We start from the raw sequence: 72089 nt of genomic DNA, 5'->3' as shown, positions 1-72089 counted from the left end.
TTTTAATGGATTCACTACAAGAAAAATAGCCTTTTACGACGTGCAAACCACGACACTCGGTGATTTATGTTACGCAAAGGAGAGTGACATTAAAAGAGTGTCGTCTATTCAAAAAATTTAAGGATTTAGGTCACGCATTATTGCGTGCCCTTAAATAGTGTCTCATGTAAAAAAATTAAAAACACGGATGGCACTCGTGCGTCCTCTGTGAATGTCGTTTTATATTTTTTTAAGAAACGCGCGTCTCTAAGAGGGAAAATGAAATCCCCAAATTTTTTAAACACCCGCCTTCTTCTCCTACATTCATTTCCATATGACTCTCATATCTACCCTACATCGTCTCCACCTCTCACCCACATCCACTGCCTCACAAAATTTTCACAAGCTAACGATTCCATAGCCTACTAGCGATTGAGGGTTATTTTCACATCTGCTCTACTTCCCATCGTCCATCTACTTCTGCCCTAGATCCGACGATTGAAGATTACAAATATGTGTAGGGTTTTATTTTATTTTAAGCTTCCAGTTCTCCTGTTTCCGTGGTGATTGACCGGTGGTGAAACGATTCAGCGCCAAAAAAAGAAGTGGCTCTCCATTCTCTTCTCGAATGAGATTTCTAAGGATTTACATCGGTATCTCAAACGACTTCAACTCTTTTCACAGATTTCTTCCCATCTGATTTTATGATTTCAGATTTCTTATTGGCGACTCATTTCCTCTCCCATCGAGTTCGAAATTTTCACTCAAGGAAGTAATGGCAGCGGAAGATGATGAAGGGCCTTCAATGGTGCTTTGTTTATTACACTATGGTAGCGGAGATGACGGTGTTGTTGATAGCCCTAAACAATAGTCATCTTAAAAGAAATTATCAAAGAGAAAGGTACGTATCAGTTCTAGAGTTCTTATATAAAATTAGGTCAGTTGTACCCTTCTTATATAAAATTAATGAAATCGATTTTAAAAGCAAGCCATAATATTGATTTTGAAATCGAGCCCCAGATTTCGGAATATAGCCCTGCCTGTTACCATTAAAATTTACCCCTGCTTCTGATTTTTTAGCTTCCTGGTCAGGCCGACTCATAGAACTATTCCCCACAAACCCTTTGACTTCCGAAACATCACCCCCATCCTTGTTCTTTCCCATAACCTTGTTACTTTTCCAACTTTGCCCCTGTTCAATCTTTGAATCATTAGACTTTCCTTTCATTGGCTGAATATTCCCATAATACCCCTGCCCATTTTTACCTCCTGTCTTCCCACCTCTATCAAAACTAAATTCCAAATTTTCCTGATTATTCCCATTATACCCTTGATAGCGAATTCCAGCAGAAGCCCCAGAATTTCCAATTTTCAGATAATTCCATTTTTGCCCCTGCTTGCGGTTTCCAGCAAAAACCCCTGAACCTTCATTTTTCGAGAAATTCCCTTGATGCCCCTGACTCGAAAACTGTTTTTTCCCCCCTGTAGCTTCTTTTGAAAACAAATTTCCATTATTTCCTTTGGTTTTCTTCACCACATCAACAAACCCATCATTTTGTTCCTTAACTTCTTTAGTGCTGGCAAGAAGCACTTCCATAAGATCCACAGTAGCTCCTTCTTTTCCTTTCTCTATTTTACTTCTCTCCTCTTCTTCTTTCATCTGAATAGCAGTAACATCAATCGAGATTAGTGGAAATTGGTTTTTATTTTTTATAGTTGATACTTGAGAAAACCTTATATGTTTTTTTTTTATTTTGTGAAAATTAATTCCAGGTGAAAACAGAAAATGGTATGTTGTGTTAGAAAATGACAATCATACCCTTGGTCACAGTAGTCTCATATCATTATTTCCATTCTCACCTTCACTCCAATGCCCATTATTAGAAGAAATCAATGAGCTCCTTGCCAGCTGCTGCTGCTGGAAGTCGGTCTGATAATGAGATGAAAGATGATTGTTGCCAACCATCCTTGAAGGATTTGCAGCATAAAGTTTCTCTTGGTCATGCCATACACTGTTATATAGTTCATGGTTCTACATAAAGTGAAAACTTTTGCTTCTAGGTCATCCAAATGTACAATGTGATTTTTCTTAACATCAGGTACAAATGTAGATTTTTCATAACAGCAGTGAAAATCTTAATCAGTTGAATGTGTGTTTCATAACATCAGGTACAAATTTACAATGTGATTTTTTTATTCAATTACAGGGTAATCTTATTCCGGAAGGCCATAAAGTTCTTATCTTTTCCCAGAGTTGCATAATGCTTGATATTATTCAGGTTTGTTTCAATGCCTAACTAAATTGGCTATGTTTCTTGTTCTTTTTCTTAACCAAAGTTTATCAACTTTGTGAATATTATTCTGACTTGTTTTGATATTTATTTTTGATATTTTGTTCTTAATGTTGGTTCTAACTTCTTGTTTTTTCTTTTTTTTAAACAGTTACAAGGGACCTGAATAGGGGTTTTCTGAATTTGTAGTGATGGCTGCAGACACTGAAGAGTTTGAAATGATTTCCCATATTCAATTCCTTACTAAATATAAGGTATATTTCCCATATCCCATATTCCATTCCTTACTAAATATAAGGTATGACACCTGAAATTGTACAAGGGAGGGGCCATGATAAGGCCGCTGATTGGTGGAGTGTTGGAATTTTACTTTTAATAAATCACTATTAAATTCCCATTACTTTTAGCATGAGGGTAATAATGTAATTTTGTTCGACCTTGTATCTTTGCAGCCTTCGTTTAGAGGTGGAAACTTTTTGATATTGATATCACAATGCTAGTAACAAGTGTTCAACCTGATGATCATAAGCTGGAAGAACTTGTGGTTCGCGAGGTATATCAGACATTCAAGGAATGGTAAGGCGTAGATGGCATTTGTATTTTCATTTGGTATAACTTTCTGTTTAGCTCCTTTTACCTATTTACTTTTTTTTTTGTCCACTCATTGGTTTTTATTCTTCTTTTACCCAGTTCCAATGATTTTGTTTTCCATCAGATCTATAGTCATATTGTAAAAATCATACCTTGAGCTATAGAACTCAAACGGACCCCAAACCAGTTCCCAAAGTTCACAAATTGAGTTGGCTAACTTTCTTAAGCAGCACAACTTCACTGGTAAGGACTTTATCTATGTGCAAGAATGGAATCTTTGCTGTTAGGTCTGATCCGGCTCTGTTCTGATATGTCATTTTGTTTTCATCATTTATAAGGCTTGGAAAAGGATCCAGAGTGATTCCAAGTTTCTATATGTTCCTGATATTATGAATTTAAGATCTGGAGCAGATGGGGTGTTATTTCCAATTATAAATTGGTTAGAATTGATCCAGACTCCAGATCAGTGGGCAGTCACCAGCTTTTACTAGTGTTGTGATTGTCCACAATGTGAATTTTATATCCGGAGCTTGGGAAATGCTTTTCATTCAATTCCAACTCTGAGACTTTCATTTGTATGTCCTTTACTTCTCTGAATTTTGGTATGGACGAATTCTACTCACAAGTTGGGTAGAATTGGCCAACCTCACTTGACTGTCTTGTTGGAGATAGAAGTGATACACCTTTTTGTAAAATTCATATTTAATTCATCCTTTGGAGTTAGAAGGAGTTCTTTATAGTTCTAGAATCCTGAACAATCATAGTTTTCTATAAAATTTAGTTAAAGCTATGTTTCTGTTTTAGATTTTGGAGTAAATCCGTTTTGAACAGCAGGTCTGTTTTAGAGACCTTGCTGTGATTACTCTTTTCTCAACTCATAGCTTCATTACTTCTCCTTTCTAACCTTTAGTCCTTCTAAGATGGGTTTTAAAAGTTTAAAATTTTTGCAAGTGTGCTATTGAAAATGAAGATAAACCCAATTGTGCTACTGAAAATGAAGAGCTTGTTCAGGTATCTCAATTTCCAGACATACCCTTTTGGGTTTTTCACTTTCCTGAAATACCCTTTTTGATCTTTTACAATTTCCAAAAATACCCTTCTTGGTGCCTAGGAGTTACAGTGTTACCAGCTGCAGTTGATATATATATATATATATATATATATATATATATATATATATATAGGTTGCAGGACAATGGTGAACAGTCAAGATTCGTATGCACAACCAGTTGCAGTTGCAGCCACACATGGTGTGGTGGATGTGTACCATGCATACGGTGGGGCTGCAAGCGGACAAACCCTTCCTGTTCAGGTTACTTATGCTGAAAACTATGGTACCCAGCAAGATCCCTACTCTTCTGCACACACATCATATTATACACATCATAATCTAAAAGTTTATAACATCAATTCCGATAATATACTATATTCACTATTGTTATTGTGGCCTTTCAGGTTTTGTTTAAGAATCTGAATGTTGATTTGAAGGAAGTAAGCCCATCATCCCTTCTTATGGACAAAGTGAGAGAAGTTGAAGGAAGCCCTGATTTTTCCAACAAGATGTCGGGTCAACTCAACAACCACCAATGGTTGGAGAAGTTAAAAAAACAAAGTATTATCTTATTGATTAGCGATTACTGGTGTTGAGCTTTAAGCAATTTTAGGCCCTCTTTACACATGATATCAAACAGGAAAATGAGGTAGCTAACTAAACTAACTACTTCAATTTTCATATACTTCAATAAAAAATTAAAATATATTATGTTTGTTAATGATTTTGTATTGCAGGTACCTTTTCAACACTTTGCTGAGAAAATTGGTGGCTATCTTTTGAATAGGAGGAGTTAGTAGGTATTTAGACATGCATACCAAAGATAACATTTTGTACAGAGAGTTCTTGGCACATAGGAAGCTAGATAATGCAATTGTATATAAATGAGTTCATTTTTTTTATAACATTTACTCACTACTGGAATAGTTATTTGTATTTGACATATTAGTGAAATGAATTATCTTTGTTATTTATGGTATTTTATTTTGTATTATGAGATTTTTAATGTATTATTTAATTTGAAAATTAGAAAAATCTATAAATAATGTTTTTTTTAAACATTTAAAATTGTGATACGCAAAAATGTGTGTCATCTTCATTTATGACATGGCCTTTCTTGACAGTGGCTTTCTTGATACGCATTGCGTGTCATTAACACGCGCGTCGTAAGGTTACGACACGTGAATGCGTATCGTCTTCCTTTATGACAGGGCCTTCCTTGATACGCATTGCGTGTCGTAAACGCGCGTCGTAAATGCGCGTCGTAAATGAGCGTCGTAAATGCGCGTCGTCTTTCTTTATGACAGGGCCTTCCTTGACGCGCATTTGCGCGTCGTCTGAGCCTTTTACGACGCGCAATGAGCGTCGTAAAAGGCCTTTTTTCTTGTAGTGATTAATTCTTCATTGGCTACCGATTAAGATAATTAGGTTCACGTTCGCTATTCCTAATTCTTAGAAAACAAATTAACTCAAGCAATGGCCAGTTGTCTAAATTAACGGGTTTCCTAGATTATTGATTCGGGTTAAGTAAGACTTGTAGTGGTTAACTAAATTGGCCCTTCAATTAACCTCTTGTCGATGTTCATCCAACAAGCTTACACATTAACTTACCTATCTTCTAGTTAATTCTAGTTTCACATTCGTTATTCCTAGACATACAACTATGTGGTCACAATAAATCATATGAAATTAATAACTAAGAGATGTTCATACAACTTAATTACTGATTTATTAACAGAAGAATAGTTATTGTCAAAACATAAGGTTCTTTAACAAGCTTAACAAAACATAATTACCAATTAAAATTAATCCTACTCAAATAATCAATCCATGTTCACAAAATTGTTTACCCTAACAGAAGAATAAGTTTTTAGCTCATGATTGCAGTAAACATAAACTCAAAAACGAAATCAAAGTATGTAAACATGATTCAAATAAAAAAGTTACTAAGAATAAACCAAAATTGTCTTGATTCTCTTCACAATTGAATGTAGGGTTGATTCTTGAGTTCCTCACGACCTAGCAGCACTTCCAATCGTTTCTCAGCCTCCTAGGGTTTCTCTCCATGCTAGGGTATCGATCTGAAAGCCCCTTTATATAGATTTTCACAAAACAAAGGCTACTCGGCGAGTCCAGTGACCTACTCGGCGAGTCCGTCACTTAAAACCCGTGTACGGCAAGTCAGCGCGTCTAGAATCGCGAAAGTTCGATACAACTCGCCGAGTAATCGACCCTACTCGCCGAGTACGTTTCGAATCAGCATTTTCTCAAAACACGAAAGTCGTCCGAAATTGTGTGTAACTTTTAGAACATTTTGAATATTGTCAATTGGAGTTACGGTTCATGAGATATGGCCAAAACACTGACGAGGGGTCAAGCTGTCCAGCAACATCCTTCTTTCATCAAAATCCAAGATCCAAGCTTCCAATCGCTAGTTCCGCTTCCTTTTCTATCCGAGCATGTCTTTGTTGCTGAAAATGAAATATTTAAGCTAATTAAGCACCTTTTGTTCATTAAATGAGATAAAATCAACATAAAGTATTAAGATAATGCATGAATTTTATAACTAAATATGCCCATATCAGTATACGAAGTATACTGTTTGGAAATTCCACTTTGAACACCTCACTAAATCACAGCCTAGACATCATCCCTGTAAGTAGATCAATCAATAAAACTACTTGGAATCACTGGTAAATATTGTTTATAGGTTCATAATAACAATAATGAACTTAAATATAAGTTATACTTAAAGTAGGGTAAGCATAACTCACTTATAAGGGGGTTTTGCGAGGAACCCGACACTGCGCGGGCAAAACCTCTTAGCCAAAATCTCTTCCTCTCAGGGCCTTCTAGTGCTTCAGGACTCGCTTCTAATACCTAGGAGGTGCTAGGAAAAAACATAGAGGGTTTGGGGTGTATAGGAGAGAAATGGATTAGATTGGTGTGGAGAAATGAGGAAAAACGAGCTCTACTTATAGCTGGCAGCACTTGCGAACATTGGGCATACGCAAGGGTATGTTGGGTGTAATCCGGTCTACATTGGGCGTACTCATGCCACATGTCACGATCAGATGCAAGTCGTGGGGAAGAAGGTTTGGCCCAGATCTTGCTACGTGTCACTCACAGGTTAATCCCAAATATTAATTTTCTTCTAAATTCCATAGCTTTCGCATACAAGCTCCATTTTGGATGTTCGTTATTTCCACGTGTAGGTATCGACGGGATCTACAACTTTTGTTTAAACTCCGTCGGCTAATTTTGAATTTATTTTTAAAGTTATATTTTAACAGGCCTAGAGAGTTAAAGTTCGTTTAAAAAATTTATAACTTTGTCATCCGACGTCCGTTTTTGACTGCTTATATATCACTGAGCTCCTATTAACGAGATCTTAAATTCTCATTTAGTTTGTGTCGGCTAAAAATCGATCGATCTAAATTCAATTTACGGGCTGTTTACTGCTTTACAAAATCTTTGAAAAATCATAACTTTCTCAAACGAAGTCAGATTTGGAGGTTCTCTATATGCACACTCTCGGTTTAATGTATACTACGAACTTCATTTAGATCTCTAAGGCTAAAAATTAGTTTATCAGAAATTCACTTTTTACGATACGTGGTGTCGTGTCGGTTTAGTCGCAAAACTTCGATGGGTATAACTTCTTCGTTTTACGTCGGATTTCAACGTTTTTTATATGTGCGGAATCCTTGTGACATATACTATATTTTGGTTAAGATTATTTATTCTAAATAAAATTCTATCAAAAAGTCATTTTTAACGTTTATCGTCTCTTAATTGACTAGCCCGAATCTACGGGCATTACATTGGGCATACTCATTGGTACGTTAGGAGTATGTGTCAGGTGAGCAAACCATAATTTTTAGGGTTTTAGCACTATATAAGCATCATTATCTCCTCAAAACATTTCCTTCATTAGCCTCCATCTCCCAAAATGTCCCCTGCAAAGCCTAGTCCTTTGGTGTGCAATTTTGAGCTTGAAAGGAGTGTGTTGTTATGCTTGTGAAGGAGGAAGAAGGTGGCATATCATTTTGGAAGCTTAAGGCAACTTAGATTGTAACATCGCAAACTTCAGAAGTATATTTTAGGGGATTATGTGTAAATTAAAGAATCTACTCGGCGAGTACGTATGCCTACTCATCGAGTCGGAGTGGGTTTTGGCCTCGTGTTTAGTGACCAACTCGCCGAGTCGGCGGCTGGACTCGACGAGTTGGTGATGGGAAGAGAAAATCCTAATTTTAGGGTTTGCACCCTATTTAAAGGACCTTAAGTCCTTACCCCAGACCCCTTATCACCCCCTTGATGTCTAAAAGCAGCCCTAACCGATCCAAACCCCCATTTTGAGTGTGTGAAGGAGGGAAAGTGTGTTTTCAAGCAATTACAAGAAGAAGGCTTGGAGTTTAAGATCATAGAGGAGCTGGTCGATTCGATTTCTCTGCTCAATGGCATCAGTTTGAAGGTAACAAGTCGTTACCTTGACCTTGTTACATCTAGATCTATTCATGGATGAGATTTGGGGCCACTTAGCATGTTTAGGATCCATTTCGAGTTTTCGGTCTAGACCCGAGGTTGCAACTTCAGATCTAGACTTTTCTTGGTCCATGAAATCATAAAGTATCAGCCTTTTAGCTTGTTTGTTAGCATTCTTGTCATGAACCTTCTCCCTAGCTTGTATTGAGCCAAAATCACCTTGCATACACGTAAAGTTTGCACCTTTATGTGAGAAGCATGCCCTAGAAGGTTGGATCTACAATTTGGAACAATTGGTTAGCTCAGAATTGTTGGATTATGGATTAGGTCAAAGAAACTCGGCGAGTCGGGCTGCCCGACTCGGTGATTCACATTAGGGTTACAAGTCTTGATTTGTGATTCAACTCGGCGAGTCTTCTGGGGTTTTCCTGACTTTTGGACACATTTGAACTCGACGAGTTGCCTAGAAACTCGACGAGTCAACGAGGGTTTCATGAATCTGTGAGTTTTGGAAGAACTCGACGAGTCAATATATTGCACTCGGCGAGTCAGGTTAACATGGACTGTTGACCTCGGCTGTTGACTTTGACTTTGACCAAGGGTGACTAGTTTGACTTCCCAGGGTATTCTGGAAATTGATTACTTACAAATATGGTTCCATCATAGTGTTAGGTGGTGGAGTTCGTGGCTGTGATCAGAGGATTTGATCTTATCTCTTCATTTCGGCAGATAGTATCCTCACTATAGTCAAGGTTCTAAGGCACCAAGGTCGGCCCTTTGATTTGTTATTTGAGATAGTTATTATTGTGATATGTTAAATCGGCATCCTGGCAGATAGGATGTGGTTATGCTTAGGGACCTATAGTTTGGTCTGACTGTCTGTATGCTAGTAGGAGATTCATTGTTATATGTGCACATGATTGAGCAGTAGTGGAGGCTATCCCATCCCGAGGATGATAGGGCCCTAGTATGTTGTCTTGTAGACTGTCATATGATTATCTTATATAGGTACACATGTTTGATGGATATTATGTGGGCAATCCAACCCGATGGTTGTGGGTCGAGAGTATTCCATCCCGAGGATGATTGGACTCATCGTATGTTGGCATTCCAACCCGATGATTGTGGGCCGAGAGTATTCCATCCCGAGGATGATTGGACTCATAGTAGGTTGGCATTCCATCCCAATGGATGATTGGACCCATAGTAGCTGTTGTATGTGTAGGTATGTGGGCATTCCAACCCGATGGTTGTGGGCCGAGAGTATTCCATCCAGAGGATGATTGGACTCGTAATATGTTGGCATTCTAACCCGATGGTCGAGGGCCAGGGGTATTCCAACCCGATAGTTGACTAGACCTGTAGTATGTTGTTCATTGCTTTATATGTATGGTTGTGTGTATGGGTATTTTGGGGGTAACTCACTAAGCTTTCGGGCTTACAATTTCAGTTTATTGTTTCAGGTACATCAGGAGATCGTGGCAAGGCAAAGACGTGATCGTAAAGCTCCTCAGTTTTTATGACCTTGTTTATGGGATACTCTGATATGTTACATTTTGAAAAGTAGTTTTGTAATGGTTAATGGTTTTGGAAATGTTTTAAGAGTTTTAAATTGGCTTGAATTTTATGGGTGTTACAAGTTGGTATCAGAGCCTTGGTTTGAGTGAATTGGAGGAACATTCGTGTGAATCCAGTCTCAAATCAAGGAGAAGTTTTCAAAATTATTTCTAAAATGGTTTTCAAAATAAGTAAAGGAGGATGCATGGTGTACGATCAGCCGGAGCCAATATGTAGACCCCAAAATATCATACAATTATTTGATATTATGTGATATGTTAGAACGATATGCTAGTACTAGGCTAGGAATCTTCAGGAGTTGCATGAAAGAATTGCCTGATTTGTGATGCCTTATCTTATGTAGAGTACCTCATTGATTGTTTTATGACTCTTTCGTGTGTGAACTAACTATTGGGTGAATACTTTAAGTCACATGCTAAGAGGGTTAAAGGGTCTTAGGGTAAGAGATTTGATCCTGTTGTGCAGCTCTTGTCTGAGTCCAACCGTTGTGGGATTAAATCTTTTAGCCTAAGATTGTTTAAGTCGTGCGACATGTGATTGTATTCATTCAATAGTTAACTGGCACCAATGGAGGTTCGTCTGGCAGTTGGTGGATGGGTGGGTAGTGAGAGGCTGGCGAGTCAGTTATGAGATATTTAGCATTCCTCTAGGAGTTAGGATTGAGCGCTTGCTATGTCTAAGTATGTTGTTCGGGTGTTGTGATGATACATGAGACAAATATGGGTAGGTGTGGAAGGTAGTATGGGCCCGTACTACTGAAAGCACAGGACCCATACGCGTATCAATGAAGTCACAACTCCCTAGGGTTTTGGTTGGAAGTTAGTTCCCGGGCTGTTATAAGGAGTATCTAATGTTCTTCTTAGTGTATTTTAGTATGGTGGTTACGAGACGCTTCGAGGCGGGATCCGGAATGGGATCAGGAGCAGGATCAGGAGAGGGTGGTCAGGATGGGTCAGCACCACCCGAGGTCATTGGTCAGATGAGGACGGATGATTTGGATTCCAGGATTCGTCAGATACGGCATGATGAGGTTGCTGCTATGTTCCTGGATCAGTTATTGGAAATGTTTGGGTCTATCAAGACTGCTATGGTGGAGTACTTCGTTGACCGTTATGCGGCTCTTGCTAAGATGGCTGTCGCGGCAGCTACATCGGCTGTAGTAGCGGCAGGGGGAGGAGTCGGTCGGGGCTTCCAGTATTGGGACTTCGATAATACGAAGCCCCCTACTTTCGACGGGGTTCAAGATCCGATTGTTGCTATGAGTTGGTTTTCGGACGTGGAGGGATGTTTCTTCACGTGTTCATGCCCTACTGATCGGAGGGTGAGGTGTGCTCTGAACCTGTTGAGGCTCGGGGCAAAGGATTGGTGGAGGTTGACTACAGGATTATATTCTGACGCGCAGCAGGCTGCAGTTACTTGGGATCAGTTCTGGGACATGTTCAGTACGCGTTATGTCCCGCAGGTTGAGCGGGAGAGGCTGGCTCAGGAACTTTTGGAGCTGAGACAGGATTCAGAGTCGGTGACGGAGATCACCAGTGTGTTTACGGAGATGGCGATGTTTTTCCCTGAGTTTGCTTCGGAGCAGGCTCAGATGACCCAGTAGGGGGAGGAGTCGGTCGGGGCTTCCAGTATTGGGACTTCGATGATACGAAGCCCCCTACTTTCGACGGGGTTCAGGATCCGATTGTTGCTATGAGTTGGTTGTCGGACATGGAGGGATGTTTCTTCACGTGTTCATGCCCTGTTGATTAGAGGGTGCGGTGTACTCTGAACCTGTTGAGGCTCGGGGCAAAGGATTAGTGGAGGTTGACTACGGGATTATATTCTGACACGCAGCAGGCTGCAGTTACTTGGGATCAGTTCCGGAACATGTTCAGTACGCGTTATGTCCCGCAGGTTGAGCGGGAGAGGCTGGCTCAGGAACTTTTGGAGCTGAGACAGGATTCAGAGTCGGTGACGGAGATCACCAGTATGTTTACGGAGAGGGCGATGTTTTTCCCTGAGTTTGCTTTGGAGCAGGATCAGATGACCCGGTAGGGGGAGGAGTCGGTCGGGTCTTCCAGTATTGGGACTTCGATCATACGAAGCCCCCTACTTTCGATGGGGTTCAGGATCCGATTGTTGCTATGAGTTGGTTGTCGGACGTGGAGGGATGTTTCTTCACATGTTCATGCCCTGCTGATCAGAGGGTGAGGTGTGCTCTGAACATGTTGAGGCTCGGGGCAAAGGATTGGTGGAGGTTGACTACGGGATTATATTCTGACGTGCAAAAGGCTGCAGTTACTTGGGATCAGTTCCGGGACATGTTCAGGACGTGTTATGTCCCGCGGGTTGAGCAGGAGAGGCTGGCTCAAGAACTTTTGGAGCTGAGACAGCATTCAGAGTCGGTGACGGAGATCACCAGTATGTTTACGGAGAGGGTGATGTTATGCCCTGAGTTTGCTTCGGAGCAGGCTCAAATGACCCGGTAGGGGGAGGAGTCGGTCGGGTCTTCCAGTATTGGGACTTCGATAATACGAAGCCCCCTACTTTCAATGGGGTTCAGGATCCGATTGTTGCTATGAGTTGGTTGTCGGACGTGGAGCGATGTTTCTTCACGTGTTCATGCCCTGCTGATCAGAGGGTGAGGTGTGCTTTGTACCTGTTGAGGCTTGGGGCAAAGGATTTGTGGAGGTTGACTACGGGATTATATTTTGACGCGCAGCAGGCTGCAGTTACTTGGGATCAGTTCCAGGACATGTTCAGTACGCGTTATGTCCCATGGGTTGAGCGGGAGAGGCTGGCTCAGGAACTTTTGGAGATGAGACAGGATTTAGAGTCAGTGACGGAGATTAGCAGTATGTTTACGGAGAGGGCGATGTTATGCCCTGAGTTTGCTTCGGAGCAGGCTCAGATGACCCGGTATCTGAGAATGCTCAAGACAGACATCAGACAGTTCGTGTCCATGCAGAGATGTGATACCTTGTTGGAGCTGCAGGAGGCCACCAGGCGGCACGAGTTAGAGTTTGAGCTCTAGCTGAGGGAGCATAGGCGGACCCCGGTGCAGTCACAGCCTGCGCCGAAACGGTTGAGGGCCACTGATTATCGACCGGGAAGTCAGAGGAGTCGTACTTGTGGGAAGTGCGGTAAAGTGTACGATGGAGGTTGTCAGTCTTCTTCTGGGTGCCACAAGTGTGGCAAGGAGGGTCACATATCCAGGGACTGCATACAGCAGACTCCAGCTATCGGAGTCCGACTTTGTTATCATTGCGAGCGGATGGGCCATATGAAGGCCGAGTTTCCTCTATTGGCTGCTAGGCCAGTGCAGGCCCCAACACCAGCCACTTTGAGGCTTACTGATGGGGGTCAGGGTAGAGCAGAGCCTCCAAAGGCTCAAGGGCATGCCTATCAACTTAATGCCGAGGAGATCGGGACAGCGCCAGAGGTGACAGCCGGTATGTCTTTTCTCCTATCTTTTGTTCATGTTGGTATTATGAGCTCCGTTTATTTCGTGCGTGAGTTATTAGGGCATAAGAGATGCTAGTGAGAATTTATTGTTAAGGGATCATAGGTGGGTAGGATCCGGTGGTGCATTCAAGAGAAAGAGATAGGATAAAAAAAATCGCCAGACCAGGACAAGCAGCCGTGATTTAGGGATTCAGAAATCATCAGCGGGAACTTGGATTCTTTGAAGTTCGTTGCCTCGGATAGGGACAATTGAGTCGTGTACCAGCTTCGCCACCGGTAGATAGTAGTTAGTGCTCTAAGTAGGGGAGAATTGGAAATTCTCGGATGAGGTGTCTGCTTTAGGAGATGCTGCCTGATGTAGTTTGGATGACGGTTACTAGAGTGGTGCAATGAGGCGGTCCAATTATGCTGAAGACTCTGTATATATTGTAGATCTATGTGTGGGCATTGAGTATACTACTATGCTAATAGCAATCAGTGGGTCTATCTTCAAGGGATGAATATGTTGAGAAAGTGTGATGAATACTTTGCATGGGTTTTTTAGCTATGTGATCAGGTTCTGAGTATATGTGTGATAGAATGGCAACATGTTCCACTAGTGGATAATGTAAGGTGGGATTTCAACACTGCGGCACTGAGTGATGTTGGGAGGTCATGGTTTAGGCTTCCTTGGAAATAGAGGAGGTGAGTATCTCCAGGATGGAGCATTGGACAGCAGAAGTGGAGGTAGCAGGGTTGACAGACTCGGAAGCAATCTAGACCTATGTTGAGGACCATGTGAGGGTATTCCAGTCATAGGTCGTGGGTGTAGAGATCGTGATAGTTATGTTCCCTACTGTAGTGTGTTTGGAGTAAACGTATTATTGAGAATTAGGTGAGTTGTACTCGGTTGTGTCAAATCAGAGAAGTTTGAAGGAGATGCAAGGATATATCCTTGGACTCCAAGTATGGTTGTAGACATGGGTTATGTATGTAGTGGTATTCCAATCTAAGGTATTCCATCATGAGGATGACCGAACCCTATGATTGATTGGTCCTGAGGTGTTTGGTATTCCAACCCGAGGGTTGATTGGGCCAAACATGTGTGAGGATACGAGGGTATACCATCCTAGGGATGACTGGACGTCGTAGGCGTACCTGGTATTCCAGCCCGAGGCTGATTGGGCCAAGTATGAGTGTTATGTGATATAGCTGGTTGTTCATGGGAGTTTCCCGGAAGCTGAAGGATGCATCATCCTGTCAGTGCGGAAAGAGACTAGATTCAGGAAGGGGTCAGGATGAGTTTCCAATATTGCAAGTTACTCGAGTTATCGCCAGTTTTGGAAAAGGGAAGATAGATTAGTACTGTGAGAGAGCCCAGTGAATTATAATAGTATCTAACTTTCGCAAGTCATGAAAGTGTGTTCATGAAAGGAAGGTGGTAGTGTTGGATTAATGTCTAAGTCCATAACTATAATTGGTAATACTTGACCCGACCCGGCATGGTCCATTTGGGTTTCATGGCATCATGCACTTGGATAGACTATAATGAGAGAAATAAGACACTTATGGTTATTAATATATTATAAGTTCTAGTATATTAATAATAAGAATAATAAGATTATTTAATTACTATTGATCAAGAATTAATCTAGGATTAATTAAGTGATCAAAAGAAGACTAATTAAATATATGGGTTGATTGTGTAAATCATCCATACTTGTATAGTGGGCTAATGCTCCATGGATAATCAAGTTGGGCTAAAACCCATAGGATGGTCCATGGATGCTCCATGGTGTATTTGAACCCATGGATTCAAGGTAATGGAAAGTCATGACAATTAGGGTTTACCCTAATTGTAACACTATATAAAGATCTTATTCTTGACAAAATCGGCCACTAGTGTGTGTAATGAAGGGCTAGCCGATTTCATGAATTTTAGATTTCTCTCAAGTTATTCCAAGTGTATTTGGTGTTGTGTGAACCATTTGAGGTGTCACACTTGGGGCACTAGGCACTCAAGCTTCATGAAGACTTTCTACATGAAAGAGGTATGTATTCTATCTTGTTATATTCATTATTTTATATGCTAGATTAGGATAATACCTTGGATGTTCATATTTGTATGTATAATAGAGAAAACATAGATCCAAGGTATTTAGGGTTGCATGTACACTTAGGAGTGTTAAAATGCTCATAACCCAACAGTGGTATCAGAGCCTAGACAGCATAAATTCGACTTTTTTGGCTGGAATTGGACTAGGAACATTACCCTAAGATGTTTTGAACTTATAAACTTGTTTTTGATGTGGTAGTGTTCATGCTAATCCAATTTCCAAGATAATTGTCAATAGATTCATGTTTTGTATTAGTTTAAGGTTTAGACTAATTACATGAAAAAGTTTGATTTGAATTATCTTGTTCTTATGAGTTGCTTAGATTAATAGAAAAGTTGAGTGAAATAGTTGTTTTCAATCCAAATTAATCTAAGAGTTGATTCTAAAATGTGTTTTTGTAACTAGTCCTCAAGTTATATGAAAAGTCACATTTAAGTTTCATAAAACTCAGAATAGTTGGCAAAGGTTACAAAAATGAAGAGTCTAGTTCTAATTAAATGAGTTTATGACTCCATAACTTGTCCTCAAGTTATGGAGGACCAAGAGTCTCTTCATTAAATAATAATAAAAAAAAGTGTGTAACCTTAATTAATTCCATAAGTTATAAAATAAAGAAAACTTAATTCTTTTATTAGTTTAAAGTCTTCCATAACTTGTCCTCAAGTTATGGAACTTGAAGAGTTTTTGGATTAAAACTACTTTAAACACATAAGTTATGGAATTAATTAGTTTTGAATAGTTTCAAAACTTGCCCTCAAGTTTTGGAATTTGAAAAGTTTTCACTTATGAATACTTTAATTCCAAGTTAGCCCTTAGAATTTTAAAGAGTTAAAATTCAACCCTTATACTTTATAATATTATAAGTTAATAATATATATATGTATAAGTGTAAAGTCAGTCTTACCGCTAGTACGCCTCATTCACGAAGCCGGTCTATAAGGTGGGTATAAGGTTGTTGCCTATAAAATGGCAACTTAATGGGTGTCCACTCTCACCCACCGCTTGCTTGACTGGTGGAGGGTCGTTAGCCGAACGGGTTTGACAGGACTAGAATTCTCCCTTCATTAAAAGTATTAATGATAAATACTAAGTAACTAAACTCTTAATAATACCCAATCTTAGTTACTTAGGAAAATGTGAATAAGGTGCTAATCCATGAAATTACACTTTGCACTTTGTTTAAGTCGGTTAGTGGAGCGTGTATGGTTAACCGGCACACTAACTCGTATTTAACAAGGTAGGCAAAGGGTAAATTAATGTTTATCATAGTATCGATGGAGCGTGTGTGGTTAACCGGCACATCGATTGAGGGGTAAACACTTAAGGGTACCAAGTAATTTGCATGGTTACTTCACACCTTGTTTTGTGATCGTCGGCATCCCAGTCACAAAACCTGAAGGGCACACTCGAGATTGAAACATGCCATTGAACAGTTCAATGAATCTCAAAAGATCTAGGAGTTTCAAAACCAATTAAAACCTAATAATACATTTCGTTTATCTTGGTGGAAATTGGTGAATCGTCATTCACCTACCTTCAAATATTTTATAGCTTGAATTACGGCATACCTCTTCTAAGTTATAAAATAGTTTGTTGGGTCCTAGCCTTAATATTTCATATTGGGTGTCATATTAAGGACTTAAGATCAACTATCTTGAATATCTCCCAAAAGATGTCTGGTTTAGACATTTATGATCTTCCCAAATCTCTTGAAACAAGCTTTCGTAAATGAAGATGATGTCCTTTGGAAATCATACTTCTTTCACTTTCTCCAATTATTCTCCCTAACCCACAAGTTCTTGAAAGGTTTAAGGTCACTCAAGCCCTATTGGCAAGGAAAGGTCTAGGTGTGATCACATCTTGGAGATGTAGTCACATATTGACAAGCCGGGAGAGTTGGGTGTCAAAGTCTTGAGAAAGTTGGTGGTTCAATCACTTTCTAAGTCACATAGTGAGTTCCTTTGGGACACCTATGAAACAGACTATGACAAGACCCTTAATGATCTTATCTATTTGTTAAGATCAACTTCCTTAAAACTAGATGGACATTGACAATAGTGACACAGGAAATCCAGGAAAGCATTCTCTTCCCAATGGAAAGGGATCAGCCATAGTCAACTCGGTTGACCAAATGGTAAAGAGAAAAACTAAGTCTGTGATAGTCCCGTGTACCATTATCAAAGGGTCCATATGTTAAATTGCCAAAGGAAGGGGCATTGGTTGCGAAGCTGCCAAATTTACCTAAGGATGTTAAAGTCAATAAGGTTGACTCTACTTCAGGTAAAGTCCACTATCTAACTCTGCTAAGTTTCTATTCTGAGATTCTGGATACATGATGTGACTGGGTCACATGGTGATGTTTTAAGAATCAAAGAAAAGTGAAGAAACTTAAAGAAAGAATATGCTGAATCTGATCGCATAGATGGATTTCTATCGCAAAGTTTGAAGATCGGATTCTTGAGCTACTTCTTAGGAGTTATGAGATATTTCTTAGGAATAGATAACAACAAGTTTTTATATGGATTGTAAGGATAAGTTTTTCCGCAAAGTTTTAAAATAAAAGAAAATTTTTGATTTTATTTATTTTAAAATATCCTTGCAATGGCATTTGAGGAAAAATTGTTGCTTATATGATTCCATTAATAGCAAGAGTGGAAATATGAAATTGATTATTTCATTTGTGGTAATGTCTAAATTTACCAAATAAGGAAAGATTCTCATCACCCAAGTTTCAATTGGACCGGAACTTGGAATCATGCAAGTTGTATTGCATGATGAATGAGAACTTTCAAGTATTGGAAAATTTTAGACTAATTACTTTTCACATGGATGTGTGAGTAATGTGAAGGACTAAGGGATTGAGTACACATTTTTGTGCACTGGTCAAGTCCACCACAAAAGATCGACAAGACTATTCGTCATAGTTTACTAAAGCGTAGTAAATATGATTATACTTACAAGCTTCAGTGTAACTCTGAGACATTGGAAAAGGTTCCAATGTAAGGCAGAGCGAATAAGAAGAATCAACTTAGGCAGAAAGATAAAAGTTTCTCAAATCTGAAAAGATGGGGGAGTACTTTAGTATCAGTTTTTGTGATCATCTTAATGATTAAGAAACCATATCAAAATTATTTCTCTAAGGAAATCTTAGTGCATTCTTATGACTAAGAAGAGGAACTTGAATTGTTGAAATGGTTAAATCAAGAAGATGAGTCATACTTCGTTCCAATACAAGTCTTAGAGTCATACTCCAAGATTGTAACTTGAGTGACATGTCTTAAAGAAGGTTTAAAACACTTGTTAAATGTAAGAGTAAAAGTTTTCTACTCTTGTACATTTGAAATTGGTAAGTTGTGATGTTTTGGATAAAACAAAGACCAACTTAGGCCAATTTTGTGAAGTGTTTGTCTTGATTAGAATCCGCACTATCTCTTGGATGTTTGACAAGGGAATCTTATATGTCAAGAGGATAGTGTGAGTCTTAAAGGTCTTGAAAGTCTCAAGAACTAATCAAGAATAAAACCTGAAGTTCTTCACTAGCACACGACTTGAGGTTTATAACCTATCGTGTTGACACATTATGTGCCCATTCCAGTTAAAGTTGGCTTTGCATATGAGTTCTTAGAGTTCTCAATTGGTTGCACAGCAACTTGGAAGCAATGGCAGGCCCTTGAGCTGTCAGGTGGCAAGAAATTAACATTGAGTTCAATCCATATGAGTTTAGATTTGTCATTATCCTTGTCTTGTGTTTATGGTTTTGACAAATTCATATGGGTAGGAACTCATACACCATTAAATCTAAGTGTCATAAGGTTTCTCTCCGGTTCATGAAAATGATGATGAGGAAACACTTTCACTAAGTAGATTTTAGCTAGATAGCAATTGTGATATTTGCATTCTCAAAGTCGTTAGTGGAGCGTGTGTGGTTAACCGGCACACTAACCTGGACTTGTCAGAAGTGGAAAAAAGGTCTAAACATTATGATTACGGCATCCCTCTTCATAATTGTTTAGATACACAAGTGTGCTATCTAAGGGAAGGTGTATGATTTTGATAAAGTCGTATCAAAACAATCTAGTATCAGAAATCTGAACTTTGGTAAGAAAGTCAATGAAGTATTGATTTCTAGAAGTCCAGCTGATTTCTGAGTACATGTCAAAGCTAGTGGGAGCATAAGTGTTATGCTAATAATCATCATGTTAGTGGGAGCATGATAATTATGATAAGTATTGCAAGCTAGCAATGTTAATTATAGAAAACAAAAGGTTTCAATTGGGAAAAGTTGTTTTGCTATAATTAAGGGAGAGGAAATTATACTTCATCTCAAATCTATAAGCTTAGATCGTGAGGTTTTAATCATTTAGTCAAGGATATATATATGAATTTCATGTTGGAATGGCTCAACATAAGAAAATTTTGTATATGAGTCCATTATTTGCGTTCTAAAATTCTATTATGATTACGGCATCCCTTTTCATAATCTGAATTATGAGAACTTGGCAAATTGAAATGGACATATTATAGCAAAAGAATGGTTTAGTCTTTATGTGAGACATCATGAATCGTGTCCCATATGCTTCGGATATAGGATCGATTACATGTGCTATATTCATCCTTTCTAAAAATTTCCAAATGCCTATGGCATTAAGAAGGGAAAAGGTTTAGAACTGGATATGACTAAAAGGATTAAACAATTGTCGAGGACAATCTAAGGTTTACCAATGATTGGGTGCTCAAGGACAGTTGGAAGTATAGTGATAATTTTGGAAGGACCATATTGACATAATCTGTAAGGAGGCAACTCCTGTTCAGAAGTGATAGTCAAAATGGAATATGGAAATGTTTCAAAGTTAGAAATTATTCAATCTGTGTAAGATTAGGAAACTTAATGCAAGAAGGATGTTTCCAAGGAGTTGATCTCCTTTGGAATACTCTGTAATGATTGTTGTCAAGTCTTTCTGACTTTGTGCATAATCATTACAAGAGGATCAATGCATATAAGTTTAGAATCTAACAGATTTCAGTAAATGACATGAATTTGGAATTCTTGTATTTGAAGTAAGGATTTGGGAGTGTGAAAAGAGAATCATTGAAGTTATGTTCAATGGATCTAGTTCACAAAGTAAAGATCATAGACAAACATAGTATGCATACTTGGTGTATGGCATGACTAGTGTTTAGAAAACATAGTGTACATGCTTGGAGCATGGGACAACTATTGTTTTAAATTCAAGAATAAAGTTGATAGATGAAACAGTATACAATGAATAATGTGTAATCATATGGTGATAAATAAAAGGTGTTTTATTTATGTTCATAGGTTTTGATACCATATTGGATTCAATTATTATTGTGTTTCATTTTGCATGTTTTGACTTCCAAAATAAACTAGGTTATTCTTCCGGAATGACTAAGTTATTCAAACCGTCCACAGTCGGTCATATGTTGGAAGTAGATATGAATTAAGACTGTCATGGGTTGGCTTGTAGAGGTCTAAGGTGTTGGACAAAGGGCTACAACACTCATGAGTGCTTATAAGTTCTGAGTATTGGATTCAACCCGCGCTCATTGGAATCACTTCATGGATATTATCACGAGTGATCATGAGACGATAATATCTTATATTCTTCAAACCTAGAGATATGAGTTGTTACTATGAGTTGGTTGTACATTGATTGCACGAAAACGCATTTGGTAACTCGGTGCTATAAAACGTGCCTTTGTGTATGATTCAATATGTAGTAGAACAAGCCATATGAGTCGAAGTTTATCCATTCATTTTACCTTTGGGATAAAAGCGATACCTGTGGGCCCCTCGATGATTTGATGATGACAAATGGAAGTGCTCGGCCGGGCCAGGACTGATTTGATTTGTTCAATTAGTCAGTCGTCCTAAATTGGAAATCGGGAAACAAAAAATGGACAGAGAGAATGATTATAATCCATGTCTCAGTCCATATGATATCTAGAATGGAGGAATATATGATCCCTTATCTAATGGACAAGTCATTGACAAAGGTCAGAGTTCATCTACAAGGTCAGAGTTCGACAGAAGCTTTTAAGAGATACGATTGCCAGTTGGTTCCTGAAGTCATACGCAATAATAGTTTTAGACTTATCCAAGTGGGAGACTGTTGGATTAATGTCTAAGTCCATAACTATAATTGGTAAGACTTGACCCGACCCGACATGGTCCATTTGGGTTGCATGGCATCATGCACTTGGATAGACTATAATGAGAGAAATAAGACACTTATGGTTATTAATATATTATAAGTTCTAGTATATTAATAATAAGAATAATAAGATTATTTAATTACTATTGATCAAGAATTAATCTAGGATTAATTAAGTGATCAAAAGAAGACTAATTAAATATATGGGTTGATTGTGTAAATCATCCATACTTGTATAGTGGGCTAATGCTCCATGGATAATCAAGTTGGGCTAAAACCCATAGGATGGTCCATGGATGCTCCATGGTGTATTTGAACCCATGGATTCAAGGAAATGGAAAGTCATGACAATTAGGGTTTACCCTAATTGTAACACTATATAAAGATCTTATTCTTGACAAAATCGGCCACTAGTGTGTGTAATGAAGGGCTAGCCAATTTCATGAGTTGTAGATTACTCTCAAGTTATTCCAAGTGTATTTGGTGTTGTGTGAACCATTTGAGGTGTCACACTTGGGGCATTAGGCACTCAAGCTTCATGAAGACTTTCTACATGAAAGAGGTATGTATTCTATCTTGTTATATTCATTATTTTATATGCTAGATAAGGATAATACTTTGGATGTTCATATTTGTATGTATAATAGAGTAAACATAGATCCAAGGTATTTAGGGTTGCATGTACACTTAGGAGTGTTAGAATGCTCATAACCCAACAGGTAGTACCATCGGGTGATACTTAAATTGATGTGTACTAATATTAGGGAGAAGAGGCTGGTGGCCGGCTTGGAGCGTTAGGCAGGGATCCTGCACAGGAAAGAGTTGTTGTAGAAGAGATGCGGTCATAGTGTCTGAAGAGACCTGAGTTGGCTGGGTGGCCGGAGGCTGCAATGCAGGAGTCTCATCCTAAAAATCGTGTATTGCAACAGGCTTTGAGGAAAAAGCCTAATTTAAGTGGGGGAGAGTTGTAACATCCCAAAACTCATAAGTATATTTTAGGGGCTTATGTGTAAATTAAGGAGTCTACTCGGTGAGTAGGTATGCCTACTAGTCCAGTCGGGGCGGGTTTTAGCCACGTGTTAAGTGACCAACTCGCAGAGTCGGCGGCTGGACTCGACAAGTTGGTACTGGGAAGAGAAAACCCTAATTTTAGGGTTTTCATGCTATTTAAAGGACCTTTAGTCCTTACCTTAGCCCCCTTATCACCCCTTGACGTCCAAAAGCATCCCTAACCGATACAAAACCCCATTTTGAGTGTGTGAAAGAGGGAAAGTGTGTTTTGAAGCAATTGCAAGAAGAAGGCTTGGAGTTTAAGAAGATCATAGAGGAGCTGATGGATTCAATTTCTCTGCTCAGTGGCATCAGTTTGAAGGTAACAACTCGTTACCTTGACCTTGTTACATCTAGATCTATTTATGGATGAGATTTGGGGCCACTTAGCATGTTTAGTATCCATTTCGAGTTTTGGGTCAAGACCTGAGGTTGCAACTTCAAATCTAGACTTGTCTTGGTCCATGAAATCATAAAGTATAAACCTTTTAGCTTGTTTGTGAGCATTCTTGTCATGAACCTTCTCCCTAGCTTGTATTAAGCCAATGTCACCTTGCATACACGTAAAGTTTGCACCTTTACGTGAGAAGCATGCCCTAGAAGGCTGGATCTGCAATGTGGAACAATTGGTTACCTCATAATCGTTGGATTATGGATTAGGGCAAAGAAACTCGGCGAGTTGGGCCGCCCGACTCGGCGAGTCATATTAGGGTTATGAGTCTTGAGTTGTGATTCAACTCGGCGAGTCTTCTGGGGTTTCCCCGACTTTTGGACACATTTGAACTCGACGAGTTGCCTAGAAACTTGGCGAGTCAACAAGGGTTTCATGACTCTGTGATTTTTTGAAGAACTCGACGAGTGTATAGTGCACTCGACGTGTCAAGTCAACATGGACTCTTGACCTCAGCTGTTGACTTTGTCTTTGACCAAGGGTGACCAGTTTGACTTCCAAGGATATTCTGGTAATTGAGTACTTACAGATATGGTTCCATCATAGTGTTAGGTGGTGGAGTTCGTGGCTGTGATCGGAGGATTTGATCTTATCTCTTCAGCTCAGCAATTTCAAGGTGAGTTATCCTCACTATACTCAAGGTTCTAAGGCACCAAGGCCGGCCCTTTGATTTGTTATTTGAGATAGTTATTATTGTGATATGTTAGGTCGGCATCCTGGCAGATAGGATGTGGTTATGCTTAGGGACTTATAGTTTGGTCTGACTGTTTGTATGCTAGTAGGAGATTTCCTGTTATATGTGCACATGATTGAGCAGTAGTGAAGGGTATCCCATCCCGAGGATGATAGGGCCCTAGTATGTTGTCTTGTAGACTGTTATATGATTATCTAATATAGGTACACATGTTTGATTGATAGTATGTGGGCAATTCAACCCGATGGTTGTGGGCCGAGAGTATTCCATCCCGAGGATGATTGGACTCATCGTATGTGGGCATTCCAACCCGATGGTTATGGGCCAAGAGTATTCCATCCCGAGGATGATTGGACTCATAGTAGGTTGGCATTCCAACTTGATGGTTGAGGGCCTGTGGTATTCCATCCCAATGGATGATTGGACCCATAATAATTGTTGTATGTGTAGGTATGTGGGCATTCCAACCCGATGGTTGTGGGCCGAGAGTATTCCATCCCAAGGATGATTGGACTCGTAGTATGTTGGCATTCCAACCCAATGGTTAAGGGCCAGGGGTATTCCAACCCGATGGTTGACTGGACCCATAGTATGTTGTTCATTACTTTATGTGTATGGTTGTGTGTATGGGTATTTTAGGGGTAACTCACTAAGCTTTCGGGCTTACAGTTTTAGTTTATTGTTTTAGGTACATCAAGAGATCATGGCAAGGCAAAGGCATGATCGTTACAGCTCCTCACTTTTCATGACTTTGTTTCTAGAATACTTTGATATGTTACATTTTGAAAACACGTTTTGTAATGGTTAATGGTTTTGGAAATGTTATAAAAGTTTTAAATTGGCTTGAATTTTATGGGTGTTACATAAATCTAGATTTATCTCATCCTCAAGCATCCTTTGTGATAAGTTATTAATAAACTTAAAGATCAATTAGATCTTCTTAACAGGTAATGCGATGGATGCAAAAGCAGTAAATAACACAAGTATGGATCAATATGTGTCGAATGATTAGATCAAACAATCCTCAGCAGAGCTCGACTAAGAACTTCCGCTATAGAGGATATTAGGGTTACAAGAACGATAACGATAAACTTGCTGAAATAATACTCTGATCGTTCTATTCTATCGTTACCTTCTAGGATGCATGCAAGCTCCTATATATACTAAACCCTACTAAACTCACAGATGGACAGGCCCATACCGGAGACACAAAATGGACTAGCTAACGAGCCCAATAGACGCAACTCATTACACAAAACACGACCCAACAATCTCCCCCTTTGCGTCAAATTGGAGCGAGACTGCTTCTTCTTTGGGCCAGCAGCGGGAGCCTTCTTTACAGTATCAAACAGACGTGTGATAAGAGTGAGAATAGTCTGTCTGAACCGAATGTACCATTGAATCATATCATCAAAGTACTTGATATCATCCGCTGTGTTCTGCTTGCATCTGTGGATGATCCCCAAAACATGCTCCAAACATGCAGTGGTATAGAGATGTTTGTCAGCCAAGGCGAAAAGACATTTCTGTCCTTCGTTTCTGGTAAACATGACCGAATTCCTCCTCGAGTCAATCTTCCCCATCTGCATTTGGTTGAGATCACTGGCAGAGCCAACAGGAGATATTGTAGGTTTCTTCTTAAATACACTTGCAATCTCCTGATCCATCAATGCAACTTCCATGATGTAGCACACAAGCATCCTCTTGAAATGGTCGATGATCGGACCGTATTCAGCTTCGTTGGTGAGAAGGATGTTGTGCAAGATAATCCAATCATGGGGATTAAGGTTGGGAAGATCTGCAAGGGAAATAGTATGTTCTGATTTGGCAGATCCCCGAAGTACCTTGAACCGAACGTTGATGAAGTTACCTTCACTGTATGGCTTCAAGACCCGAACGTTGACAATTTTCTGAGCGCTCTAAGTCTGATATTGGGGTTGAGCAGTCTTCAGATAGAAATCGATTAGATCCCGATCAACCTGAGGATGAGGATGAGGGAATTCTGCAATGTTGGAAAAGGCATGAAAGATAAAAGCCTTTCGGGTCAGTGGCATGTCGAACTGTGAGTTGACAGTATTGGCTTCTTTAATCATCCTCTCAAGAGTCCAGGAAGGAAACAGAGTTTTCCTGCTCTCAAGAAGGTCGTGGGCTTCCTTCTGGTTACGTTCGGCTTGTTCAGCCTCTCTTGCCACACGAGCACTGATGTCAGCCTCATTGCGTCGACTTTTACGCTTCAACAAGTCGGTGATTGTTTCTTTATCTTCTTCTTCTTCCTCAGTAATATTTTTGCCTTTGTCTTTCACACCGGAACCAGAGGCTTGGCCTACTGGAGGAGGTTCGGTAGTGTGAGTAGTTGTGGAAGTAGGAGGTGGTTGAGACATTGTTTCCTTCTCTCCCCCTTGTTTCGGAATGGACACGAAATCAAGGAGCCCTTCGATTTTGCTGAGTAGGGCGAGGGCGGGAGCGAGCTTCTCTGCAAGGTCACGCCTCACAGTGTAGTTAAGAATTGGATCATGTGCTTCTAAGATGTTGGAGATGGCAGAGTGGACATCCGAAACACACGATTTGATGACCTCCTTTTCAGATCGAAGAGATTCAATCTCCTGTTGAGAGTTGGAGAGTTTAATGCTCTTGACCTACAGAGCAGTAGTCTTCCTGGCGAGAGAATCCATGAGAGTGTTCTCGGCAGCCAAATCTTCTTGAAGCTTGGAGAGACGTTCCTCGATGGTTGTTCGGAAAGCTGAGTTGTCGTCAGAAATTGTTTGACGAAGAGAAGCGAATGACTTCAACTCAGTTGCGACTGATGTTGCTAGCTGGTGGACAATCGGTTCCAGCGTAGTCTTGGCGGCGTTGGCATGCTCCTGTAAAGACTTCAATAGGGAAGAGGCATCAGTAAATAGTTTATCGACTTTTTCGGTCGCTGCCTGACAAGCTTTGGTAGAGGCATCTATGGCGGTGGTTGCAGAAGCAAGTGAAGCTTGCTGAGCTTTGGAGAAAGCGTCAACAATTTTCTGAACTGCAGCTTCAGATAGGGATGACTGAGAAGTAGAAGATGAGGCGATGAGTGAGTCAATTTTTTCATGGAGCTCCTGGAGATGCCTTTTGGTGACAGGAGCGTCATCATCGTCATCACTTTGTACTTGAAACGGGCTATAGTAGACCGAGTCAAAAGTCATATTCTCCCAGCCAAGGAATGGTTCTTCTCCCTCTGATGGTGGTGGTGAAGCTGGTGGTTCGGTAGTATGGGTAGGTTCGGGTTGGGTTGTTTGTTCGGGTGCTGGGGTGGTTTCGGGTGCTGTGGTAGATTTAGGTGCGTCGGTATGAACCCCCGTATCAGATACGTTGGTTCTAACATCTGCAGTGGTTGTTGTGGTTGCTTCGGTGAATATTGGTGTTGGCATTGGGATGGAAGTTGGTGGTATTTGAGTAGTGGAAGTTATGGGGGGAATAGAAATAGGAATGGTTTTAGGTGGAGAGGAAATTGGAGAAGTAGAGACATGAACTTCAGGAGTTGGAGATCGTGGTGGAGTGTTACCACGTTGATAGCCTTCAGAATCAGAACTATCACCCTCAGACTCGCTTGAGGAAGAAGCGATAATCAACTTTCGTCGCGGTTGGATTTTTCTCCTCTTCTGCTGTGGAGACTGAGCAGCTCTGGTGGGTTTCCTCTTCTTTGGAGACGGGCCTTTCGCCCCCTTGGCCACTTGTTTTCCCTTATCAGCCTTCTTGCCTCTTGAAGCAGGCTTGTCGGCGTCATGAATGGATTTCAGCATCTCCGGAGTAAGATCCCTCGGACCAGAACGTATGAACTCTTTATACGTCTGAATGATCCTGCTGTCAACCGGAACATCACCATACATCGTTTCCGGAATAGACCCGTTGAACGGAAATTTTGAAGCATCCGACACAATGATCTTCGTGGTATGGAAGGTACCAATCGAAGACATTGGAGCACCAGTGACAATGGGGACGTGGTACTTGTCCATCACCCATTTCGTGATAATAGTCCAGAGTCGAGCATACGAAATCTCTGAATGTCTGGAAGTGGAGGAGAGACTCTGAATGAGTTGTTGCCACAGAACAGACCCATAGTCCATGTTGATGCCATTGTAGATACCATACATGATGGAGAGAACTAAACGGCTGGCTCCATCAGACCCGGCGCTTCGTTCAGATAAACCCTTGAACAAAACAGTGAACATCCCATTCCACTGTGGAGGTAGGCACGACTTCTTGAATTTCGTCACCGTAGTAAGCACCTCCGTGTATCCCATGTTGTAGAATATGTTGAACAGATGACCCATGGGGATGGATTCCGGATTGACCCTGGAAGAATCTGCGTCAAACCCTAACAACGAGCAGAATCGCTGCTTTGAAATCGACGCCTTGTGTTCAAAGATATCAAAGAATATTCTGTCGACAACCTTGTCGTAGTGAGCGGTGGCAAAGATCTGTGACAAGAATTCCATCGGAACAGTTTCAGCCCTGGTAAGTGCAGGAGCGATTAGAGAAAACTTCAGACACTCGATGATAGGGAACATGAATGTGTCATACGATTGAGGAGTTAAATCGATGATCAAGCTTTGCTGTGGGCGGATAGGCAAAATGTGGGATGTTGCATGAACTGAGGAAGAATCTGCCATTGCTATGATGAAAGTGGAGGAGATGATGAACAGAGAAGGTTGAGGGATTATTTGCTCTCTAGGAATTTTAATTGCAGTAAAGAGGTGAATGGTGGAGGATGTTGCCTTTTATACAGTGGTTTAAAGAGAGAGAAAGATCTTCCCAAATCTTCGATTGAAAAACGAAGGGTTTTTCGGAGTGGACTGATGCGTGACAGTTGGGGTAGCCGATTATCACGCATGAGAGAGAATGTCAGGCCCTAATAACACGCCTTCCCATCAGGCGCCGTTTGGAGATGAAACGGTTCAGATTCGCACGCATCCCGCTTGCGCCGTTTGAAATCAAATCGATTAGACTCCCGCCTGAGTCATCATGTCGTCATCTTATCTCTTTAGAATAAAACAGCATCTTAAAAAAAATTCGCCCACGTGGATCAATATTTACCACATCCTTTAATAAATCACCAATCCATTTAAAATGCCTTGTAATTAATAGAACCTGAATTTAGGAAAATCAAAGATTTTCGTGCTTAGGGTGTAAAAGAAAAGAAATAAAGCAACACTTTTGGGAAAATATGTGATGTCAATAAAGACACGAAACAAATGATCCCGGGCACGAATCTCTTCCTTCAAAGTCAAGAGAGACTTTCAAGTGTTTGTGTGGTTTCCCGTTGAATAACGATCAGACACTTATTAAGAAGTGTTGAAAGGCTTCTTTTAATTAGGCTTATGAGGGTGGATATCGCTTCGATTCAAAATTCCTAATCTTGATATAAGACAGAAATCGAACGAAGTATTTGTGAGACCGGTGTAGTCTGTTGAACAAGTAGGTTGGAGATAATGTTAATTTGGCTAGGAAATTTATAAAATCTCAACAAAAATTAAAACTGGATTCCAAGAGAAGAAATGTTATGGGTGTTAACAATTTCATAGGAATCACTCAAAAGAAAATTAGAGATTTCATGTGGTACCTTCGTCAATTCATTAGTGAAAGCTTGAGCAAATTAATTGTTCACCGTCAATGCATAATGGGTATTGAATTTTGGGTTTCACTTAGCACGTAGTGACACGAAGCTAATATCATGAACACAGAAATTGTGCAACCATAAACCTCAGTGGTAATTTCCGAGAGTCTCAAGGGTTACATTTGTGAAGCGAATGTGATGGAGAAATGCAACATAGATGGTGTAAAGAAATCAAAGTACCTCTGCTATAAAGATTAGGACCAAGCAGAAAACTCATATCTCATGTGAGAAGAGAGTTAGGTAGCTCATGATTAGAATAAATAAGAAAGCCTAATTGGGAAGACAAGGTTTGTTTATACCAAGTCAATAAGGCCTATTATTCAGAATCAGGTGAGGCTTTGGACACATACAGCAGCATGCTTCTAGGGACACTTAGCTAATGAAATTATATACCCACACAAAAAAATGAATAAAGAAAAAAGAAAGAAAAAAAATGAAAGCCAAGCTAAATAAAAAAAAATATTTTCGGAGTTTTTGAATTTATGAAAACAAAATATATTTTTGTAATTTTTGATAATAAAAAAAATTAAGACACACAAAAAAAATTTGGGAACCGAACCCGAGCGTTCGGTCTATTTCGGGTGAGAAAAATTTTGGAACCGAACCCGAACGATCGGTTGATTTCGGTCGCCAAAGAAAATAGATTTGAAAAAGAGAATAACTTTGACAATAAGAGAAACGAATATGGAAAATTTATACATAAGATCTACAACCAAGGAAACTACCTTTGAGTGATGAGCGAAAAGCAGATAATGCAACCGAACCCGAGCGTTCGGTTCATTTCGGTACATTAGCACAAGACCCAAACCCGAACGTTCGGTCTATTTCACTTCTTGATTTTGAGCTTTAAGAGGTAATTTTTGGTACTGACTCTGATTCCATCATACCTAGCCCTTGTAGTATTATGTTAAAAGATGCTTCAGGAAGAGCTTTGGTGAAGATGTCAGTCAGTTGATCAGTGGTTCGAACAAAGTGTATTTCGACGTTCCCATCTTCCACATGATCCTTAATGAAGTGATACCTCAGTGCTATGTGCTTGGTCTTCGAGTGTTGCACTGGGTTATGACAGACCCTAATTGCACTTTCAGAGTCGCAATATAGTGGGATCTTTTTCATATTGAGTCCATAGTCCCTGAGTTGGCTTTGGATCCAAATAACTTGAGAAGTACAGGAGGCAGTTGCGATGTATTCTGCCTCAGCGGTAGACAGAGACACACAGGTCTGTTTCTTTGATTGTCAACTAACCAACTTCCCGTCAAGGAATTGGCAGCCTCCAGTGGTGCTTTTCCTGTCTAGTCCACAACCTCCAAGGTCTGCATCTGAATAGGCTTGAACGAAGAAACCTGAGTTGGATGGATACCATAAGCTGAGAGAGGTAGTTCGCTTGAGATACCGGAGTATGTTCTTCACTGCAAGCATGTGAGGTTCACAAGGATTTGCCTGAAATCTAGCACAGTAACAAACAGAAAACATTATATCAGGCCTGCTAGCAGTAAGGTACATTAAAGAACCGATCATTTGGCGATATAGCGTAATGTCGACTGCTGGCTTCTCCAAGGATGGAGTGAGCTCGGTGCCGAATGCCATTGGAACTTTAACATTTGAGTCTCCCATCATGCCAAATTTAGCAAGGAGAGTCTTTGTGTAAGCTTCCTGGTTAATAAAGATGCCTTCGGGTCCCTGTCTAATATTTAAACCAAGGAAAAAGTTAATTGGACCCATTGAGCTCATTTCAAATTTAGTCTCCATCAACTTTCTGAATTCAGCCGTTAAGCTAGGATTCCTTGAGCCAAAGATGATATCATCGACATAGATTTGAACAATCATAAGGTGGTTACCTTCCTTCTTACGAAAGAAGGTTGGGTCAACCGAACCTTGTTTGAATTTGGACATCTTTAAAAACTTGGTTAGCGTTTCATACCAGGCCCTCGGTGCTTGTTTCAGTCCATATACCGCTTTGTCCAGAATATAATAGTGGTTGGGATATTTTTCATTGACGAATCCAGGAGGTTGCTCCACGTACACCGTTTCTTCGAGCTCTCCATTTAGAAATGCACACTTTACGTCCATTTGGTAGACCTCAAAGTTCTTGTGTGCAGCATAGGCAAGAAATATTCAAACAGATTCCAGCCTAGCCACAGGAGCAAAAGTTTCCTCATAATTGATTCCTTCCTCCTGGCAGTATCCTTTCACCACTAGACGAGCTTTGTTTCTAATCACATTGCCTTCCTTGCCCAGCTTATTTCTAAAGACCCATTTGAGACCAACAACCGAGGCATCTGGAGGAGTTGGAATGAGGCGCCAAACTTTATTTCTTTCGAATTCATTAAGTTCGTCTTGCATAGCTTGAACCCAATCGGAGTGATCAAGAGCAGTCTTAACTGTCTTTGGTTCAACTTTTGAGACGAAGGAGTTAAACATACAGAACTCTATTTTTGAAAATAAGGAAGTTTGCTTTGCCTTTAGTTGAGATCGGGTCAGGACCTTTTCAGAGACATTACCGACAACCTGTGAAACAGGATGATCTCTGGTCCATTTGACAAGAGGAGGGTAATTTGGATCATAGGATGGATCCAATTCAGCATTTACCATCTCTTCTAGCTCAGATTGACTATCATCATCATAAAACATATCAGCATTATCCCCCTCGACAGATGAGCTTTCAGGTATATCTTGACTTTCCGGAGCTACAGGAGTTTCGGGTGGTGTTGAGCTTTCGGGTACCACAGAACTTTCGGGTACAGATTGGCTTTCGGGTACAGCTGGGCGTTCGGGAGCAGCTGGAGAACAGTTCTCCCCCTCAACATGTGAGCCCGGCTGTGAAGAAGAAGGTGGATCCTCCCCCTCAATTGAAGCATCGTGCTGTGGAGGGTCGTTGGAACTTGATCCTCCTTCATTCATTTGCTTGGAAACATTTTCGATGAGTTGCTTCAGATGATCTACTTTGTTGTCTGTTGCACTAGCTTCCGAGAGAGTGGCCTTCTCTGGTTCATCGAATAACTCAACAAACTTCTCAAACAGATTTGCAATCGAGGCTGTGACTTGGCCTGTTTGAGAAAAAAATTCTCCTACTGTGTCTTCACTGGCCTTCAGCTTTTTAACATAGCAGTCATCGAAAGTCACATAATAAGTTTCTTCAATCTTCCTCGACCGTTTGTTCAAAACCCTGTATGCTTTCGAAGTGAGAGATTATCCCAGAAATATCCCTTCATCGGCTTTCACGTCAAACTTGTTACGATGTTCTTTAGAATTGAAGATGAAACACCGTGAGCCGAATACGTGGAAGAATTTGACATTTGGCTTCCTGTTGTTGATGATCTCATAAGGAGTGAGATTAAAGCGTTTATTGAGATAGGACCTGTTCTACGTAAACCATGCTACAGCAATAGCATCAGCCCAAAAATATAAAGGTAAAGAAGCAAAACTTAGCATGGTTCGGGCCGCCTCACACAAAGATCGGTTTCGTCTTTCGACAATTCCGTTTTGTTGAGGGGTGTAGGGAGCTGAGAAGTTGTGACTGGTTCCTTTTTCTGCCAAGAAGTCTTCGAATTCTTTATTTTTGAACTCCAGCCCATTGTCGCTCCTGATGTTGCGAACGACTTTCCTCAGCTGCACTTCAACCTGCTTGATAAATGTCTTTAGCTTGAGAGTTGCTTCAGATTTGTGCTTCAGAGAGAACACCCATGTAAAACGTGAAAATTCATCAACAATAACAAGAATATACTTGCTACCGCCGATGCTTTCGATAGATGATGGACCACACAAGTCAATGTGAATTAACTCTAATGGTTCAACAACTTTAGTGTTTACAATCGATGGGTGACTTTGACGACTCTGCTTCCCCATTTCACATGCAGTACATAAATGTTCTCGTTCGAATTTGAGCAATGGAAGACCTCGAACATGACCACCTGTGACAAGTTTGTTGATATCCTTGAAGTTGAGATAAGAGAGCCTTCGGTGCCACAGCCAGCTTTCGTCAGATTGTGCTTTGGATAACAGGCAGATAGCTGGATTTCCTTTGATAGGTTTGAGATTCAGGGGAAACATTTCGCCTTTGCGCTCCGATTTGAGAATTACTCTTTTTGTTTTCTTTTCAATTATCTCTGAACCCTCATCGTCGAAAGAGACCTTGAGACCGGTTCCTCCAACAAGTTAAGATACACTAATGAGGTTGTGATGTAGTCCTTCAACGTATGCAACCTTTCTGATTTTGAAATCTCCATTTGTTATCATTCCATAGCCTTTTATAGTGCCGAATGAGTTGTTCCCGAACTTGACATTTCCACCGTTTGAAAGAGACCGAAATTCCCTTAGCTCTTCCTTCCTTCCTGTCATGTGACGTGAGCAGCCACTGTCAATATACCATTCTTCATCAAACTGCTCGTCACTGATAACCTGCAAAAATTAAGCAGATTTAGGAACCCAAAGTTTCTTGGGTCCACGTGAGCCTTTCACAGGAACAGGAATAGTAAGAGAGATGTCAACAAGATATGTTCTTTTTTATTAAAGTTGTTTCATCTTTCTTTTTAATGGTGAAAACCTTAATTTTATTGGGATTTGTTACAGACGGTTTGGATTCAGGTTTAGGCACTGGGACATTGGAATGCTTTTGATCAGTCTTGACTGAGGAAACCTTCGATTTTCCTTTCAAATCTGTTGAAGATTTTGGATTTTGAGTATGAACAGAATTGGATTTTGAATGAGGTTGAGAGGAATTAGAATGAGAGATGTTAGACTGAGAAGTTTGCTTGACTTGAGGTTTTAGGTGTCCCTTTTGTTTTTGATTATTAGTGGGACCGAACCTTGAACCTTGATTGCTTTTGCTCTTGGAACCAAACTTTTGCTTTCGGTAGCTGGTGTTCTCTGAACCGAACCTTTCCTTTCGGTTATTGTGATCCTCAGAACCGAACCTTTCCTTTCGGTTGTTATTACTTTCTTGCTTCCTAACAACATTTTTCTCTGACGTTGGATTTCTGTCATGATAAGAGAAATGGGTGTTTTGAGATCGCCAAAAATGTTTTCGTTCAGAGAGATTTTTCTTGTATCTTTGATTCCTTTGTTGCTTCTGATTCTTTACTTGCTTCGGCTGTCGATGGATGTTGGCTTTTTGCTTTTGCTTCTTGTCTGCCGGTTCACTCTGAACTGATGATGTTTCGCTTGAAGGAGTGACTTTTTTTGCAGGAACTCCTTTCTCTTCAGGAACGTCTTTTGTACCACTAGTACTTGGCACGTCGAAGTTATCAGGCTTGTTCAAAGGCTCTGACACATATCTGCCTTTGGTTTTCTAGGATGTCCGTTCCGACAGACCAACGGTTTCATCAGCATTGTCGATGGGGACAGACCAGAAGAACTCATCACAGCCATCAGCATTATCTTCATTTACAATGGCTGTGAGTTCAGCTGTCTGATGTTCGGTTACTCCTGTGACCTTATATACTTGATTTGGAGTCATCCTTACCTTTTGGTATACAACAGCTTTTTCTTCAAGAATCGGGGACTTTTGGTGGGACAAACGAGCAAACTCCACAGAATTTTCTGAAATAAGATTTTTGTGGTTTTCGGGTTCGCTCTTGACAAACTCAAAATAGTCAATTTCATCCTCTACAGAAATTTCACTCATATCATCATCCTCATTAAGCTCAGATGCATTTTCAACATCAATTTTATTTTCTGAGCTCAAGTTGGCATTCAATAAGTTAAACTTTTGTATGGTTTCGGTCCTTATTTTCAGTTTGTCATTTTCATCCAAAAGATTTTTCAGCATGTCCTTATGGTCCTTGGACTTTATGAAAGATTCGATTTTGTCTAGACCATACATATACGTCGGATTTATATCCTCAGATGAAACTACACTTTCGCAGTTATATGCTTCTGCGTCAATTTCATCTTCCTTAAACTCAAGAAAGGGCAAAATCATGCGATGAATTTTCTGTCCTATTTCACAGTTAAGATGAAGTTGAGTGATGTTAGAATAAAGACGCTTAGCAATCAAACAAAACACATTTCTTTGTTTCAAAAGTTTTAAATTGTCTCTTTGTAAATAAATGTTTTCGTATTTGGATTTGATCAACTCTGACTCCTTCAGCTCTATCCACATCCTCCGTTCCTCACTCTTTGAAGACACCCTGCTTAATTGGTCAGTCAGGTTAGAATGGGTGACCCGTGTTTGAGTTAAACTGTTGTCTAGATGAGAGATTCTTGAATTTACATTTTTTAGTTCTTTTTCATATGAATTTTGTGGGACTTTGAATGAAAAAAAATGGATTGTACCTTCTTGATTAATTCATCCAGCGCATTAAACTGCACGTTGAGAGGATTTGCTGTGAAGCACAAGTCCTCTCGCTCCTTCGTGTCTTCATTCCCACCGTCTGTGTTGTATCCCCTCATTTGAGATACATCCGACACCATCAAACACTTTCCACCGCTTCCTTCACCTTTCGCAACAAAAGCCTTTCCATGGGATGGCTTTCTGACTTCATCATCCTCAGAGTCGGTTGACTAGACCTCCACGCCACCGAACTCATCATCCGCTACCGAACCCTGCACAATTAAAGCATTCATAGAAGGGTTAGCAGCAGTTTTCTTTCTCTTGATCTCTTCCACCTTTTTCATCAACACAGCTTCTTCATCTTTTTCTTCATCCTTTTCTGCCATTTTCTTTAGGACACAATCTTTAGCATAGTGGTTCTTTCCTCCACAGTAATAGCAGTTCACTCCAGAATCCCCTTCAGCTTTCGGCTCTTTCTTTGCTTCTTCTGCCTTCGGTTCCTCCCTCACTTTTTCAGAACTATAGCTTCCTTGCCAATTTCGGTTCTTATTGGTAGCAAACCTTTTCTTAATAAACCTCTTTGGATTTGACACCATCATTGCATAGTCTTCAGAGGTAAGTTCATAGTCTTCTAAGTTAAGGTCTTCATCTTCCATCACACTTTTGCTTTTTGAAAGAAGGGCCAAGGAACCCAAGCTTGAAACCACATTCGTATCCTGCAAGACAATCTTTTCTTGGGATTTCAAAATTCCTACCAGCTTAGCCAATGAATAAGATTTGAATTGCTCATGAGCTTTAACAGTGGACACAACCGCTCTCCACTCAGATCTAAGACCATTCAAAAACGTAACTTTTTGTTCAATCAACTTCCTTTCAATATCGTGTTTAATCATCTTACTGAGAAGATGATTGAAGCGATCGAATGTCTGAGTAACAGTTTCCTCGGGATTCTGCTTAAATTCTCCAAACTCAGATAAAAGTAGGGTCTGAATGGAATGCTCCAGATCTTCGTCTATGGAATATAACTCTCATAGCATATCCCATATTTCTTTGGCAGTGCTGCATGAACTCACTAGCCTGAAAGTATCCGATTGAAGAGCGAATCTGATTAGTCTCAATGCTTTAATATTGCACTGAAACTTATCCTTTTCGTCTTGAGCAACATCTTTTACGTCCTTCAACATATCATTATACTCTTTCTGTGTTTTAATGATTCTAGACGTTGCTGAATGAGCGAATGGTCCAGACACGATTGCTTCCTAGATAAGGTATCCATTGTCTTCAGATCCAATGACATAATCTTCAAAGTGATGTGCCCAGACTTCGTAATCCTGGGTGTAAAGGCTAGGAATCTTCATCGTTGATCCAATGCTATTTGAGATGTTTATGGGATTTGATTGTGACTCGTTCATGCTTGATCATAACCTGTTTGAAAGATCAGACTTGTAATATATATATAAGATTAGGGCAAAACAAATAAATGCTGAGTTATGTCAATTATGGGATGACGGCTCAATAAATATTAGTTAATGCGGAATAACCCTAATCGCAACCTTTTTCACAAAAAAGATGTGTATGAATTACACAGCCTCCTGCTCTGATACCAATTGATAAGTTATTAATAGACTTAAAGATTGATTAGATCTTCTTAACAGGTAATGCGATGGATGCAAAAACAGTAAATAACACAAGTATGGATCAATATGTGTCGAATGATTAGATCAAACAATCCTCAACAGAGCTCGACTAAGAACTTCCGATGTAGAGGATATTAGGGTTATAAGAACGATAACGATAAACTTGCTGAAATAATACTCTGATCGTTCTATTCTATCGTTACCTTCTAGGATGCATGCAAGCTCCTATATATACTAAACCCTACTAAACTCACGGATGGACAGGCCCATACCGGAGACACAAAATGGACTAGCTAACGAGCCCAATAGACGCAACTCATTACACAAAACACGACCCAACACTTTGAAGGTATAAAGCTTGGATCTTGATGAATGTTTTCCTTGGATCTTGCTAGTTCTTAAGTTTTTATGCATTTTAATTCTATAAGCTTGGTGATCATGAGTATGGCTTACTATAAACCAAAAGAGTTGTCCTTTCAGACGTTTTTGATTATTAGGAATCATAAAAATGTGGTCTTGGTCCCTTTCTTCCCTCCATGTAAGAGTTGTGGTTTTAAGTTAGGGTTTTTAATTTTTGGACCGCTACTAAACATGGAAAATCATAAAGTTGGAAGCTTTATGACTTAGAATGATATTTGGGACTATATCTGAACTTTGAACATGACATCATAATGGAATAAGATCTTAATAGAGAAAGAGGAAACTAGTTGATTACACTCGGCATACCTAGTGTTACGCTACACGTACCTGGTTGATGCTCCGTAGCTTGGCCAAGGGTTCACAACACTAGGCGTAGTTACTAAGTAAGTTGAGCGTATTCATTTTATGTTGATGTTCTTTGACTTTTTGACTTTTGACCATTGACCAGGGGGTTGACTAAGTTTGACTTATGGGTATTTTGGGTATTTTGAGTTTAGGTCCTTGTTTATTATAGAGACAGTAGTTAGAGCAGTGATCTATTCAGTACATTTCAGACTGTGATGTGAGTATTCCTTACTGTACTCGTGGGTCTAAGGCAACAATGTCTACCCACTAGGTTACGTATCATGGTATATAGGATGTTGCTTTTCTGTTGTGATCGGTCAAATTTGCATGATGTGACAACCGTCAAATTCAAGTCAAAGTCAACAAGTCAAAGTCAAAGTCAACAAGTCAAATTCAAGTCAACAAGTCAAACCGGTCAATCTTGTATAATACTTGTATGATTAAAAGTTATTCTATGAAAACGTACATTTGTATGTCAAGAATTTGATTGTCTTGGTAAATCTATGTGTTTATCATTGTGAAACCTGAGAAGGGGGTTAAACGCATCAAAACACGACTATGGACCCTTTTGGGGACTTAAAATAATCATAATCGAAGTATAACGGGGTCCACGGGCCTTGCATTGCAAGATTTTTCGATAAAAATGGCTAAAAGTGAATCTCTCCCAATCTCTCTCAAACTTTTTATAGTCAACCGGGTCATCCTGGCCCTTAAATTGACCAAAAACCGCTCGAATCGGTGAGTTATATCGAAAAACAGCTAATTAGGACCGAAACTCCTCTTAGGAGCCGAACCTCTTAGGAGCAGAACCGAGCCTGTCAGAAGCCTCTCGGACCGAGCCTCACAAACAGCATCTGAGACCAAGCTTCGGTCCCTCCTCCCCCTCGCATCTTCGGTCTTCTCGGTTCACTCTCGGTTCCTCCTTCCTCCTCTCTCGGTTCTTAGCTTCTTAGAGCCGAACCTCGCAGGTTCGGCCCCTAAAGCTGAATTTTGACTACTTTCGCCTGTTAAACCCATTTTTGATGGGATTTTTTCACCAAATTCATATTTTTACCATTTTTAACCCTCAAAACTCATATTTTATTTATTTCTCAAGGATTTATTAATTAAAAATCATTATTTTATATTAAGAGGATATTTACCCCACAAGTGGGTCAAGTGTGCCCACTTGCCTTCCATATGTCACCCTCTCACTTGCCACCTTATCCACATCACACAAACCAATGCACTCATCACTTCAAACTCACATGTTGCTCCAGCAACCTTCTATATAAAGAAATCCTTGGAGGATTTCTTGATTTACTTGCTCATTTCAAACATACACACTTCTCATATCACCTCAAGAAAGCTTCTTTCTCTCTACTTTCCACCACCTTGTGCAAGTGTTCTTGAGTTGCTATTGTAATTTTTGGTAAGTATCCCATCTAAAGTCAAGTGTCATTCCATAATTTCATAACACTCTTGGATCATTGACTCATATCTTAACACCAAAAATTGTTCTTAGGATCATCCAAACTCTCACGTGTTCATCAAGTGTTCTTGACTTGATAATCCTTGTCTTCGACCTTCTACTCTTCCAAGAATCACTCAAGGTGAGTTCATACCCCTACATTTTCTAGTTTTCTTTAGTTTTTAGGGGGGATACAAGTTAAAACACCAAAACATATTTGAAACTTGACTTGACAGCTTACAACAGAAAAGTTGTGACCTGTTCACGAACTGTTTTACCCAACTTAAACTTAATATTTTTCAAAACTATTCAACATAAAAATAGTTCAGGTTTATACCTTTAAAATGACTACTTGCACATCCGCATTTGATTTTTCTACAATGTTTGGTGATTTTTACAAAACTTCCTATCACTTCAGCAACGAAATCGGACCAGGTTGTGAAAATGAACATTTTCACACTGGTTTGTGACCACCAAAAATTATAAGAAAATTTTTGAACACCGTAGACTCTTTTTCCAAACTCTCAGAGTTTACGGATTTGGTTTTAGAGTTACTATGATTTTTCTAAAAATAATATAAAACAGTGACAGTTAAGAGTTAAATTCTTAAAACAAGTTTAAAAGTTATTCACATCTTGTAACATGCTGAGCAAGGTGTGTAAGATTTTATACTTAGCATTTTCAATTTCATTTTATTGAAATACAAGGTCATGCATAACAAGGTTTCATTTACAACATAAAACATTTTGATAAAACTATAATAGGTATAGTTTGGACACCCCAAATGGTAATACTATCGATTTACAAAGCGAGTATTTTATTACAAACTATGTGAACATGTTAATGAATAAATTTGTGAGACATTCATCTTCAGAGTACTCTTTAGTACAACAGAAAAGACCTGTAGTTATAGCCAGAACCTCTTGTAGGGAGAGCATGATAGTTGTGTATAGATCTATATTGGGTTTGACAACCCGCACCTAAGCTGCTTGCAACAGCTAGACCGGCATGTCTGGGGTGACAAGTGTCATAACATTCCGACACTTGAAGAACATCGAGTACGAGGTCTTCGAGTCATAGTATGATTATAACAACTCACATGGGAAATTAACAAACACACCGTTCACGGGAATTTAAGGATTTCACAAAAAGGAGTTTTATTTACATATAAAACCACATATAAGTATGATGATTTACTTACATATACTAAGTCTTGGTTCAGTTAAGACTACAATAAACCATTTAGAAAATATTGGATTTTTTGGAAACAAACTTGTAACAAACTTTAAGGAACAACATTCATTTTCATTCATAAGTTGTTTATGAACTCACCAGCTTTAATGTTGATACTCTTTCAAAAACAACTTGTGTTCTCAGGTAATCAGTAATACAGATAACCACAATACTTTTGAAGGCAAGACGCTAAGGCGCAGATTTCTTTTGAACTATTTTGACATCATATGTAATTTATTTGGAAACATGTATTTTGCAACAATGTAACCTTTTAAATTATATATATGATGGTTGTGTTTACTTTCTTCACTATGGTTATGATACTGAGCATGACGTCCTCCGCCCCTGAACGTTTCTGCCGTTCCGGTTTGGGGGTGTGACACATGATTATCTATTTGTTGGTTAACTGTTATTTTGCTGAATATCTCGACATAGTGCAGTTGGGTTGAGGAAATACTGCTTTATGTGGAAGCCAATAAACCTGGGAGCAAGTCGGACATAGGTTGTGGACTGGAAAGGCAAGTTAGACTTATGGTATGGGCTCGGGAGCAATCCAGACATGAGCTTTGGGCAAACCAGACTCATGTTGCGGGCTCAGGGGTAATCCAACTCGATGGCTATGAACCTAATATGCATGTTGTTATATGCTGTGTGGTGAAATTTTGGGGAAGCTCACTAAGCTTTGGATTACAATTTGATTGTTATGGTTTCAGGTACTTCATAGAACAAGGACACGACGAAGGTTTGATCGTGCACATCCTTCGGATTTTGTGAGATTTGATTTTGGGATACTCTGATTTACGATATTGACATTTGGGAATCATGTTTCGTAAACAATAATGGCTTTTGGTTTGGCTTTGAAATTGAAAATTTTATCTTGATTTTGGGGTTTTATATTGATTAAAGTCTTTCAGTATTTGAGATGCGTAAGACTTATTATAATTCCAAATTTTATTGTGTATCGTGACAAAATCCGGGTAACATAACAGCCGTTTTTATAACATTTTCCAAGTTTCAACCAATATGAAACCAAAAATTCTCATAATATTCGATAAGGTCTGTAATTTATACGATACATAATTTACTAGGTAATAATTCTTAAAATCAGAGAATCAGTTATAGTATTGTACATGAAGAATTTCATATTATAGTAAAAATGATCTATATTTTTATAATAGTTACAAAAATGTAATAGAAATCATTTTTATGTTCATCTTTGTAAGGTTACACCTAATGATCTAATGAGTCAAACACTTTATATGATGACCGCCAATGCCAGCGCCAACATCAGCGCCTGCATCTCAAGACATTATTAGTATCAACATGAAGATCAATGTCAGTGAGTAGTTATATAATGTAATGTGACGCCTCGATTCTCAGGTATTGTTTTAATTAAGAATTTCCTTGGTTTTAAGTCCTAGTCGACGAGTTAAGGTTGCCCTACTCGTCGAGTAGCAACGAGGTGGGATCACGTATTTAGTGACCTAATTGCCGAGTCCATAAACGGACTCGACGAGTAGGAGCTGGCAGATGAAACCCTAAATCCAGGGGTTCTGCACTCTATTTAAGGAAGCATAAGCCTCATTTGGCCTCTTTGTAGTCCTTGAGAGCTCATAGAAACCCTAACTTGTGTGGTGCTTCATTCTTGTGCATTGTAAGCTTGGAAAGGAGGTTTTTGGGAGGAAGAACTTGGAGAGCAAGAGGATAGGAACAAGGAAGGAGTGAGAATCCGAGATCTACCTCAGTTAGCATCCATTGAAGGTATCAAGTCGTCATCTTTATCTCTTTTCCTTGTAGACCTCATATGGTGGAGATCTAGGATTTTTATGGTTTGAATAAGGTGATATTGCAAGATATGAGCTAGATCTGAAGTTGTAACTTCAGATTTGGACCCTTCTCACGTTCTAGAATCATAAAGTTTCTGCTTTGGTCGTGGATGAGGCCCTCCTTGTGCATGAAACCCCATTAAGAGCTTAGATTTGGCATTAAGAGCCTTTTTAGCCATGCATGCACGTAAAGTTTGCAACTTTACATGAAAGGCACGCCCTGGAAGCTTGGATCTATAATTTGGAGCCATTGCATGGCTTAAATGAGTCTATATGGCTTAAGGACCGAAGGAACTTGGTGAGTCGCAAGGTCGACTCGGCGATTCATATAAAGATGGCCGTGAACTCGACGAGTTGGATGAACAACTCGGCGAGTCCGATGAAGATTGCCCTAGACTCGACGAGTTGAATGAACAACTCGGCGAGTCGGATGAGTTTTCCCCAAGTTATGATTGCGTGTGTATCCGTTGTGTTGCTCGAAGGAAACTCGACGGGTGGCCTTAGGGTTTCGATTGAAAACCGTAAGAACTCGACAAGTCACCCCGGTGACTCGGCGAGTGGGAAAGAACTTCAAGGGACTCGGCGAGTCACTGAGGACTTTGACTTTGACCGGGGGTTAACTAGTTGGTTTATGGATTACTTGGTAAGGATGAGGACTTATGAGTATATTCGTACTATGGTAATAGGTGGTGGAGTCTTTGGCAAGTGATCTGAGAGTTGGGATTTATCTACCAAGTTGACATCTACGAGGTGAGTTATCCTCACTATACTAAGGGGTCTAAGGCACCAAGGCCGGCCCATTGGATATGTTATCCTAGTAGTGTTAAATGTTGAGTATGAGTTAGTGTTGCATGTTAGTGGTTATGCCAGTTAGCTAGACCTGTAGGACTACCTGTGATGTTATATGATTATTGCATGCTCAGTAGTTATGTTATATGCTATATGGGTTGGGTTGAGGTTGTACTGCTCCATGCGGTAGCCAACAAACCCTAGAGTATTCCAGATATGAGCTGAGGGCCCGGTAGGCATTCCAGACTCATACTGAGGACTCGGGAGCATTCCAGATATAAGCTGAGGGCCCGGTAGGCATTCCAGGCTCACACTGAGGACTCAGGAGTATTCCAGATACGAGCTGAGGGCCCGGTAGGCATTCCATACTCGTAATGAGGGCTCGGTGGTAATCCAGATGTGAGCTGAGGGCTCGGTAGGCATTCCATACTCACACTGCGAGCCCAGGGGTATTCGAGTATGTAAAGCTGTGGACCCGTTATGTGTTGTTCTGTTCAGTTTGTAATGTTATGATATTTTTGATATCGTTATGTGGACTGTATGTGTATCGGTATTTTGGGGGTAACTCACTAAGCTTTCGGGCTTACAGTCTCAGTTTGTTATTTCAGGTACATCAGGGGATCGCGGCAAGGCAAAGGCGTGATCATATAGCTCCTCCTGTTATGTTTATGTTTCTGGGAAAACTCTGATAATTTACATTTTGAAAACAAAGTTGTAATGTTTTGATGAACTTGACATGTTTTATAAAGTTTAAATTGGTTTGAAATTTTGAGTGTTACATGTAATCTTTGTATATTAGGTAACTATATAGATATGTATAAAATAGTTAGCAGATTCGATATCTTTTTGATAAGGATCCATTCTTAGTATAGATTAGATACAATCCATTAATTAAAGGGATGTACTAGGATATATTAGTATATATACAACATTAGGGTGAAACCTTTGTGATAACCCATTTTCTTGGTGAAAGACAACTTTGTAAATATCTCGTGTTCTTTACTTTTTATGTTCTTTGTTTGTTTAATTTAATTTGCTTGGTCTTTATTTATTTTACTTGAAATGTATCCGATCAATACTAACCTTCAATTGGTATCAAATTAGGTTTTTGATACACTCAAGGTATCATGTCGACTTCCAATAATCCCAAGTCCTTTAGCATCAACAAGATTCCTCATTTCGATGAGCACAACTTCGTTATGTGGAAAACTAAGCCCATGATTATTCTTAAAACCATAGACTATGAGATGCTTAAAATTGTTGAAAAAGGTCCTCACTTTCCTATGTATCAACCTATGGTCCACAATGCTCCTGTTGGTCCTTTAAAGCAAAAACCGGAGACTAGATATGACGACGATGACATGAAGTTGGTTAGTCTTGATGTGAAAGCTAGAACTGCGATAGGAAACTCTCTTCGCTATCACTTGTATCATCTTCTACAGAATTGTGAGTCGGATCAAGAGATGGTGGATATGCTGACAGTGGCTTGTTAATGCACTGTAGAAGTTCATGCCACTACCATCAATAACCTTAATTGGAGATATGAGCACTTCTTCACTCAACAAGGTAAATCACTAACCCAAACGTTTAATAGATTTAAGTTCCTGGTTAGTGATATGTGCAGGATGGGAATGTTCAAGCATTCTTCTCAGTTGGGACCTGAAGTTCTTGGACTCTCTTGGGAAAAGCTGGGAACATCATGCTCATGTACTTAAAAACAATGAAAGATCAATGCCATGGATCTGAACTCCTTGTTTGGAAATCTATTAAATTACGAAGAGACCAAATCTCTTTGTAAAGACATCTAGAAGGAATCAAGCAAGGAAAAATATGTAGCCTTGGTCTCTCGAAAGGATATTCATTTATGGCGCTTGAATTTAAAAGATTTGATGAATCGGGTCTTTATCTTCTTTCTGAAAAAGATGAAAAATATCGCTTTTAGAATATTTTCTTGTTTTATTAGCTCTTTTATTTGTATTCTTATATTATTTATTATTTTGTGTTGTACCATTTTAAAGAATTTGATGGGGGCAGTCAATAAGCCAAGTATGTAACTATTGACAATTCATCGACCCTAGAAACATGTTGTTGTATGTTCCTAAATCTCTCTAAGTATCTCATCAGTGAGACTATATGTTGAGATGATATTGAGTCACCCCCTCACGTTGATTGTCTAGCATCGTCTAAACTTTCAAGTGAGATTTCCTAGTCCAAATAAAAAAAATTAAATAAATACTTGGGTGTTTATTTTTAGTTAATTGTCTCTTACCTAACTCTTGTACCTGGAAGAATGCTTGCATATGCATTGAGTATCATGTTCTGCTGAAACATTGAGCATAACCCAATGGCTTACCCTGGTTACATAGTCATCAGCGTAAGAGTTACTTGTCTGGTCCTTAAATGATAAAGGGTTATTCATGTCCTTGGCCTCCTAGTCTGAGGTATCACAGTACCATTACGAATTGATGGTGAATCTATGAATCTAGACTGCAACTAACTCTATGATGCAAAGATTAAACCACTTCTTGCGGATGGGTTATCATTGTTGATGATTCATGTTGATTCCACCTCAGTGTGACTAAAACAATTCTTTATCTCCTTATTTTCTTCTTTAAACCTTTATGATTCAACATAATGTACCACACGCTGATCAGAGATTGAAAAATCTACGTCGATGGTTTTGAGTAAGCCTTTGATTCAGTTAACTATAACTACTTCGATACGACAATGGAGCAAACGGGATTTGGACTAAAATGGAGCTTTTGTATTAGAGGATGCCTCTCTTCATCAAGATCATTAGTTTAGTGAATTACTCGCCAAGAGACAAGTTACAAATATCTAAAGGTGTCCGTGATGGAGATCCCCTATCTCCATTGTCTTCATTCTGACTATGGAGGGATTGAGCGTGGCTATTAAAAGTGCCTGTGAGAAATGAGGATGTTCTTAGGGAAATCTTTCGGCTGTACTTGGCTATAGGCAACATGTAGGTGCCTTCCAGCAACAATTTTGGCTTTCGGTTCACAATAAACTCAGATGGAAGATACGTAGACTTTAGGGAAGATACATAGACTTTATGATGAGGTTAATAAATTCTAAAATGAACTCGTATAAATGTTAATGATTGATTGGTCCAAATCAGTTCCTCTAAAGGTTCGTTGTTTTGTATGCGAGCTTCGTTAAATAGAATACCGGTGGGGGATACTTTGGTGGTTAGAGGAATCAAAAGGAACAACCCTAGTTGCCCATTATGCGATAAGGAATTTGAGACATCGAACCATCTATTTTCTAATTGTGAGCTCATAACGAAGGTGCAAGAACGGATTTTCAAATAGTGTGCCCTGCAATTAGTTCAATTCGCCAAAATCTTGGAGTTCACTGACTCCGCGGGCTCTTGGGACAATTGTACATGTAAAAGAGCAATACTAAACCCCATTTCTTTTCCATGTCTCGTGTATTGCCAGCCATAAATGATGTAGTTTAAAAAAAATGCAGGTATCTCCAACAAAAACAACAGATATTATAATAATTGTATCTTACATGTGAGTTAAACATAAGAGTCATATATGGTGTGGTACTTGGGCTCAGCGGTGTAGTTCACCTTTTGCACATATATAATTGTATTTTTTTTTGTTTAATTTCTTCTTTCCTGGTTTGTACTCTTGCCCATGCTTGTTAGTTTCTTGCTAAGCGAGTAAGCGGTGATGACTTTTAATGATATTTGTTGTTTCCAAAAATAAATCTAGTTAATCCATTTTGCCCGTGTCTTATTTATGACCACTTTGCTGTAAATTTCGAGATAACCATATATTAGAGGCCTAGTCACTTAATACGAGACACACATATGTTTTTAATTATTATTTCAATCCGTAAAATATTATTCATTTTACCATTTCCCTAACTCACTCATCTATTCTACCATGTCTAGTGTCGTATGAACACTTTGTTCTAGTGTTCTAGACCTTCAAAATGGCCATAGTAGAGGTCAACCGTGGTTCCAACGAAATCTTGGTCCAGACACAGGGGTAATGTTAATCAAATGGTCCAAGAACTATGATTTGAACTATGATTTACTTTGTTCTAGGGTTCTTGACCCTCGTTTTAAACTATGATTTATTTTGTCCTAGTGCCAATGTTTTTTTCTATATAAAAAGGACATTCAATGGTGCTCCATGGATACAAATATGGCCTATACAATTACCACTAAAATTATCGTTTTTCTTTACTTAACCTCCATCTCTGAAGCTATACGTAATGTAAATTCGATCAATAGTCGAGATGAGTTGTCCTCTTCGCCGATTAATCAGGTTGGCATATGTAGCTTATTGATTGAGACACAAGGCTACACATGCGAAGAGCACAAGGTATGTGTTTACTTGGTTCATATTTTAGGTGACAATATCTAAAGATAAGTTATCTGGTATGTATATTGGTCACAAATTTGGTTTGAGTTGACTCGTTAACACTAATTATGTTTTCCATCCTTTTTCGAGAATAACTAATGTATTAAATACAATTATAGAAACGATCAGTTTAACTAAAACACTTTAGAAAGTTGTAACCCTTAAATATATATTACATGACTTGTTTGAACTTTTTTTTTTTTTAAATTCATTTAGCTATATAGTTTTACTCGTTGGACCTATTACTGATAAATGCACCGAAATCGTTCCTGTTTACATATTTGGGTTGAAATTGTGTAACGTTCTTTTGTTTTTTAGGTGACAACAAAAGATGGTTATATACTTAGCATGCAACGGATTCCGACTGGACAGGGAGGTAAAAAGTCAGATAAACCCCCGGTTTTATTACAACACGGGGTTCTTATGGTAATTTTACAACCTATACGTGAATACATTAATGACATCTTTAACGAAAACATTAAATACTTCAATGAATTGAGTAGTTTTTGTTTTGGTATTTGACAGGATGGTGGGACATGGGTTTTAAACTCTCCTGATGAATCTCTTGGATTCATTTTGGCAGATAACGGTTTTGATGTGTGGATAGCGAACACTCGCGGAACCAATTATAGTCGTGGCCATACATCACTTAATCCTAGTGATCCAGTATATATGTTTCCTTTATGATCATGACACGTTTTCTGTTTTGTAAATCAGTTTTGTGATTATTTATGGAATTTTAACAGAAAACTGTGTTTTAATTTCCAGGCTTATTGGGAATGGTCATGGGACGAATTAGTAGCATTTGATCTCCCTGCTTCGATCCAATTTGTGCATGATCAAACAGGCCAAAACATGCATTATGTTGGTCATTCCTTGGTAATAATATCGCACCAAATAGTGTAGGTTATTTATATTTTTCAAATTATTTTTGCGATGAGTCATCCGTTAATATATTTATTTAAATGTGACTTGAGGCTTCACGATCCGAATAGATATGGACCCTACCAGGCAATGTAAAGAAACCCGACACTTGACAGGATAATTGTTTAAAATAGACAAAGTGTTTGGAGTTGGGTCGACCATATTCTAGTTAATTAAGATTATATTTTATAGTATGCATATATAATATGGCTGGAGATAGGGTTTCAATTGTAATATCGGTTTTTTTAAGGTCATGAATAAGAATAGTCACATTAATTAAATATTGTGTTCTTGTGTTTTTTTTTTTTTTTTTTTTTTTATGTATGTGATTTATTTTCTCGTTTATATATTCCTAACAAATTGTGTTTTAACGTGTCCGATGATGAAGGGAACTTTGATTGCGTTTTCTGCCTTTTCAAAAGACCAAACATTGAACATGTTAAGATCGGCTGTTTTGCTTAGCCCTATCGCGTATTTAGGCCAGATATCTTCAACTCTTGCAAGAGCGGGTGCAGATGCTTTCTTAGGCGAAGTAAATCTCTTCTGTTTCATAATACCAAAGTTTGAAATAATTTTTAGTTTCTTGATAGTTTTTATTATTAAGATTTTATGTCAATATAAAAAAATGTTTCATTGTTATAAAACAGTGTCTCGGAATAATGTTAATTGTATTCTTTTATGACAGGCCTTATTTTGGTTGGGTCTCCATGAATTTGCTCCAAGAGGGTAAGAAAGATACATCGGTCTCAATTTCACAGTTTTAATCATTTCCTAACGGGTGTCATTTTGTCGCAATATATAAACATACTTTCTTGAATTGAAATAAACAAAATGGTATCTTGCTTGCCCAATTCTATACAGGAAAGCTGTTGTTGATCTTCTTAGTGTTATATGCAAGATGCCTGGCAACGATTGCAGCGATTTGATGACATCGTTTACTGGTATTTTTGTAGCTTAATTGATTAAAAATATTTTGTGTAAAAAACAAATTGACAACAATTTGTGTTTGTGGTGATGTAGGGCAAAACTGTTGTGTGAACTCTTCTATGACGGATAAGTTTCTTGAACACGAACCTCAGTCGACCGCAGCTAGGAACATGATCCATCTTGCTCAAAGTAAAACATTTTATCTGCTAAATATGGTTTTATATATAGTTATATTTAATATATTAATATTTATGATAAAAAAGAAAATATAATGCTGATGGGGTCCTCAACTCCATTTTATTCATAGTTAATTAATTAAATGTCCAAAGCATTCACGAACGACCTACACTCATGGATACAAATAGGTGCAAATATGGATAGTGGCACATCGGTCGGTAGCAGACTCATTTTGTTTAAAGTTTAAGGCTAAATGCAAAAGGAATATTATAGCATTTTTATGTGATTTTACAAATCCATACAACATAGTATATTATCTCAACCATTTAATGAGTATTAATTAACTTATTAGTTTTATTACCATCTTAGGTAAATCATCTTACATATATGTGCTCACACATACACTAATATATGTGCTCACACATACACTAATATACACATGTCCTATCATCGGGGTTCATTTAATATTAATAAAAAAATAGCAAAATTTTCATTTGTCAGATTCTATTGTTCCAAAATCACACTCTAGACCGCCCACACACATACTAGGTTTTGAACCTAGGACCTTTATTATATAACTACATAGGGCGTGTTATTACGTGATATTTTTAGAAAAAAAATATTTTAATTTGTATGGATCAATAAAATTATGAAAGTATTTTTCATTACTATACAACTTTTTTTTTTGGAACGGCAAATCTAATCTATTCCTACACTATTCCTAAATTTCCACCTATGTCTCTCACGAGACTTGAACCCTCAACCTCAAGGAGAGAGGAAAACACCGGATACTGCTAGGCTAGAAGCCCTTTGATATTACTATATAACTAACCCAAATTTTGATCTCTAACTTCAGTTTAATAGTCATAAATAGTTGTATCATACACTTAGATACTATTTAAGACTCGTTTATTTATAACTCTTATTGAAAATCCGTGTAGTGATCCGAACAGGAGCTATAACAATGTATGATTATGGAAATGTTGATGATAATGAGAAGCACTACGGACAATCGACGCCTCCGGTTTATGACATGGAAAGCATCCCGAAAGATTTCCCAATGTACCTCGGTTATGGAGGGGCAGATGAGTTGGCTGATGTGCAAGACGTCAACACACTGCTCAAAAGCATTAAGGATCATGATCCGGATAAGCTTGTTGTACAATACCAGGAGGACTATGCACATGCTGATTTTGTATTTGCTGTGAATGCGAAAAAAGTTGTGTATGATCCTGTAATGGCATTTTTGAACCTCAATTAAAAAAACGTGACATCCGTGTATTTTAATAAATGGATTTATGTTTGTACATTAAGTTTCATAACCATGTGAATGTATCAATGTAGCAAAATTTTCATTTGTCATATTTTAAATTTAGATGTTTGATAGTTTATAATTGCATATGTTTTAATTTACAAATGATGACATATTTTTTGTATATCGATTTGGTTGAAGGATAAATTGTATTTAATAGAACATGTTTTAGTTTAAATTTTGTATTTTCAAGATTTATGAACATTTTACGTATATTTATTTTTAAAGAATGACAAAAATAGCCATCATAGAGTGTGACTTTTAACAAAATGTTCAGTTTTCCAACTTTTTTTTCAAAATGGCTGTATATTTCACAGTGGACCCACTATGAAATGTGAACATGGAAAGAAAAAAAAATGACCCCTAAAAACTTTTTCAAAATTTTTATAAGAAATGTATTTCAAATTAAAGATTTTCCAATCATAAGAGCATTTATAATTATGAGTTCAATTCAATGAAAGGGTTCAATAGATTTAGAGTTCAATAACCATTAAACTCTTCAATGATAAAAATAAATGTTTGTAATTCTTAAATATACATACTATAAATTAGGTTTTAGAATTTTGTATTGAACTTTGTAGACTACAATCCATTGTAAAAAAAAATTAAGAGAATTATATAGAATATAAAAATATAATGTGGCAATCCATTCAACTATATGAAATTCAATGCATAGTAAATGCCGTAAGTTGCAAACTTTGGTCTCTTCAAGTTTCCTAACATTCAACTAACTCTCCAAAAACTATCTCCTAGTCTTTTCTATATACAATAAATTTGTTGAATTTATTTGTGAAATGTGTATTTTAAAATTTTGCATTGCATTTGCAATCCAAATTAGAAATTTCATACTAGAGGTATTATGAAATGACTAAGATTTTTATGTAAGTTTTGATGTAAATGTTGTTCGTTTCATGTCGTTGGACTATGTTTGTGGCCGTTAAAAATACTTTTATTGAAAATATACATAAATTTGGCACCGTTAAAACTCTCATTTTTGCAATGCAAAGCTTCCAATTTCAAATTTTTGGTTGAAATTTACTATGCTAAAGTCTAACTTTTACATTGTGTAAGTAGGTTTAAATTTGGCATTGTGAAACTACCAATTTCCCATTGTCTTGAAATTTTCGGTTAAATTTGGAAACTCTTTATTATTATTATTATTATTATTTTTGCATTGCTAATCTCTTTAGTTTAAATCTGATACTCCGAAACTTTAATTTGGCAATGCAAGCATGGATTTCACATTATGTTGCAAAGCTTTCAATTATGCCTTAAATAAATAGGTCAAATCGGATGGTTTCGTAATGGGTATAAATTTGCGTAACATGAGTGTTTTTGTTTTTAATTTGCTTTACAATGGTCTAGTTTAGTTTTTTTTTCTTTTAATTTTGAATTCATAAAAAAAATGTTGTTGGTACATGAGTTGTCATCAAATACACAAAAATAACATCATAACACACAAGGGGAAGTTGGAACTTCCCTTTGACTTGCGTTTTTAGTATCATTTCTTCGATTAAGGATGAAAGTTGAAGAAATCCCTAAAACAAAGCTTGTGTTGATGAGTGAAGATGACCCCAACTAGAAGTTTTCAGGTTGCATTTTATGAATACTATTAATTTTTTATCACATTTTATATATTATTTACCAATATTTCATGTATATAATCATAAAATAATCAATCATTACACAATATCTTTGAAATGTAAGCATATATTTGGGGAACTAATTTGTACACAACAAAAATATTCTATACACAACAATTTGTGTATTAAAGTTTTGTATTGTACGATTTCATAAAGCATAAATTGTTGTGTACGGAGAAAAATTGTTATGTACAAATCAATTCTCATATATTTGTGGTGTGTTTTACTTCGAGTTTTATGATTTCATTTGTGGGATTTTACGATGCAAGGAGTCAGGATTGGAAGCTTCGAGTTTACGACATTCGAGGGAAAATAGATAAAAACACATGAATGATTAACTCATTAAAGGGGGAGAAATAACAAATAAAAGGCTTTAAAGAATAATGATGCAAGTTGTTCATTGTGCTCATGTAGAATAGAAAAATATCAATCGACTATAGGTTGCATGACAACGCAAAACGACACATTGCAATGCACATGGTTATTAAAAAAGTATTTTTAGCATCTAAGCATTAGCTCATAATTTTAAAATTAATTAATATTTTTTTAACTTTATAGGGTTGTATTTTCTCTGTAAGAAGCGATATTGAAGCTTAAGAAATTTATCTTTTTTATTTGTTGTAAGTCATATCTATTATGTTTTGTTTGTTTAATCTTGGCGGCACTGGTGATTTAGTCGTTATGTGTGGCTACATCACTTTGATTCCAACATTAGGATCCTGTTTGAAACTTTAGGATGCTAGATTACTTTTGAACACTTAGTTTATATGAAATCTTGTGTTTAGTTCTACATTTAACTCATATACACATAACATCCCAAAAATAAACCATATATTTTTTTTTCTTAAATAAAGTATGATATTACTAAAAAGATGTCTCATCCATACAACATCAAACATAGTTTCAATGAAGTCATTGTCAAATGTGGAAGCTAAATTCTTGTTTTGAAAAGAAAGTCATAAAAGATAAACATAAAGGGGATATCATTCCCCTGAGAATGTTCAGGTATCTCAATCAAGTCAGCACCTTGCCCTTCGAACCTTGAGAATGTTCAGGTATCTCAATCAAGTCAGCACCTTGCCCTTCGAACCTGAAGGACCTACAACTAAAAAGATAAAGTAGTATTTGTAAGGTTAAGGTTTTTAGTGAGAAATCATAATACTTATTCATTATGCAGATCATAGGTATTTCACATCATAACATTCAATCACAAAACATGTACTAGCATAAATAGCCCCTGTCAACTAGGTTTCGTCTGAAAGGCTTGTCTCTAGTTGACCTAATATTGACAATTTCCCTTCAAGAGATTTATCATGGTCTTACATCCTTTTAATTCAACTAGATTCCCTCATAAAGGATTTTTTTTAGTTTTCATACATAAATCAAACAATCCATATAATAAGTAAGTTCATGAGAACTCACCGGATTAAATAAGTTCATGAGAACTCACATGATTGGAAGACAATATGAAAATCAACAACTCAAGCTAGAGTAATTAAGTCTTCCCTAAAACTACATAATAATTAACCCTAATTTAATAATTAAGGTAAACATATAATTCACACTTCCTTAACAATTCTAGATCTAATAAAAGCTAATCTAGGAGCAAAAGACCATTTTGCCCCTCCAAGGCCTAATCTAGGTACAGTTGACCACAAGTCAAACTTGGTCAAAAGGTTAATTGTCCATGGCATCTCGTCGTGACCAATATAAGGCCACAGTGCTAACCGATAAGTGACAAAGTAGTCGCGATCTTCTTGAAAGTCGCAACGCTACACAAACTAGATTCACTACGCGAAATTCACATATCATCTATCTTTAACCCAATCTTAATCCTTTAAGACTTAAGATCTAAACCTCATGAACTCATCAAAATATGGTCTTAATGGATAAAGTTTTCAACTTTATCAATTTGCATGTCTTAAATACCATTAATCTAAGTCTAGGTAAAAAATGGGACCAAAAATATCATAACTTCATGCATGGACCAACTTATAAGATGAACTGTAACATTCCGTTTGAAATTGAGTAATTAAATAATAAACCTTGAACCCCAAAATGTAAATTTATATTTTATATTATTTTATAGTAGCCCTAAAATTCATAATATTTAGCGGAGTGTTGGTTTCGGGGAGCCAAATGATATGATTTGGTTAAAGTGTAATTCCAAGATTTATTTTGTAAAGATTTTCTGAAGTTAGGGGGTGTTTGGTAAAATATTGGACTTAAATTGAAGGGATTTTGGAATGCTAAGGGCTGAATGATAAAATATGTACTTAAGTTGAAAAGAATTGACATGGAGGGGCTGAAAGTGTATTTATGAGCAAAGATTTCATATGAGTGGGCATATAACCCGTCACCCTTTCCCTCATAACCCTAACCCTAAAAACGTTGGTAGTCGCCACCTTTTCTCCAGCGGTCATCGCCGCAGCCGAGCTCGCCGCCGTCTCCTTGTTGTAGCTTGAACCACCGTTGCTCCGGTCACCGATGAAGTTGAGGTTGCAAACCACCAAGTTGATGCCACCGCGGTGGCTGCCGACGAAACCGAGTTTTGCTGAAGATCAACGTCTAGGCAGTGTTGTTGTCGTCCTCGAACGCCCTTCCTCCTTCTTCCTCTATTTCGCCTTCAGTCACGTCACCGATATTGCTAGGTCTGTCGAACGACGTCGTCGCTACTCTCATTAACCGGTGAAGATGTGGGTTGAGAGCTGAGCCCGACACTATGAATATAGGGAGACCGGTTGAATTGCAATGACCCTCTCCGTCATCGACGCAATCTCCTCTTCACCCCTTCGTATTCCGTCGTGTTTCACGATCATCGTCACTGCCATGCGACTGCTTCGTATCATTGTTGGCCTCCGACCGTTGTGCGCCGCCAGGTGGGTGGTTGCGTCCGTTTTAGCATATGTAGTTGGGTGCTGATGTTGCCAATTGTATATGTGTGTGTTTTCTGTTGGCCGGAAGTTGTAAGGGAACCACCATGGTAGCTATCACCTCCGACTACCGCCTGCCGCCACAAGAGTGGCTGAGCTCGTATGTGTGTGTGTTATATTTTATGTGTTTCTTTTGGATATTATGTTGTATAATCGTGTTTTTTTATCGATATATCAAGGAAATCTGTCACCACCACCATGAGGTGGTGGCTGCCACCTTACGCAGCCATTCTACTGCCACCAGTCGCCACCTTGGGTGGCTGTGCGCTTTTACGTGTGATTGGACTGTTATTTGGGATGCTTTTGATGTGTTTTGGTCTAGAATCAAAACCACCACCACCGCCACGGGGTGGTGACTGCCGCCGTTGACCACCACCGCCCGAGGTGGCAGTGGGTGGTGGCCGACTTGGTAAAACCCTAATCAGCCTAAATCTTAATATTTTGACATAATTGGCATGTGTTTGGGTTGGAAACCCTAATTAGGTTTTAGAAAACCCTAATCTTGGAGATTTTAGTTTGGACTTGTCAGGACCCGCGTTTTGGAACATTGGATTGATGTTATGACTTATGCCAGATTACATTGTATGTTTGGCCTAGTGGAGTGATGGACTTAATGGATTAACTCCTTAAAGAGTTAAGTGTTCTTACTTAACCCTAGTCGTCGTTTTATGTGAAAACCCTAATTGTGTTGGGTTTTGAGTTGGACTTTTTTGTTGGGCTTAGACGTTTGGATTCCTGATGCGCCATCAAAGAACAAGTATATGTACTAGGGTTTTTGGATGGGCTTTATGGTAAGGCCCATGTGAGGGGTTTGGGCCCAATTTGGAAAATTAGGCCATATGTTGGGTCTTGGTTGATTATTTGGCTTTTGGGCCTTCAGAGTGTGAGTTTGGGCCCTGGTCTTGGACTAAGCTAGGTTAGGGGTAAAATGGTGCTTTTACCCCAAGTGTGGATTTATGGTTATACATTGAAACCCAAATGGTTAATTGGGTGTCGTCTTGATGATTGACAGTTCAGGAATCTGTTATTTAGCAGCTAGAGTTTTATTCACGGGACTTTAGCAGTGTGAGGTGAGTCTCTTCACCATACCAATGGGTCGAAGCACCAAGGTCATGGGACTTCAGCTAGAGTTGTTAGGGACTTCCTCCCTAACAACTGGTCCATCCATAGTAAGGATTTGGTGGTCATTACACCGCGACTCACCAAATCCCAAGAACAACTCGTCGAGTCCATCCTTGACCAACACTATACAGTCGATTTAGATGGGCCTTAACACCTCAAAACCATAGATCTGGCCCCTTAATGTCTATTCCATACGTAAAGCTCCAAACTTGGTGCACATGCAAGGGGGCTTTGGCTCAAAAAGCCATAAAAGGTGCTCTACAAGATGCATGAGGCTCTCATGGCCATAAAGTTGGCACCTTTATGCCATAAGACCCTTCCAATGACTCAGATCTGAAGTCAAGACTCCATATAACACTCCACAAATCCGAAAATGGCTTGGAAAGCCCTAAATATGCCCAAAATCCAAGTCTAAAGATGAATAAACACATAGAAGACCAAGACAGGGGCATTTTACCTTGATTGTGCTGAAAATGGAACTAGATCTCTGAATCTCTAAGCCCCAACCCGAACTCTCAAGCTTCTTTCTTCTTTTCAAGCTTCACAAACCACCAAATGTACCAAAATGGCCTTAGAAGACACAAAAACGGCTAGGGTTTCGATACACAGCTTTATGGGAGTAATAAGGGCGATGAAGGCTGAGATAAGGTGTTTAAATAGGGTGCAAACCCTCGGATTTAGGGTTTCACTCAACCAGCACCTACTTTCCAAGTCAGTCTCCCGACTCGTCGAGTAGATTACTTAAACTGTATGCGGGTCATGACTCTACTCGACGAGTTGGGCCTCCAACTCGTCGAGTCCTAGAGAAAACACAAAATACTTGAATAATAGGCATACCAGGAATTAGGTGTTACACCTTGTGTATAATATGAGGATGTCTGATGTACTCACATGATTCCTCGATTCTTTTTAATGAACTACACCATGCATACGCCCCAAGTGTGCATGTTGTAAGGACCATTTTTGCAACAAATTTATACTTTGAGTCCAAGAAAGAAAAATACCTGATGTCTGGGTGTTATAGCTAGATGTTGGTACCACATACTACAATGACGATGACTTATAGGAGCATGATTATGGGTTAGGCACACCCAAACAACCGCTGAATTACGGCTCTGAGGAGCCATCTCTATGTATTCAATCGTCGGATGTAAAATATATTTCATAGGATGAATAAAAAACATCATCGTCAACACCTCTTATGCGTTCTAAGCATCAAAAAGTTATATGTATATGGTATAAGTCCCCATGGATACAAATGAAAAGGAAATGTGTTACACGACAACATCCAGCACCCTTGGACAATCTTTTCGAACCTACCGTACACAATGTATGTAAAGAATGGGATGGTTTGTTGTTGTTTGGTCACAATTATTTGACCGGTTTTGCTACAATTGAGTTTTGGACACGATTATATGTGGATAGTCATGGAGGATGGTTGTCATGTGATGTAAGTAATGTAGTTATGTGTTCATTAAATACCACGCTTCTAATAACAATACTTACTTTACTGCAAAAAAAACTTATTGACAGCAGATCATGATGTGGATCTCATTGTTGCTAAAGTGTAAAGTAGATGATGCTCGGTGGACGGTTGTGCCGTTAGCTTTCAACACTGATACATTTGACTAGAGTGACATGGCTGGAGGATCCGTTTACCCAACTTGGGCAAACTGTGATATGGTATAATTATGTTTGGATTACATTACTTGAGCATTTATATACCAATTAATTATTTATAACATTTTTTGTATCTTTACATCCCAATAAATATAATACATGTTCATTAGTTTTTGGGTACTTTGAATTTCAAGACATTTAAAATAACTATATATTGTAGTCATTGAAAGGGCGACTACTATTCTGAAAATGAGGATTGATTTATAGGTATGAGAGCCCGCATCCATAGACTGCTAGTGGGAGTCAACTATTTGGGTATCGAACCAAATGATTCAATCCCACTTGAGAGCTTCAACATGACCCTTGAAAAAGCACCAGATGTTCCATAACATATTGACAACAAAGAGGATTGTATGGTGTTTTGTGTTGGTTTCCGGAGACATTGATCACCAGGAAATCGATTTTTATAGCACGTGAAACCGGTCCATGGGCTATGGATTATCGGAAACGACTAGCGGAATTTTTTTGGGATACAAGGTCAAAGATTTATCTGAACATTGTATTTATAATATGACTTAAAGACATGTCCCTTTAGTTTATGTATTTATTAGTCGTTTGTTGAATTTAATTGCATTTTACATTTTATAAAACCAAAACTTATACATTATATAAACCAAAATTTATATTAAAAGAAGAATCACATGTTACACGAAAAAAAATCAAAAAAAAACTAAGTAAAATGTATTCTGGAACCATGGTTCGGAATCGTACTCTGAAATTGCAGAGACCTCTCTTGAACAATGTGTTCCGGACAATATGATTACTTTAAAAAAATGGGTCATTTTTATCAAAATATTATTTATAAGGGTTAGATTATTATTTTGTTTGCATTCTAAAAAAATAAAAATAAATAATAACTTTGAACAAACAAGAATTTAATATCAGTTTCTTAAAAAAAAAAAATTCAAACATAAATTTTTCTCAATATGTTATTTTTTTGTTTTTAATATTTGTGCATTTAAAAAAACAAAAATTGATTTTACTTTTAAATGTAATCTGACCAATCACCTGCACAGGCGACCTAAGAAAGACTCAGCAAATCTTGGGCATCCACGTTTCGTTTCCTCATCAAATTACATGGCAAGATGACGTGTATCAATTTCATTGGCTAAAACACGTATCCCCGTCCACGGTATCAAACATAAGAAGGGGTTTTTCTACTCTGCGCCCGCAAGGTTTTTTCCTCGTTTTCCATTCGTCACTTCTCCACTGTGCGTTTACTCAGTGTAATAGAAAGCATGAATCGCTCTGCAAAAGTGTTGATCTTGATTTCTTTCTTCTTGTTATCAGTTAGCTCAAATATAAATTTCGTTGATGCATTCTACGGATCATCATCACCTGTTCTTCAGCTCACTCCTTCTAATTTCAAGTCTAAGGTAACCGAATCATTGTCGATTTTTAAGATTCTGTTGATTCAATTACGAATAATTTGAATAATACTGATTTTATATTAGTTCTCGTTAAAAATGATGTGTTCCGTTTTTTTTATCTTCATTTTGTTATTGATCTTCAGATCAGATTTCTTATATTTGATTTGTCTATGTCAAAACTTGTTCCGAGAATTACTACAATTGTTTACAGTAATTTGAAGACTACGAAATGACTTTTAAATTCTAAACATATTACTGAATGGAGAGAACTTACAAGTGAGAAGTTATCTCAAAATATATCGATCTTTCATGTGTTGATTTGCGAAGTAATCCATTGAAACTGTTTGTGGCAGCTATGCTAGATACTCAGTTCCAATTGAATTTCCATCCGTTCAAAATTTTTCGCAAATTACTACCTTTAGGAAGGCATTTTGGCTATATTGTCTAGAAATAACAGTTGCTATAAAAAATTCCCCTTTCTTTACTTTTTGTAATGCTATAAAACAAGCAATTTATAGAACAGGGCTCGATTATACTTATCTCCGTATGTTCATCCTCACATGATCAACTTCCTCTTTAGTTAGAAATCCAACTTTAATGCCTTTATCCTCGCTGCTACAACAATATTTCCCTGATAGAAATGTGAGCGTTGATCCAGTTTTGCTTAATACCTAATCTTTCTATGTTGTTAGGTCGTAAATTCAAACAGTGTTGTCCTAGTTGAGTTCTTTGCACCATGGTGTGGCCACTGTCAAGCTTTAACACCAATATGGGAAAAAGCAGCTTCTGTCTTAAAAGGTGTAGCAACTGTTGCAGCCATTGATGCTGATGCAAACCCAACTATTGCTCAGGTAAATCTTTTTAAATCATCATTTGATCTTTTTATACAAACCCTAATTTCTAACTCCTCACCATTTCTTTCTACAGGAATATGGTATCAAAGGGTTTCCAACTATCAAAGTCTTTGTCCCTGGAAAACCTCCTGTTGACTACCAAGGAGCTAGAGAAGCAAAACCAATCGCAGAATTTGCACTCAAACAAGTGAAGGCACTCCTTAAAGACAGATTAAGTGGAAAAACTACAACTACTGAATCAAGTGAAAAGAAATCAGAGCCAAATCTATCAGTTGAACTCAATTCAAATAATTTTGATGAAATGGTTGTTAAAAGTAAAGATCTTTGGGTGGTTGAATTCTTTGCACCTTGGTAATTAATCATTCCACTCTTGAACATAAATTCATACACCAATTTGTGTCTTTACTTTCTTATTATAAATTTCACAAAGTTTATAACTTTATATATATATTTAGGTGTGGACACTGTAAAAAGCTTGCACCTGAATGGAAGAAGGCTGCAAAGAATTTACAAGGAAAGGTGAAGCTTGGACATGTGAACTGTGATGACGAAAAGGTATTCTTAAATTTCTTTTCTTTTTATCTAAACCAATATTTTTTATTATTTCTAATCGATTATGTTTTTTTTTTCTTTCAGTCTTTAATGAGCAGGTTTAAGGTACAAGGTTTCCCAACTATATTAGTATTTGGTGCAGATAAAGAGAGTCCAATCACATATGAAGGAGCAAGAACTGCATCTGCAATTGAATCATTTGCCCTTGTTCAGCTAGAAACAAATGTTGCTCCTCCTGAAGTGACCGAGTTGACTAGCTCAGTAAGTTTTCCGAATCCTTTTTATAATTTTTCAGGATTTCCCTTTTTGCCCCTGGAAAAATCATGAAATTTACCATTTTAGGATGTGATGGAAGAGAAATGTGGTTCGGCTGCTATCTGTTTTGTTTCCTTCCTCCCTGATATTTTGGACTCTAAGGCTGAGGGAAGAAATAAGTATATAGAGATGCTTCTATCAGTTGCTGAAAAGTTCAAAAGGAGTCCTTACAGGTATAAAAATCTGATTATAGCATTTTACTCGAATAAAAATAAGAGTAAATTACAAATTTGGTCCCCATGTGGCTATGCTTCACTCAAAATCTCAATTTCAATCTAAATTTTGAAATTGTCCCAATATTGTCCTTAACTTTGCATTTCCTTGAAGATATGGTCCCTGTACTTTACTCAAAACCACAACCTTAGTCCAAAATTTAAAGTCATTAGGGACCATATCTGCAACAAAATGTGAACTTAAGGACGACACTAGGACAATTTCAAATATTGGACTGAACTTGTGATTTTAGTTAAAGAACAAGGACCAAATTTGTAATTTACTCTAAAATTAATTAGCAATACAAGTAGGTTTAAGAGGCATTGATTGTACTTTGAACAATGTACTCAATTATAGTAATTGGGTAAAGCAATGAGAGCACATTTCTATTTCTTGCATTTAATAAACAAATAACAAATGTACATTGTAATTTCTTGCATTTAATAAAGAAATTATAAGGGTTTTATAGTAGAAAAGTCCCATTATTTTGGGAAACCTTTTTATAAAATCCTTAAATGAAATTTTGAACAAAAAAGTCCCAATTATTTAATATTTTGCCCAATTAACGAAAAAGTCCTTATTTTTATTTTAAAAGGAAATGACAGATGATCATGTAAAGTTAAATAATCTGGACTTTTCTCTTCAAATTTTTTTATGACTTTATCAAAATTTTCTTAAAATAATGAGACTTTTCTGCATAAAACATTGTAAAAATGACATAGCAAATTACTCAAATAGAAATACATTGCTATTTCTTGCATATAATAAACAAAATAAAATAATTAGGTAAAGCAATGAAAGTACATTGCTATTTCTTGCATTTAATAAACAAATTAAGATAATTACGTAGAGTAGTAAAAGTACATTGCTATTTCTTGCATTGAATCCAACAAACAAACCAAATGAAAGTACGTTGCTATTTATTGCATATTAACGGCTCAAATTGCGGTCCAGCTACGTATGGGCCGCAGCAGGTAAACAAGCGGAACTCGAGAAGCACGTAGGCGTTGGTGGCTACGGGTATCCGGCTTTGGTCGCTTTAAACATTAAAAAAGGCGCGTATGCACCACTTAGAAGTGCATTTGAAAAGGACCAAATTATTGAGTTTGTGAAAATGGCGGGACTTGGTGGGAAAGGTAACCTTCCGTTAGAAGGGACACCTGTGGTTGTGAAAACGGAACCATGGGATGGGAAAGATGGGGAGATTATTGAAGAGGATGAGTTTTCACTTGAAGAACTTATGGGTGGAGGAAGCGATGAGAAAGATGAGTTGTGAGTTTGAGTTGAATGAATTCGTGATTGTGTTGGAGAAAAGATTTTTGGGTTCGTTATTCGATGGTTGTGAGACAATGGCACCCTTGTAGTCGTCGTAATTGTGGTGTAATACTCGTGATTTTAGAGTTAGTTGATGTTTTGAAAATGTCATACGAGTAAAAGTTATGAAAAGGTAATTTGAGTATTTTTACAAATGCTTTAAATGGAAATATCTTTTTGAGAAAAAAAAATATGAATCATTTGCCTCTATTCTTTATTTTTTTTTAAAACAAATACCCCATATGGAATCAGGGTCATATGAGACTTTTTGACGTCTCTAGTTGTACGGTGTGTTGTCTCATGAGTTCTCAAACACAAGAATTGGACATGACATGTTTTCGTTTTGTTTATTTTAATCAAATGTCTAATTCAAATTTTAATGTTTGAAAACTATAAAAGACCATTTTTTTTTCCCGAAAAACTTAAGGCTTTTTTTTGAAAAAATGCTATGTAAAATCGGAAGATTACCGAGAAACTTACTAAAAAGGTATTGAGAAAATGGAAAAATGAAAGGGCTTTAGAACGATTTTATGTTATACTAAGTTATAACTTGTCGGAACCACGGTTATAAAATTAATTAAATTTTGAAAGTTAAAAATCATAATTGTTAATCGATTATTTTCAATATATTGTTAAGAACATTGTCGATATGTGATTGTTATGTAACTTTATAAAGGCTGAAAGTTATATGTCTTTCCATCTTGTTGTCTTTTTCTAATAATTTGTAACTTTATGTCAACACGAGGATTTGCATGAAAACATCTCTAATCATCCTATAACATTTAACCAACTTATTATTTGAATCCAACATAAGCTTCAAATCTTCTGTAATTTGAAAATCATCTAAATCATAAGTCGGTGTATAAGCATAGTTTGCTCCATTACAAATAAAATTAATTAAATATACATATGATTAGTATAAAATTAATATTGTTAAAGTAATAATAGTTAGTAATATCAAGTATGAATATACCCAAAAACATTTTTGTCTATTTGGGCTTTCATTTTTGGTATCATATATGTATAGCTACGAAAATCTTGGTTGACACCCATTAGTTGGAGTAGCGCTTCTCATACTATGTTAATTTTGACGATAATTTTGACCGCTAACTCTGAATAAGTATGGTGCATTCTGTAACATCCCAAAAATCTGATCAATTTAAACTTTTGAAAACAGCTCATTTATTAACAAAGTAAATAATTTACAAAGACAATGTTTCCAAAACAAGATTTAAAATCAAAGTCTCCCAAGATCCAATCTGATGTAAAAACCAGGATGTGTACGGTCACGCCTTCGCATTCGCCTCGAATCATCTGAAGAACCTGAAACCAAAAACAAAACTGTAAGCACAAAGCTTAGTGAGTTTCCCCAAAATACCCCAACACAAACAGACAACATATACGACATCCATGCTCAAATACTCATGCCTAGTCCAATCAGCCTCGGGCTGGAATACCAGACATGTCTATGATGGGCTCACTCATCCCTAGGATGGATACCCTCGTATCATAAGCGGTTTGGTCTGATCAACCATCAGGTTGGAATACCAAACGTGTTGGGTCCATTCAACCATTGGGTTAGAATACCCCAGGCATATTGAATGACGCACAAAGCAGTCCAATCTCACCACAATCCATACTATCATATCGGGTCCAATCAACCATCGGGTTGGAATACCCCGGGCCCAATCAACCCTCGGGTTGGAATGCCAATACACAACGGGCCCAGTCTTCCTCGGGATGGAATACCCTCAAGCCTTCAGTACGAGCCTGGCATACCACCCAGTCCTCAGCTCGTATCTGGAGTGCTCCTGGGTTTGTTGGCTACAACACGGAATAGTACAACCTCAACCCAACACAAAATGCCGAAACATAACAGATAATCATATAATCAGTCTACAGGCAGACAGGCAGATCTACAAATCACTAAACATAGCATCATCCTAAAAACCAGGATACCGATCTAACAAACCATTACTGAACAATAGCATGCGTAACATGATATCGAATCCAAAGGGTCGGCCTTGGTGCCTTCGACCCGTAAGTATAGTGAGGAAAACTCACCTCGTACTGCCGAAACATAAAGTCGATCCCTGGCTGCTGGCTGCCAAATCCTCGAACCGCCAATATCAAGACAACACCCCATCACAACTGATCCCACGAATAGACTCTGACCGCAGATCTGCTAAAAATCCATGCGCTATCAAATACCATGATGACAATCCATCAATATCCAGCCCCTGTCTCACACTATGGGTTCAAATTAGGGTAAAAGACCTTTTTACCCTTCCATAAGCTTGGCCCAAAGCCAAGGCCCAAACTAGATGACTAAAGGCCTAAAATCCAAAAATAAACATCTAAGGCCCAAATATGGCCCAGTTTTCCAAATTGGGCCCAATTCCTTTGACGGGCCTTCACCCAAAAATGTCCAACAAGACAAAAGCCCAAACCATAAAATCCAGATGGCCCAACAAGGCCCAAGACAATCCGAGCCCAAACCTGAAGTCCAAAATGAAGACGCCCACTACCACCGCGTACGCGAAGCATACACCGGAAGTACGCTCAGCGTACACGACGCTGCGTAGAATCCACCATCGGGGTGGCTGATTGGGTACGCGGTACGTACCCTCGCAAGTCCTATTTTCTTCAAAAGTGCTTAATGGCTTCAACACTTAATCTCACACTTCAGATCCAAGGTACAGAGACATACTAGGGTCATAAAGTCTCCAACTTTATGACCTTACATGTCCATAAATCTTTTAATACGAGGTCTTAATCCATTAAGCCCCTTCTACCAAAAGTACGAGACACTTCTAGCCATTGGGACCTCATTTTTAGGACCAAGGACCCCTCAAGGGCCTGAAAGGACGACTCAAAACATCCAGAACATGTCATGCTCAAGATGGAGCATTTAGGTTCAAAAAGAAGCATAAAAGACCCAAACATGAGATCTATCAAATGAACCATAGATGTATGAACTTTATACCTTTAGATGATGGAGAAAAGATCCAAACTTCCAGATCCAATCCTTGCTTCAAGCTTCCAAACTTCTTGATGCACCCTTTCTTCCTCTAAAACACCAAGAACTCACTTTAGGGCTCAAAATCACTCTCAAGGGGGGGGGGGGGGGGAGGGGGGTTAGGGTTTTGCAAAAACGGCTCTAAGGCTTTGGAGGCAGAAAAGGTGGGGATAAATGACCATAAGGATGCTTAAATACCCCTCAAACCCTAAAACTTCGGGTTTCTTTTAGACATGAGTATGCCTAGCATACACATGTGTACGCCCAACGTACTAGGGCACACCCTAGTACGCTTAGCGTACTCACATGTATGCTCAGTGTACCACTCTATCTTCCAAAATTATGATCTTGCCACTAGGGTTTCTTGCGACTATTTCCTTCCAAAATAAGGACCAAAATGAAATACTTTAAAACCAAGAGATGAACTTGAAAATACCTAAAAATCAGGGTGTTACAACCCTCCCCCACTTAAATTCGATTTCGTCCTTGAAATCATTCCTTGCCATTTCCAGCTTGCCTAACATCCTAAGGGACACACCCATAACCTTGCACAGACGACGACCTTCCTAAGGCGCCCATACCCAGCAGAAAATTTCCAACCAGAAGAAGAAGAATCCATAATCCCATGCAACAACCTAACCTACTTTATCTGAAACCTGATATCCCGAAGGGGTCTGACTCCCCGACAGACCACTCATATTGAACCCATTACTAGATCCACTTCACTTATCCATCGAACTATCTACTCAAATCCTGCTCACCTTTGATTCCTACTAGAAAACAAAATCGCAGACCAACTGTTGCTGCCGACAACCCTCCGCTCGACCAACATGGATTAGATATTCCTTCGAGAGAAGTCCCATCCTGATGATAAAAATTCCATGAACACAATGGGCTACAAAATACTGATTTCCTTAACTGACGGACCAAAACGATGCTACTATAATCCTGAGGCCTCATCACTTGTCTGGCCTTCACACAAGGAGAACCATCCCAGAGCACAAACACATAAACTAAATCCTGAACCCTTTAGCTAATGCCTTGACATATAGATTTCTTAACTCATATCTGTCTGGATACAGACCTTGCATGGATACACTCGTGATTCCCAACACAAGTTCAACTAAAAGCCTACTCGAAAATGGCCACACATAGTATCTTCTGGCAGAACCTTCTCTAACACTTATAAGCATCCGTTTGAATCTACCCCCATTCCTTAACTGGGGACACTACCAGAAACACATAGAAGGATCCTCAAAACATACCGACTGCAAACTTCACCCAAAACGAAACCATATGATGAACCAACACCCTAATAAACCTTGACTCTCTGCTATGCCATTACCAACCTCAGCTTCGACGAGCAAATATGATCAAACTAAAATTTATGTGCTACATCAAACCCCTTATCGGCTCAGGTGTACCTCCACCTGGGCATTCACTCGAGACATCCATAAATAACTTTATGACTTGAGACTTTCCAACCAATTTCAAATCCTGAAAACCAAAACCCTAGAAACAACTTGTGCACAATCAGAATCATAATACATACATCCTAAAAAGAGTTTCTGATACCTAACGGATACTCCCTGCAACCCTTATTGCTTCCTTTATCCAAACCAACTGATTGGTGCGTCTCCCGACTCCGATCAACGCGTCAACATCAAAGGCACTACCAACAAAAGAAATAAACAATCATAATCACTAGGCCCACAACCTACGACTGGAATACCTCTACAAGGTCCTCAACATAGGTGTAACACCGTGAAATTTCAAAACAATTTTTCATTTTAAATTAATAAAAATACTCCAATCTCAATTCTCAAAAACGTATATCAATTGTTTTTACATAACATAAGTGCAAATCAAAATCCCCAGAATCTCAAAACATCTCCACCATAAGTGTGTACTGATCATGTCGACGCCTTCCCACGATCATCACTGGTACCTGAAACACATAACACGCAAGCGGTAAGCAATAATGCTTAGTGAGTTCCCCAAAATACCACATACAACACATACGCCTTTCCAGGCCATAACTCTATGGGATTTTCCGATCCAAGTGTCTCAGGGGATTTCCATCCCATAACTCTGTTGACGTTCCGGTCCATACTCTGTTGACCTTCCGGTCCATATCATCATACTCATATCATAACATATTACATATACAACATACATCACAATTTCATCATTCACATAAGACCTTCCAGTCACACATAATCACCCCATCGGGTAAGGCATAGTGAGAAGACTCACCTCGAAGATGTCGGATGATCACTCGTGCTCAATCTTCCGACCTAGCTTCCTCCTATGGCATAAATACATCTCTAATTAATACCTCCCTGACTTAGTTTGACTAATGCCCTTAAGTCAACACAAGTCAACTCTGGTCAACGTTGGTCAATAGCCACCCTTTTGACCCAACTCGTCGAGTCAGGCATTGACTCGGCGAGTTCAGACGTGAACTTCAGTCCCCTAAATCCCAACTGACTCATCGAGTCATTCCCCCAACTCAGCGAGTCACCAACTATGTGAGTCACGGGACAACCCGATCCGACTCGTCGAGTCTGCTCATGGACTTGATGAGTTCATTTCATGCTCGAACTCAAATGGCCTTCTGAGGACAGATCTGTTCCTCTAATCCATAGATCTGACCTTCCCAAGCTCAATAAACACGTAAAGGTTCAAACTTGATACTCATGCATCATCCAAATAACTCTACTTGAAGCATTTGCCCCAAATACAACATCCTAAGTCCATTTCTTCCATAACTCATCATAAAGCAAGATGGATGAAGCTCTCTGGACCACTATGGGTCCAGATCCGAAGTCTAAACATGATAAGGGACCATATATCTAACAATCATCCCAATAAAAGGGTATAGAAAACCCTAGATCCATGGATTCTTCAAAAAAATAGAAAAAAGATCGATATGCTACCTCAAGGATGATGTTCTTTGCTCGAGATCCACAGATATGCAACCCTCTTGGCCTCCTCTATGCTGCAACCACCTTCTTCTTGCAAAACCAACCCACAAAGATCAAATAATGTCTTCTTTCCTCTCACAAATGCTCAAACACTCTTAGGGTTTCTCTCAAGGGTTTGGTAGCCACAAATGGTGGCTATAAGGGTCCTTAAATAGGTCCCAAACCTGAGAAATTAGGGTTTCTTTCGCCAGCTCTGACTCGGCGAGAAAATAAGATGGTAACTGTAACCACTATTTATGCGGAAAATAAGATCAAGAACTGATTTACTTCCACAAATAAATGAAATAAAACAAAGAAAAAAATGGTAACTGTAACCACTATTTATGCGGAATTCACAAAGGAAATCGTGTTTTGATTTTGGATAGGAACATTGAAATTTCTGAAAAATCTAAAACTATTCTAAATGGGTTAAAATCCTTCAAACCTAAAATCAATAAAAAAAACTAAAAACCCAAACAGCTTTGTGAGATACGTCGATGTCGCACCCCTTCCTCTCCGTCATCACTACCCATTCTCCGATTTCACCCAATTTTTCGTTTGGCAACCTCTTGCTGACTTGTTAAGTGCATGAGATAAAGTTGTCACAGAGTCGGCTATGCCTCTTACCTCCGTCTGTGCTCCTATGGATCAAGCTTTCCCGACGCCGCTCTTCGTTCGCACTCTCCGGTCGCCGGTGGCCTCTACAACTCTTCTCCTTGGTGTGTATTTTTAAAGTTTCAGACTTATGTTTCTTGTGAATATTTACTTTCAATTTTCTCTCTGCAAAATAAATATATACTGATTATTTATTATAGATGCTTTTTAGATGTCTAGTTAGCATTCTTATGCTTTTTGTTTTTTTTTTACTATTTAATACTATATTTTTTTTCTTACTTTTATCTATGTCTCATTGTTTAGGTTATTTTATTTGCATTACGTTCACATTCACATAGAATGACGCATAATTAATTCTATTTTAACTTTATTGATTTTTGAAGGTACTATTAGCTTAGGATAAGTGGAGAATCAAGAATTTCAAGTGAGAAACTTTTTTTTTTTTTTTTTTTTTTTTTTTTTTTTTTTTTTAAATTTAGAACCTTTAATATATGTATATGAAGATACGAACAAACACTAGTTAATTACATATGCGTGCGTGTGTGTGAAAATTCTAGTCGCCAATACTTTAATACGAACAAACTAGCTTAGTTTTAACGGAAGTTGTGCTACACATATATGTGCTATATGTATGTATTTGAAAGAATATATATATATATATATATATATATATATATATATATATATATATATATATATATATATATATATATATATATATGCTATTGAAAAAATAAGTTTAAAAATAAGATTATTAGTAGTCTATATATTAGTAGTATACACCTTAATTGCTAAGATATAAGCGCTTTAATATAAAATCTTGGCTCCACCCCTGATTCAAATTATAATATTAATTAATGTACCTGGGAAACCGGACGTTACAATTCTCCCCCACTAGAATCAGACTTCGCCCCCGAAGTCTCGCTCTGCAAACAATTATGGATACTGCTCCCGCATCTCTAACTTCGGCTCCCAAATCAGCTCGGACCCCTTCTGATGTTGCCACTGGACCTGAACCAGGGACACTTCCTTGTTCCTCAAAACCTTGATCCTCCTATCTCGGATCGCGATCGGCCTCTCAACATAGTTCAGGCTCATGTCCACCTGAATGTCCTCTAATGGAACCACTGCTGACTCATCGACAATACACTTCCTCAACTGAGATATGTGGAAGGTATCATGAATCTGACTCAGCTCGGCAGGTAGCTCCAAACGATATGCTACTCTGCCCACTCTAGCTATTACCCTGAATGGACCGATATATCGAGGCCCCAACTTGCCTCTTTTTCCGAATCGAATCACACCTTTCCAAGGTGATACCTTCAGGAGAACGAAATCACCAACCTTTAACTCGAGCTCTAAGCGACGCCTATCCGCGTAGCTCTTCTAGCGACTCTGAGCCGTCAGCAACCTCTACCTGACCTGCTGAATCTGCTCAGTCGTCTGGAGTACTATCTCCGTACTACCCATCACACGCTGCCCTACCTCTCCCCAACAAATGGGAGTTCGACACCTCCTTCCATACAACAGCTCGAAGGGAGGCATACCGATGCTCGAATGATGACTGTTGTTATAGGAAAACTCAGCCAAAGGCAGATACGTGTCCCAAATTCCTCCGAAGTCTAATACACATGCCCGAAGCATGTCCTCGAGTGTCTGGATAGTCCGCTCACTCTGACCGTCGGTCTGAGGGTGATAAGCGGTGCTGAAATGCAATCTCGTACCCAACTCCTCATGAAACTTCTTCCAGAACCTAGAAGTAAAACGTACATCTCGATCTGACACAATCGAGATCGGCACCCCATGCCGAGACACCACCTCCCTCACATATATATCTACCAACTTCTCTGCAGAAGAGCTCTCACTGATAACAAGGAAGTGAGCACTTTTCGTCAATCGATCCATAATCACCCAAATTGCATCGACACCCCTTGGGGTTCTTGGCAGTTTGGTGATGAAATCCATAGAAATCTGTTCCCACTTCCACTGGGAAACCTCAAGTGGCTGCAACTTGCCATGCAGATGCTGGTGCTCGGCCTTAACTTGACGACAGGTCGATCACCTCTCTACAATCCACGCAACATCTCTCTTCATACAAGGCCACCAATAATCTCTCTTCAGATCCAAATACATTTTAGTGGCCCCGGGATGGATCGAGAATCTCGATCTATGTGCCTCCTCCATCAAAACACTACGTGCCTCGCCTATAAACGACACCCAAATCCGACCATGAAAAGTCATAA

The 72089-nt window shown here is 38.5% G+C and overlaps 2 protein-coding genes across 2 annotated transcripts; both read left to right on the top strand.

Moving 5' to 3' along the window:
* Window positions 1–47691: 47691 nt before the first annotated feature.
* On the top strand, window positions 47692–51277 carry LOC145076392 (triacylglycerol lipase 2-like). The gene is made up of 9 exons (XM_079022279.1): window positions 47692–47871; window positions 48229–48336; window positions 48436–48576; window positions 48679–48789; window positions 49223–49366; window positions 49520–49560; window positions 49696–49775; window positions 49855–49950; window positions 50880–51277. The coding sequence occupies exons 1-9, from the start codon at window positions 47692–47694 to the stop codon at window positions 51197–51199; spliced, it is 1221 nt and encodes a 406-aa protein (XP_078878405.1). The 3' UTR covers window positions 51200–51277.
* An 8517-nt stretch (window positions 51278–59794) lies between these two features.
* LOC145072761 (protein disulfide isomerase-like 2-3) lies at window positions 59795–63401 on the top strand. The gene is made up of 7 exons (XM_079019238.1): window positions 59795–60004; window positions 60691–60849; window positions 60926–61203; window positions 61308–61407; window positions 61489–61665; window positions 61747–61892; window positions 62887–63401. Exons 1-7 carry the CDS (start codon window positions 59867–59869, stop codon window positions 63206–63208), a joined length of 1320 nt encoding a protein of 439 aa, XP_078875364.1. The 5' UTR covers window positions 59795–59866; the 3' UTR covers window positions 63209–63401.
* The last annotated feature ends 8688 nt before the right edge of the window (window positions 63402–72089 follow it).

Source organism: Lactuca serriola, chromosome 9, assembly GCF_051521515.1.
Source record: "Lactuca serriola cultivar US96UC23 chromosome 9, Lser_US96UC23_V15, whole genome shotgun sequence".
Lineage (NCBI taxonomy): Eukaryota > Viridiplantae > Streptophyta > Magnoliopsida > Asterales > Asteraceae > Lactuca > Lactuca serriola.
This window is presented reverse-complemented; position numbering and strand designations above follow the sequence as displayed.

Bases quoted from the DNA above. Each gene is read 5' to 3' on its own strand.
- LOC145072761 (XM_079019238.1), top strand. From the start codon at position 59,867: ATGAATCGCTCTGCAAAAGTGTTGATCTTGATTTCTTTCTTCTTGTTA. The intron at 60,850-60,925 runs GTAAATCTTTTT...TTCTTTCTACAG, and splicing joins CAAACCCAACTATTGCTCAG to GAATATGGTATCAAAGGGTT. The intron at 61,408-61,488 runs GTATTCTTAAAT...TTTTTCTTTCAG, and splicing joins TGAACTGTGATGACGAAAAG to TCTTTAATGAGCAGGTTTAA.
- LOC145076392 (XM_079022279.1), top strand. From the start codon at position 47,692: ATGGCCTATACAATTACCACTAAAATTATCGTTTTTCTTTACTTAACC. The intron at 49,561-49,695 runs GTAAGAAAGATA...AATTCTATACAG, and splicing joins CATGAATTTGCTCCAAGAGG to GAAAGCTGTTGTTGATCTTC. The intron at 49,951-50,879 runs GTAAAACATTTT...AAATCCGTGTAG, and splicing joins CATGATCCATCTTGCTCAAA to TGATCCGAACAGGAGCTATA.